The sequence below is a fragment of the Homalodisca vitripennis genome, unplaced genomic scaffold (genome assembly GCF_021130785.1).
Source record: "Homalodisca vitripennis isolate AUS2020 unplaced genomic scaffold, UT_GWSS_2.1 ScUCBcl_2819;HRSCAF=7927, whole genome shotgun sequence".
In the NCBI taxonomy this organism is placed as follows: domain Eukaryota; kingdom Metazoa; phylum Arthropoda; class Insecta; order Hemiptera; family Cicadellidae; genus Homalodisca; species Homalodisca vitripennis.
Window position 1 is genome coordinate 1 of NW_025778943.1, and position 65,533 is coordinate 65,533.

Below are 65,533 nucleotides of genomic sequence, written 5' to 3' on the forward strand. Positions count from 1 at the left end.
TTCCTCATGGATCTCGACAGGTGGGTCGGCCTCTCATTCAACAACCTTATCCATCCAGAATACTAGCTAATAACTATAAAAGCCATAACTTTTAAAAATTATTTTTGTAACACAGGTCTATTCAGTAATAGCGATTATTTTCATCTACAAAATAATCTAGTCGCAGTTTCTTTAAATATTTTATTTTATACACTGTTTGATTCAGGTGGTGAACTTATAAAAAAAGAGATTGAAGGATTGCTCAACCCACTTCCACCCTACCTCACAAGGCCTGATGGCCAAGAAGTTTCGAGCCAAGAATCTATGACCTCACTCAGAACATAAGCTTCCACAACGATTCATTGCTGGTATAGGTCCTGAATAAACAGCAGTCTCCTCTGTGTTTCGGTTAGTAACTAGTGATAAGTCTTGTTATAGAGTCATTCAGAAAATTTAGTTTTTGGATTTTAAATCTACACTACAGGTTTTTGTGCATGTTAATGTACACCTATGCAGTTGGCAGAGTGGCGGGGAGAGGAGGAGAAATCACACAGGACCTCGTATGCCATGATCAGGGCCACTGTCCTCACTCTGGTGTTTGTCGTGGAATGGTAGTCATGAATGAACATAGCTTTTCACTTCCCCGTGGTTACTGGGCCAGGTCAAGGCGCAAACAAGATATGACCTTCTAGTCACTGTCTTGGGGGTCATTTGGATATTCATTCAATTCAACTCTTTCATTGTAAGAACTTATATTTTGTTTTATGTACTAACCAGTCTTATCCAGTGAATTGCTTTTTATAGTGAATCGTTCGATAAATAATAATTTAATCATTAGCATTATTATAATGACAAATAAAGTTACTTTTGTAAAAAAAAGCATGTTAAACTGCACTGTAACAATTGGAAAAAAACAAGTATATATCCTTTATTGATATTATTTGGGTTTCTCTAATTATTTAATTTTCAGTGACTTCAATAAATATTTAGTTAATTAAAAGGCTTACTTTATTTGAGTCCCAACTAGCTCTGATACATCAGCTGCTGCAGCAGTTCTTTGACAAGCCTTCGGCAACGTAATATTAACAGTTTGACGGTCTGCCTCTTCCTTCTTAAATTATTAGACATTACTCACGATTTCACGGCCCTGGTTATGAATTAATCTACCTTTGACTTTCGACTTTAACTCATCCAACATTATCATTTAAAAACAAAGCACAAGCAACCACTACCACTCAGCACCGTCACAAAACAGATTGATATTTAGCAATCTTTTTACGCAGCCGCATAACGCTACCCCGCCACCCCTCCCGCCTATCACCACACACTCATGGTCACGTGTGCCAGTAAAGCCCTCAATCTGTAATGTGTAACCATACATAATCTAGGGTTAATAAATTGATAAAAGCAAGAATTATAATTTTATTTCCTTTTTACAACAAAAACATGTTTGTTCACATCTATATTTTTTTCTATTACTACATTATACTAATTACATTTTTTCTTTTGTATTAAGATACATTTATTTTTTCAGTACCTGGGTACACATTATGCTATGGGCTGTATAGAAAATCATACTATTAAAACATATTTGTAGCCCAACCATAGTCATAAACAAAATCCATGGCCAGGTGTATGACGGCGCTAGTAATATGAGCGGAAAATTTAAAGGTGTAGCTTCTAGGTTCCAAGAAGAAAAGCCTAAAGCTTTGTATACTCGTTGCCATGCCCATTTGCTTGATCTGGTTTTTATGAGATTTTGGTGAAGAAATAAAGACAGCTTCAGAATTGCTTATTCCAATGTAAATCATTTCTGTAATATAATTAATGCATCAGCCAGAATATTTTCTATTTTTTGAATCAATATGTAAGTAAAGTGGGATGAACAAAACTGAAAAGACTGGTGAGCTTGTCTTGAACTAGATGGACTGTTTGGCCACAAGGCCATTAATGCTATTTTGGATCAACTTCCAGTAGTGTACGAAACTTGGAAGTTATTGCAAATGACACAACAAATAGTAAAATTTCAGCAGAAGGGAGATGTCTAGCCAAACAAATCAGCACCTCTGAATTTGTTTTCAGTCTGAAACTATTGCACAATGTTTTGAGCCAGACCGATGTCCTCTCAAAAGAGCTGCAGAGTGAATATCTGGATATTTTCTAAGGTTTTTGCAAAAGTTGAATCAGTTATTGACTGTTTAAAACTGGATGGAAATGACATTGGATTTAGTGGGGCGTGGAATGAAGTAGAAGAGCGAGCAAAAATATGGCAATGAAAAGTTTGTCTTTTAAAAGACTGTCTCTCCCACTCTTCGGAAATGAAAGATTCTGAAAAAACCTGATGATGATGGTGACTACTCAGAATCATCATTGTATCAATCACCTGAACAAAATGTTCAACATCAACATTTATTTTGTCTCGACACAGTAATCGCAAAACCTGCAATTTCATTTTTCTCAGAACGACTATGGCAAAATCAATGATTGTGCCCAACTGCTATTAGATTAGAGTTACTCTGAACAATCCAGCAATTCTATTAACTTGTCTGCAGGCTACAATACTCAGCTCAAGTCTTTTACTGTTATGCAAAGTATTAATTTTGTGAAAAAACTGACAAGAAAAATTTCTGAATAAACTTTTCAAGAGTCAGCTGTCAACTGATTTTTTTAATCCAGATAAGATGCACCGGATGTCTGGAAACTTGTAGAAATATCACATTCTTGGCCTACCACAACAAAGCGTCTAAAGAACATTCTTTACGTTATGAAGATTGTAAACGTATCTGCGAAGCACCATGATGGAAGATCACTTAAGTGGACTCGCCCTAATGGCTGTTGACCAAGAAATGATAGCAAAGTATATGCAAGAAGACAAGCTAAATGTATTAGTTGACAGAGTTCAAATCTAACTGAAAGGAGGCTTATGCTCAATTAAATAAATTTAAAGATCAGCTTAATAATTATTTATAACTTTATCCTTGTAACTTGTTGTAACCAATCATGGTACGAAATATGCTTTAGACTTTTTTTGTGTAATTGATTTAGAACTAATTGGTAGATAATTGTTTTGATTTCCGTGAATATCTTAAGAGTCTAAACTTGCAGAGAATGCAATGCTCTAACTTGAACTGAAAAGAAAAGAGAATGATTTTTTCAGAATAATTATTGTTTTTTAGATACTAAATAATACACTCTTTATTACATCAATTTATTTACTGCTTTTTCCATACTATAATAAGAATAACTTTCTTTTAACCAATCAATAATCATAAAAGTAAAAATAACAAAGTAATATATATTTATCATCCAACTGCAATAGGAAAAATCCTAAACACCAGGTTAATGCATACAAAATATTGAGGAGGGAAATAATAATAGTTTTCCCTTCGACTCAGTTGATGAAATTTTCAAAATAAAAACTCAATCATATGGTTGTGTGCATCTTTAAGGGCATTAAGTAAAAGTAGTTAATAGACTTTTGTATCTGTCCTCCCCCTCCCCAAATTATGCCTACTTTTTTTTTTTTTTTTTCTTTACAGAGGGCCAGGTTTTCCTAGACCTGGTAGTTGCCTCTCAGCACATCCGGCTTATTGTGCACCCTCTCCCAGGTTTAAGCTGTATCAAATCCCAGGCCTTTACAAAACCATGAGATCTTCTGAACAATGCTTTCCTGTTCCAAACCCCTCTTCCGTATGCACAAGAACACCTAGGGATCTTGAGCGTTTGCTCTGTAATGCCGGACATTCAAATATGACGTGCTTGGCTGTTTCGTCAGCCTCACCACATTTCCTGCACAGTGTTTCCTGAACTGGAATACCTATTCTGTTTCAGGTGACTTCGGAATATCCAATGACCTGTAATAAAACCAGTCACCTTTCTGATCTCCGTTCTACTCATTCTAAGGGCATCTGCTGCAATGTTCCTTGATGGTCCCTTGAGCATCCGCTTTTGCTTGTACATTCCCCTCAGTGTTTCTCCAATGTTTGTAGGTGTTTGTTAACCATCCACTTGGTAACTGATCTACGTGCTAAGTTATATGAGACCCCACACGTTGGTTCAGGACCGGTAAGAAGACGGTTGGCTCCCAAGTTTAGCGCAACCGTCTGCCCCTTCATTTCCTGTGATTCCTCTATATCCAGGCACCCAAGTTAGAATAACTTTATTGGTTTTCGCCAGCAATTTCAAGACCTTATGGCATTCCCAGACTGCCTTCGAAATTATGCCTATGCTCATGACATGTAATTCCCAAAAATATTACTTGTAAATTTCATCTGTTAAACTTACAACTTATTTATTCATTAGTTAAAAGCTCTAAAAATTTTGTACATAAGGTTTCATTTGTTCCTGCCTTCTTTGTTTGAAAAGAGATAAAATGTGATGTGACCTCAATGTGTAACAGATTTTTTGTTTAACACATTGACTGCGGTGGACGCACATTACTACTATTTTGCGGGTCCTAAAGTTGCTACATGGCTCATGTCGTAGTGGAGGTGTTAATAACATATTATATAACTATAGAGTTATCATAGTTTAACTAATTGACTGTGGTGGACGCACAATTTTACGGGTCCTAAATTCGGTACATGGCTTATGAAGGAAACAGGATTTTTCTGGACGTTTGCCATCGTTTAGTGAAAACAAGAAATCAGTAACACTATGTTTCGAGATCTGCAATATGATCTCTTCTTCAGGCATCCTTTAAAATAAACGATTAACAAACAATAAGAAAAAATACCAATGGCAACACATATATATGTTTTTTAATTAGTGTTTATATAACAATTTGTATATAATTAATTTAAATAAAGGTTTCTTTTTTTTTTCAGAACAACTTGTCATACACGGTTGGATTTGTTTGTAGTTGTTCTACGATTTTTTCACAATCACAGGGAAACATGCCAACTTTGAAGATGTTGATGCTGACTGTGGGTGTCTCAGTGTGCAAAAGTTTCTTCATCATATTCGGCATGTTCCTTCTAGTATTTTTCTACGCCCTGGCAGGTTCTATCCTTTTTGGCACAGTCAAATATGGAGAAGGGATTGGAAGGTTAATCGAAAATAAACTTTTTACGTTTAATGTGTTTGAAATATATTTTGAATGATAGATAAACTTATGAAAAAATTATTTTAGTTTGAAGACAGTTGGTATACTATATTGTAATAACTGTGGTACTGTGTAGGAGGGCCAACTTTGGTTCACCGGTTACCGGTGTGGCCATGCTGTTTCCGTATAGTTACCGGGGAGGACTGGAACAAGATAATGCATGACTGTATGATACAACCCCCCAACTGCACCCCTGGCCAACAACTACTGGGAATCTGACTGCGGAAACTTCGTGGCCTCCCTCATCTACTTCTGCTCCTTTTATGTGATCATCACATACATTGTCCTCAATCTGCTTGTGGGTATGTGCACACTACCGAAGATTATGGATGTTAACAATCACCATTTGTTACAGCAACAGAAACATGACATTTTGAAAACTGGTATAAGGGCTCTTCTTTAAATTCAAATCTATAAGTTTAATCATGTGAGGAAGTAAAAACAATGCAAAAAGCATTTGTTGTAAAAATAAACAAAAGTTTCAGCAGTCGGAAAACAGTATAATCTTATTTTATTTGTCTATAAGGTATAAAACATTTTTTAATAACTTTATTTATACCAAACAAAAGTTTATGTATGATCTGTAATGTCATTTGATTACCTTTATGGTCATTATTGGTCAGCATTCATCATGACAGCTGTTTCAAAAGCAATCATTTTGTAAGTTTTTGCATCACCTGATGAAAAATCTCCGTCACTTAGGGTTGGTGCTAATTGTTTGGTGTGCATGGTGAAGTAATAAAAAAGTAGTATACTACTTTCTTTTGCTATAAAGCATAATTTGAAGTGTGATATCATATTGTTTAATATATATGTACATTTTTACTTCATTTAATGTAAACTATAGTTTGCTTTTTTAGTTGTGATACATACGCAGACAATATACAATGTACATAAACTATAATGTTTTTAATAATTAATAAAATATTTTAGTCCTAAAATTACCTGTAAAGTACTAATTTACTATTTCCTTGAGATTCCAGTAGATTTTAGAATAAGTAAATCAATTATAACTTTCTTGATACTAGTTGAAACGTTGATCAAAATAGGTACTTTTCGGATTTTATATTCTGAGTACTTTTTGTGGTTGAAAAATTACAAAAATTACAAAAAATATATATATATATATATATATATATATTTGTTTTTAGCAGAAGATTACTACAAAATGCATGTTATAATATGGTTATTTTGAAAATTTGAATCATCTGCTCAAGGACTACTTTTTTAGCACTTTTTTGAGCTAAACACAACTAATGTTTAGTCACAGCTTTTTAGGTTTTACAACTAGTAAAAATTCAGACAGTCATATTAACTTGTCCTCTTTGATTTCTATATAAAAAATAAGTTATATAAGCAATATACATGATTTTTTTTATTCTTACAGATGCTTTAAATAAATCCAAAAGTGTTGGTCATTTTCAAGTTTTTCAATTACAATGAACATGGTAAAAACTATTATGTTCATTTACAAAAACAAAATGCTACTATAAAAACAAATCAATTTCAAAACTGATGTAATATTTTGAAATCAATTAGAATACTTTTAAATTATTTCTTACATATGATTTTGGCATTTGAAAATGGGTATATTTTCCTCAATTTAAACTGGAACTAATAAATATTTAGAAGTTCAGTATTTTTTTTTTTTTTTTACCAGATTCATAATCAGTGAATGAAGAAACACTTTATGGTTTCAGTATAGTATGAGCAGTTTATAAACAATTTAGTAAACCTCTACACAAAGGCAAAAATCAGGCTGCCTTTCAGGAAATCCTGACTGCCACTTCTAGGATTAAGACCCAAATAAGTTGAGACTTACCTTCTGTATTGCTTGCATCATGTGTTGCAATGGTATGTCTGTACAGTGTTTTGGTTTGGTTATTGCTTCTTGTAACTTTGGTATTCAGTTTAATATTAATAATTTATACATGGATTATTAATTATTTCTTTGCAAATCCCAAAAGTATCTACCATTGGTACTGTAATTATCTTCACTTCATTGTTGTTACAGCTATCATTATGGAGAATTTTTCTCTTTTCTACTCAAATGAAGAAGATGCTTTGCTCTCTTACGCAGATATTCGAAATTTCCAAAATACTTGGAATGTAGTCGACATTCACCAGAGAGGTGTGATTCCAGTTAGAAGGGTGAGTTTGATGGTGTTTCTATCTTAATAATTATTGGATGTTACTAATAAATTAATACACCTTATGCATCAGAGAAATCCTTTAGAAACAGCATACTAAACATTACAAAGATAAGTTATTGTAGTTGGAAGATATTTCCGTTGTTATAAATTATTATAAATTTGAATGACTAAATAAAAAGTCCAATGTGTTGGAACTCTGAATACTTACTTAGTTCCTAATAAACCATTTTATTTATTAGACCTGGGGTTAGAAATCATGAATATCCTTGTAACATTTCATGGCATATATTGTTCCTGCATTTTCTGAAATTTTCATTAGATTCAATGGCTGTTGAGTGGAAGCCTCGAATTGATGTATACATCCATTTGTAATTGAGATCTATCAAATCACAAAAATTATTGTAAACTTTAGTACTTTTTTGAACATTTAAAAGGCGGAACCATGCACTGAAGAAAGAAGTATCTTCGTGGTGAGCAACTATAAGATAACATGCATGTCTATGCAAAATGTTGAGTTATTTGGTTCATAAATTTCTGATATTTACTAGTTTCTGGGGGACATCTTCTAAGCCACTGGGATGGTGTCCTGATGACAATCACATTTCATGATATTAGATTCAGAAAATAATAGATCATGTATTATAGTTAGTATGTACGTATAAGTTAATAGATCTAAAGATAATAATATAATGCTTTGGTACAAAATATTCCTCTAAATAACCATATTTGGTTTTAAAAGCAGAAAATGGCATTATCCATATTTTGACGGTTAAGCTGCAAGATATAAAAATTTGGTTTATTCTGCCAAATTAACATACAATATTGCATTAGCTATATATATATATATATATATATATATATATATATATATATATATATATATCGTATGGGGGACAAAGGCAGCTATCCATAAATAAATAAATTAAAAATTACAATTATTAAAAAGTACGTAAGAACAAAGTTCTTGAGTCATAAATTAAAAAATAATATTAAAATCTCCCGTCACAAAGCTAAATCCAAATTACTGAGCCAGTTTAGAGACCCATCCTCTAAACCAACTCAGACCAGCCAGACCACCCAGAAAACAATCGCAAAGGCAGTCGTTTACAATGTGCTCAATTGTCTGAGAGTTTGCGCCACAATCACACGTCTGGTCGTCAGTAATACCCCACTTGAATTTTCCAGTGATTGCTTCTCCCAACCCCAGTTCGAAAACGATTCAATAAAACCCATTCCTTTCGAGGAATTTCCAAGCCCACCCGCTGCTTTCGTAGGATCGGATATCAAGAACTTGTTCCGTCCATCGAATGATTCCCAGGATGACGCCCAGTTAGCATTAGGCGTAAAGTTCTCCCTCTATCAAACTGGGATGCTGTTCGTAGTGATGGCTTGCGTGATTTGAGCCGGCTATCTTGCTGAGGAAGGTCGCGCGTAACGGGCAATTCGGGATTGGACACGATCTTATTGAACTCTCTCAGAAGAGCCCTCTTTGCGTCTAATCTCAGGTGGTGCTATATTGCTCAGCACTGGGAGCCAAGGTGTTGGTGTTGCCATGAGAGTTCCAGTAATTGTCCTCATGGCCCTATTAAGAACGACATCGACCTCTCGCACATGTGCACTATTAAGCCACACACAGGAGCACAATATTCAGCAGCGGAGTACACAAGGGACAAAGAAGTGGTACGCAGAGTACTTTAGCGTTTGGCTCCCCAAGTTGATCCAGCAAGATGCTGTTACTATATTAGCCCTTGTTTTCAGCTTTGCTGCTGTCTTTTGAAGGTGACTTTTAAAAGTGAGAGATCGGTCTAAGGTAACTCCCAGATACTGCGGATGTTCATTATGTTTCAATTTGACACCATCAAGAGTTATATTTAACTTGTAGTTCGCCTGTCTGTTATTTAGGTTGGAAACATGATACTTCAGTTTTATTAGGATTTGGATTTAGCTTCCAGGCTCTAAAATAATCTGCGAGGACTGAAAGATCATCAGTGAGTGCCTGTTCTGTTTTCTTTATGTCATTATGTTGGTATGCTAAGGCAATATCATCCGCATAAATAAACTTTCTGGATAACGTTGTTGGGATGTCGGCAGAGTACACGTTGAACAACAAAGGAGCAAGTAACTGAGCCCTGTGGAAGGCCGTTTTTAAGTTGCCTGAAAGAACTTTCCTCACGGCCAAGGCATACTTTTATAAAGCCTGTCGCTGCTAATCATTGAATTAAGAAGCCGCAGAAGGAAAGGGCAAGGAATTAGATTATAGAGCTTTACTAAAAGGCCTTTTCTCCAGACAGTGTCGTAAGCTGCAGTAAGGTCTATAAAGGCTGGTAGAGGTTTTTGCTCTCCTTTCAAAACCATTCTCAATAAAAGTTGTTAGCGCAAGCACCTGGTCACAGCAGTTACGACCAGGTCTAAAGCCAGCTTGATCTATAGGAATGCTGGCATTGAGAATGGGAAATATTCTATTATAGATCAACCTCTCCAGCAGCTTATAACACACACTCAACAGGGCTATGGGCCTATAGCTCTCAATACGCTCTGGGTCTTTGTTGGGCTTCAAAACTGCGATTATTTTAGATCTTTTAAATGCTGCAGGCAGGTTACCTGTAGCCAGTTATTTCGTTGAACACTGTAAGAAGCCAGTATTTAACTTTGATTCCTGAGTACTTTTTAGGAATTCTGGGAAGACATTATCGATACCGGCTGCCTTCCCAAACTGACAGAGCGGAGATGGCCACTTCAATTTCATCAAGTTCAAATGCTCTCGATATTTCCAACGGAGCTTGCCGACTGCTTTTAAATTCGTTTAACTTGTAGTTAACCAGCTTGTCAGATGGGTGGCGAACTGACTTGGACAAAGCAACAATACGCTTTGCTATTGCACAGGGTTTCGGATGTGACAAAGAAACTGTTCGTCGAAGGCTTGCCGGTGGAGAGCTTTCTCAAGAGGGACCAAGCTTTACGGCTACTATGGGTGAAGTTAAGGTTTTCCATTGTGTGTGTACCACTTTTCTCTTCTTGCTTTGTCAAGAGATTGTAGCAGCCGATCAGCTGTTTCTGTGTTCCCGGTGTCATTGAACTCACTGTAAAGGTCCTCACACTCTTGACTCCAACCTGGCACATAGCTCTTTCGAAATCCTCGTGGAATGCACAGTTTAGCAGTAGCCAGGACTAGCTTTGTGAACCGGTCATAGTTTTCTTATCGTGGGAGGGATGAACCTGATGCCATCATCAAGTCTAGATGTAAAGGCTTTCCAATCAGCTTTGTTAAAATTCCAGCGACAGGCCCGAGGGAAGGATCTTACAAGAGGAATCTTGATTCCGACTGAAATAAGCACAGGCCTATGCTGAGAATGAGGAAAGGCACCAAGAACTTTCCTCCCAACTGCTAAAGGCTTAAGAGAGCGGGCACAAGAGCAAAAACATAGGTCTGGAGTATAACCACGACGCCAGCGGGCTGAATAAAAAGTGTGGGCGTCTTTGGCATCATGTATTAATATTAAGTTGTTATTTTCAGCCCAACTAGTTAAACTCGTACCATTGTCGTCATCCGATGAGTATCCCCACGAGCTGTGATGACTGTTAAAGTCCCCAATGTAAAGGACGGGGTGTCCAAATATGGGAAGTACTGTGTCAGACCATTGTCTATTAGGTGGTTTGTAGACATTTACTATAGTTGTTTCTGACACTTTCACCACCAGTACAAAAATATCGTCATCACAGCTCTTGTAAATCGGGGACACATCATCGATGCCCTGCCTAACATAAGTTGCCACTCCGTATTTTCTGTGGCCAATGGCTTCTACAAGTGTATATCCAGGGATATTGCCTCTTGCACAGGTGTTAGAATTCTCAATGTGAGTCTCCTGGAGTGCTAGGACATCGACTTGTTCTTTATCATAATTTTGCTTAGGCACTCACATTTAGATCTGCTCAGACCCTCGGCGTTAAAATAACATATATTTAAAAGAGAGCCAATATTTAAAAAATCAGTATTTGTTTGGCCCTGAGAAGGACCGTTTGTTTGGTCTTCGATAGCTGCCATAACTGGGAGATCACAAGAGTGACGGTCCAGCTACCAAAAATTGCTGTTCGTTTAGCGTTACCCAGGAGCACGTGTAGCAAGCTACGGACGCGAACAACTTCACCCCCCTCACTGGTATTGCATTAGCTAATTCAATACCAATGATTAACACAGTGACTGTGGTAAATGCACCTCACAAACTACTACGATTGTCCTGAAATTGGTACTTGATTCATATCACAGTGAAGGTTTTAAAATAGTATAAAAAACAAAGTTCTTTTGAATATAAATAATTTATATTATTGTACATATCCTACAATGATAGTCCTGACTATGCCAGTTACCTTTTTGATTTTATTCTTTCATACAATATTTAAAATGTCATAGTATTCCGGAGTAAATACCATTAAGTATGAAGAATATCATTATAATGGAGAGAGTTTAAAAATTACTCAAAAGTATGTTTTTAAAATATACACTTTTGCAGTTAGACACTAAGAAAAAGAACAGGAAAGAAGAAAATTTACTATAATTAACCAATACCAATAATATTTTTAATTTTGTTAATTATTATTGTAACTATATCACTTAAAAATGAATTTTAAAACTTATGTCCAAACAAATATGCATTAAAGGTAAGATTTATCTTGAGACTGCTACAAGGGAGACTTGAAGTGGACCCACAGAAGGACAGGCTGCTCTTCAAACACATGTGCTACGAGCTGGAGCGGTTACACAATGGAGAAGATGTCACTTTTCATGATGTCCTCAAGTAAGTGGTTACTACCATCAATTCTAACATATAAAGTCATAAACTCTTCTTTTAAAATGTGTATGGTCGTGAGTCATGAATTGACTTTACAGAAGTAAAAATAAATCACGAAATCCTGCTTTAAAATTTTAAACTAAACTCAAGAGTTCCTTTAATTTAACAAAGTTATTTGTAAATTAAACATAATGCATTGGTTCAGCTGTTAATAAATAAATGAACCACACAGTACTTTTAAATGTAATCATAATCAATGCCATGGTATTAAATATAATGCTTACAAGGATGTTGCAATTATGTAAAGTGTTTGTAAAGTAAATCCAGCACTACTCGGAAGATGGGTTTGGAGATTAGTGTTTGGGATTATTGGCTGCAATGGTCCAATGTCAGCTGATATTTAAACTGATTCTTTATTGATATGTTGGCAAATGACTTTGAAAAGGTCCAGTCCACACCTAATTGAGAAAAAAATGAAATTTTCCATATAATGTCTATGGCCCTTAGCTATTATCTCTTATATATGTAATATTGTAGGATTCTTTAAATGTATATTAGTCTAATTATTTACCATAACTAGCAGTTACCTGCAGCTTTGCATGCAATTTTTGTAGGTTTGGAATTATATTTCCAACACCAAAGTCAAGGAATATTGGAGTTGTTCTAATGCAAATTAGTAAATCCGTATCATCAACTAACTCTTTCTACATATCCCATCTTCTATTTAGAAATCTTTGTCGATATTGTCCTGATCACCACATTTTCAATTCACCATCGGTATTTACTTGTAAAAAACGTTCAAATGAATAGTTGTCTCTTATCAGTATTGACGAAACTGAATCAATTATTACGGCTGAATACAGACGGGACTACTTCTAACATTGGCCCTCCCCTCCTTATCTAACCTGTTATTCCACTACTGACAATAATTATGAATGGTTTTATGGTAGCTCAGTATAATTTATCTCTAAAGAGATACTTTACTGCTTCACTTTAATCCTCTCAACCAACCACTGTGTATAAGTTAATACTTTGTGTTTCTTCTTGATTCTGGAAAATACACCATTCTAGATATTAATACTTTCAATTATTTGCTTAGATTGACATTATTACAATATATCATGAAGTGTGTGTGTGTTTGTGTGGGCGCGCACGTGACGAGCGCACCACGTAGTTCGCATGATTTATATTTAATAAAGACAACAAATTACAATCCGTCCACGATTTCATGGCAGCAACTCGAGCCTACGCACAGGCTTTCTACAGGCATGTACAGCCATGTAGGCTTATTTCCTAGGTCACTAATATTTTTTATTATTACCTAATGAGTTCAACTTCTTAAAATAAATTAACTGCTACTACTAACGAATGTACAACTAGTTATATGAATAGATTCCTTAATCGTATGTTAATGTTTGTGTACTTATAATTACTGCTTAATTTTTACATTGTTACACTTTGTTTATGTTTTAAGGAGTTTTAATTTTAGTTTTTACACTATTTCATGTACCAAAATTGGAAATAAATTATGATTCAATTCAATTTTTAAGTTTGCTTTCTTACAATAACAAAGAAAATATGTTTAAAAGGGTATATTTATGGCCATTGTAATTTACTCGTCTTAGTATTTTTTCTTCCATAGATGATTTTACCTTGTTTCCTGCCGACTGCTTCAAAAGGCAGTCTTCAGAGCCAAATTCTGACAATCTTATGTTTTAGTACATTTTATAAGGTAGAGTAGCTGAGTATTTACCTAATCGCTGAAATCTAAAAACACAAAGAAAAGTAATGATTTTACACCATAGAGAATGTAAACAAATTGAAAATAATAAACAATGTTTACACAGAACAGTTGATAACATTTGACATATTTCATAACTGTAGAGACCAAGATGGGTTATTTGCTAATTTAAACCAGTTGGGCATAGCCCGAAGGGATTTTCGAAATAAAAATAGGCCTTTATTCATTCAAGGAACCGTAAAAATGTCGATGTAAAGTTTCAGAACGATCAGTTGGATAACTTACATGTGAATACAAAATAAAACAAACAAACAAAGGTACTTTCACATTTATAATATTATTAGAATGGATTCAGCAGTGGATCTTTGCATATAATCTTATTCATTTTATTGCACACAAGCATTTATTCTATCAAGAAATGTTCATTTCTGATTGATGATTACCTGTCCAGTATGATCTACTTTGTGTGCAGCCAAAACTGATGTCACTGGGCAATCTAGTGAATATCTAGGGGAAATTCAAATGTTAAGATACTGTGAGTGAAGATGGCTTGATTGCCAAGGCTAGTTCACTATGGAAGATGATGGTAGGAATGGGTGAGCTTCCACCCACAGCTCTGAAGCCTAAACGTGGGCTTAGTCAGCCTTCCAAGGTAGAAATGACTGATGCCAATATTAACCCCATGATGCCCTTCATGGATTCTGTTCCATGGAAAATTAGCAGGAAGCAGGCCTAATCCTGCCCCTTAACTAACCTAAATATTTTTTACTGTAGAAGAGACCCTTTTAGGTTTAACTGCTTGAAGGTTTTCATCGTCTTGCCAGCAAAACATGAACATTCTTCATTCATATTCACCTTAAAATATGTGCATGTTTTATTCTGGTAATATGTATATTCTTGAGTCTTTTATTAATACTGGGTAGTATATTGGGTGATGCTGAATAATATTTTAAAACTGCATTAGTTATTGATCTGAGCAAGTTATTTTAAAAATATTTGTTCATACTAATTTAAAAATAAAAATAAAAATGTTTTTGAAGAAGTCATTTTTGAAAGTTTCGTCACAGTTTGATTTTGAATTTGTAAATTTAAGTAGTCAAGTTAGTTGTTTTAGTTTGTTGTTGGTTAGTTGACCAATACATTTAATAAAAATTATAAAATGGTAACTTTTATTTATTTTTTGAACTGTTTTACTATGTGTTGAAAAACTGTTTGAATTACTACTATTCAAATTACAGTATGCTGTCATATCGTTCTGTGGATATTCGGAAAGCTTTACAACTAGAAGAACTGCTTGCCAGAGAGGAGTTTGAGTACATAATTGAAGAAGAAGTGGCCAAACAAACCATAAGAACCTGGCTTGAAGGTTGCTTGAAAAAAATAAGAGCTGTCAGTGTAAGTTATTTGGAAATGTCTTAAAGTAGATCTGATAAATGCAAGTAATATTGATTTTGGTTGTTAAAATTCACCAGAGATTTCAAAAATTGTGTAATGAAATAGTAGAATATATATATATTGATTTATTAAAAAGTGGTCAGAATACTTTGGAAATAGTAAAATTAAGGTTCTTGGTTAATATAATAATTATACGACTCAGAGTGATTATTTTTTAACATCTACTTATAACATACTTAATACAGTTATAGTATTAACATTACCAACCAGCACCCAATACTATTTATACACAACCACATTCCAGCAACTCCAGTTTTTGTTTGTGTTGACAAACAAAGTACAACGAAGACTTGTACTTGTCAGTGTATTGACTAGTAAAATAAGTAAATTTTGTTCATCATATACGAAGGGGTACCCAAAAGTAACCGGAATTGTATTGCTGGCAGCCGGCAGCGTGTAGTACACATTCCTGCCGCTAGGCATGTGTCGCGCAACCCATTACGAGCTCAGTGACCCCAGTTCCGTTGTCCTAGTGCATTCTGTTCGTTCGTAGTGACTGTTTTCACTAACCCTGTTTTGTTCTTGTTTCGTTTTTTGTCATGGCAAGTTTAAGTGAACAACGTGCAGCTGTGAAATTTTGTTTTTTACTTGGTAAAAATGCTGCAGAAACTATTTTAATGTTGAATACAGCTTACAAAGATGATGCTATGGGGAAAACTCAGGTCTACGAGTGGTTCGCTCGATTTAAAAATGGCGACATGTCGATTGAAGACAAACCTCGTTCTGGATGTCCATCAACCTCTCGAACGGACGAAAATGTTGAGAAAATTCGTGAACTTGTGCTCACCGACCGTCGACAGACAATTAAGGAACTATCAGAGAGTAGTGGGTTAACTTTTAGCTCGGTTCAGCGAATTTTAACAGGAGATTTAGGACTGAAAAGGGTTGCTGCCAAATTTGTTCCTCGACTTCTGACTGACCATCAAAAGGCACATCGAGTTGAAACTTGCCACCTTCTGAAAGAACATCTCGAAAATGATCCCGATTTTCTGGAAAAGGTAATTACTGGTGATGAGTCATGGTGCTATGGTTATGACCAAGAAACGAAGCAACAGTCAAGCCAATGGAAGTCGCCATCTTCACCTCGTCCAAAAAAATGTCGGCAAGTCAAATCAAACATCAAAACCATGTTGATTTGCTTTTTTGATGCTAAAGGCATTGTTCATTCTGAGTTTGTTCCTCCAGGTCAGACTGTCAACAAAACATTTTATTTGGAGATTTTAAGAAGATTGCGCAACAGTGTTCGCCAGAAAAGACCCGATTTGTGGCAGACTGGAGACTGGTTCTTCCACCACGACAACGCACCGGCACACACAGCCATCTCAGTTAGGCAGTTTTTAGCCAAAAACGGCATGGTTCCGCTGCCCAACGCACCTTACTTGCCTGACCTCGCTCCATGCGACTTTTTTTTATTTCCACACATGAAAAAGAGGCTTGAAAGGTCAATGATTTGACAGCGTTGAAGAGGTTAAGAAAAAAACGAAGCTCGAGCTTGCAGCCATTTCTAAAGATGACTACAAAAAATGTTTTGATCAATGGAAATACCGTTGGGACAAGTGTATTAGTTGTAATGGAGATTATTTTGAAGGAGATAAGGTCGTATTGTAAACAATTTGATAATATATATTTTTTATAAAATAATTCCGGTTTTTTTTGGGTACCCCCTCGTAATAAGTTTTATGAATTTTTCATTATAATATTTGTTTTAGATTCTCTATTTCTAATTTTTTCTTTAGGAAGTCTGATTTTTTTTAATGCAGGCCACCAAAAGCTTAAGCATATATATATATCTGGTGTGTATCATGATAACGATATCTCTTTTATTTGACTATGTATTTGTGTTTTCTTTTTTTTAATCTTATTTAAACCTCAGCGTCAGCTATGCCAGCTTCAAAGTGCACTGGTTTTTATTTTCAAAGTACAAAGTACATGATTGGACCTCTTCAGGATTTGAACTTGTGATCTCTCGGTTAGAGAGCCGAGACTATAACTATTAGTCTACGGAGTAGGACTAATGTATTTGTAAATCAAGTATATTTGTTTAGAATGTGTTATTTTACTAAATAGAGAATTGCAAATTTAATCCACAACAACTTGAAACAAAGAATATTTCTAAATAATTTTATAACAAAATTTCAGAAGCAGCAAAATAGTTTAATCGCTGGACTGAGAGCCACCAATGAGCTGATCGCTGGGCCCATGCAGGACCATCCTGAGGAGAAGACTAAGGATACCAGCATAGACCGGGAAAGCGAGGGAGACGCCAAGGTGAGCCATCATTCACCTGCTTCTGCATTCATGCACAAGTACAGAAATTATTCATTCATTCATTCTTCACAACTACTGGTCTTGTATATTGTTTTGTACACTTAAATCTGTTCCTTTTACTGATATATTTTGAAACAGAAGTGATTACTGTCATTAACAGTCTGAAGCAGTGAAAGAGTAAATTTCATAGTGAATCAAATATATGAGTCGACCAATTCCAAAACTCACTAACCTCCACTTTCCTAAATTTTACAGGATGAGCAAAAAACTATAGTGGTTAAAGTATAACACTCAAAGTAATTATTTTATTGTTATGAATAATAAATCCTACTACTAATTGGTTTAAACAGTAAGAAATTAAATGTATTTCTTTTGTTGAACTAGAAAAACAACAGTTAAATATTGGAGTTAGGAGAGTTTTGGAAATGGAGATTGGTATTAGACAGTTTTGTTGCAGTACGGTTTTGATTTAGGTAGTTTTGTTGCAACATTGTGTTTTTAGGGCAACAAGGTTGGGTTAAAAAATATTATATAAAACTTGTAATAATGAAAAAATATGTATTTAAATTAAACAATTTTGTATGCAATTAAACTTAAATACATTTTGTTGTTTTAAATTCATTTTTTTACAATGCAAAGTTGCCCTCTAAGATTAAAACTTCATCCTCCATTGGATCTTCATGTTCATTAGGATCATCTTGATTAAGTTCCTGGTTTTCCCCATCATTGGTAGTAAATAGATCAGCGTAGTACCTAAGAAACTCCAGTTGATCCCATTGTTCCCCATAATGTTTTCGTAGTAGTGTTTTTACATCCTTAACTTTTGCAGGATTAACCTGAACAGAATTTGGTTTCATCTGGGGGTTTATGTTTCTCAGACTACAGCCTTTCTTGGCTATTCCTCTGGACGCTCCTATATCGTTTTTATAGGCTACCTCACCCCTTACTAATCCATTTCCTTTTTTTGCCTCTTGTTAATATGAATCGTTTACAAGTGGAAAACTTAAAGTGCCATTGACACTGGCTTCTTTACTGTTGATCTGCATACTTCCATCCAGTTTTCAACATCAAAGTCCAAACCTAATCTATTTGACCGTTCCACTTTCTCTAAAAAATGTCAAAGTATGTGTTTGGATGGGTGATGCTTTCAACCTTTTCTGACTTTTCTCTCTATTACCCCAAAAACTCTATCGGGTGGGATGTAAGAATGTCCTGGGAACCGGATAGTGAATTACAAATTGTCTTAATGTGCTGAGGTGCTTTAGTCAATAACCAGTTTAGTAAAGCTGTAATAAGAATGGTATTTTTATTTTGTCCTCCAGCACCATCTGCAAACAATCTAATTGTATGTACATTTTTCTGGATAGAGACTGTTTCTGATAATCGATGGCGAACACAAGAAGCTATTTCGCTTGAACCTTTCGCACCTTCCATTTCAGTCCAAGCATAAATGAAAGTGTTTTTCAACTGTCTGCTTTGACATAGAAGAACCGAGACACATTGTAAAAAATTATATACATAAAACTGTCGTAAAAGAAATAAGCAGCTTGATCAGTCAACTTAGGAAAAATTAGATTTTTTTGGCAGTCGAATGAAAACGTGATTGTCCCAGCCTCTTCAGATTGCAATAGCTCAAAAAACATCTTACCTCTTTTTTTGTGAACTTGTAATTCTATTTTCAGTTTCCCCACTTTTCTTCAAAATCTACCACAGATAGAATCTTCTCTTTCAGCTTAAGACATTGAGAACACTGGTCTGTTGCTGGTGACCCAAACCCTACATTATAATTCTCTACAAATATTTTCCTAAAGTACTCATACTTGACTTTAAAACTCATTTTCAGTAGTGTTGTTGTACGATTTCCACAGACTAGAGATACTTAAATGACTTGCTAGGTACTGCCGTTCTGGATTTCCCTCGGCAATAATGTGACTCCTACAGGTTGTAGAGCCTCAATAAAGGTTTTTACTTTGGATAGTTTTTCCTCAGACTTTTTAGAACGATGGTCTCCACCTCGAAGTTCTTTTGGCGATTCGCCAGTTTGAAACACAAAGACGGCAACAATCTTTGTACTCTAAATTTTGAAATATTTAAAATATCTAAAAAAGCCTTTTGGCCAAACTTTTACCAATTCACTTCCTCCTTCATTGCGGTATGATGGTATGAAATATTCATAGCCATACCTCTTTCAGAAGAATGAGGACCTTGAAGACCCGATGTCTTTTTGGAACTTTTCCTTTGGCGTACCTCAGTATAAATGATCTTGGTCAATTTTAATTGCAAGATTTGTTAGTAGAACCCCCTGATGAAAACGTCTTATGTCCTGCATATTAAGACGGGAATAACAGTCATAACACAGTGCTTGGATCCGTTAGCTCTTTCACGATGTCCACCAAGTTGGAATATTTGGGAATCTTTGAGCGGAGTGTCTGAAACAAATCATATTCCGTAAGCTAATTAAATAACCAGTATTTAAAACAGAAATAAAATACAAGCCGATATCATAAAAAACAATCAATGCTGTGAAAATGTTAGTGTACAGTTAAAGGGTTTTAGGTTATGTCATCATTGGATAAACATACAAATTTAATTATGTTGTCCTGTAATAAATATAGTTTAGCTTACCTCTTCTTTTTGTCCTTGGTTTTCTTCCAGTTATCACTCCTCTTCTTTTTCTCTTTCTCGTGGAATTGTCAGGCATTGGTTCAACATTACCGCTTTGTAAATAAGGTTACCTCTGGATCAGCATATTGTACAAAACAGAAATAACTAATGAAGTAAACAAAACAATTTCCCAAGATGCCACTGCTGTACAGTGTAGCCAATATATAAACACAAAAATAATAACTATTTTGAAGGAACTGCCCACTTTCTGTTTGAAGAATATGTTGTTGCCAATGACTATCATATGATTTAGGAATTAGTCAGTTTTGGTTGCAGTACATGCCTTGAAGTGTGCTAGTTGAAGCCTGGAGTTAGAGAGGTTTTGAAACAGTAATGGAGGAGAGGAAGATGACAATTAGCGAGTTTTATTTCAGTAAAGGGATTGGATATTTAGAGAGTTTTGTGGGTTGCAGTTGCAGTTTTTTACATTGATATTTCCATAAGAATTAGAGTTTTTTAAGTTTTGGAACAAGATCTTTTGCTACCTTATAAAAACTCCCCAAATACTGCCAAATACTATAAAAACCTCAATTTCAAAAATTTTGGAGTTAGTGAGTTTTGGAATTGGTCGACTCATATGTATTATAAAATTCAAATAGAAATAGTAATTTTTATACTTAAAAAGTATATCTGTAATATCTTGTGAATCTTCATCATAAAAATAGTAGAGCTGACAGGATTATGACTACGAACTGAAGGAGGGGGATAATATCTTGCTTACTATTACCAAATATCTATATTCTTTTCCAAAAGGGTTAACAGTGTCTTTAGACTATTGTTTGGAAAGGGGAAATGAAAGAAACCATGGTCAACAGGTTTTGGTGTGTATACAGTATCAATTCATATGATCAAAGGATTGAGTCTGTTTAATTTCAGAATTATTATTACGCACCTTATAATAAAATCAGTATGTTTTTCCACTTTTCCAGAATCCTGGAAGTTTATTGTTGTAATTCCTCTCTTCAAAATTAGTAATGCAATGTTAGGTTAACATTATCGCCCGATTTCTCTATTTCCAGCCCTTTCATAAGCTCTTGAGCAGATTCTTCCAAGTAAAATAATGCATCAACTTTATTGGTTAAGAAAACATTTTACCGGATTTACGTCCAGTTTTAGAAAGGGTATTAGCACTTACTTGGCTTTGCTTAATTTCATTGGTAGGTTAAATGTTATAGTGTGGCTTCCACTTGCCCTGCACCTCATAGATCATTCAGTTGATTCAGACATAAAATCTCTCCAAAAACTAAATCCAAAAAGCCTTTGAGGCTCAAGCATAAAACATTGGAGGAAAATGAGGACTTACTAAAACCAAGCGAAGTGTGAGAGTAGTCACAGCTCACATTTCGTATTCACGTTAAATGAAAGCTTGCCAATTTTTTAACACATCTAAATTGTTATAAGTCTTTTTAATCCCAGTGCATCTAAATCTGATCATAACATATACTGCAAAATAGAGACTGACATGTGCTGCTTTTGTTGTATAATACCTATTTTGTTGTCATGCTTTTAAAAGTTTTATTCGTTTTTCTTCATAGAAATTGTAACCATTAAATTGGACTTTTTCATCACTGGTTTTGTATTGAGTTCACTAAGACGCAGAGTTAACATCTGAAAGTCACCTTTCCTTATTCTTAAGTTGAAAGAATGTGTGGCTCAGGCAGTATGATTGTTTCTGTCGTCTGCTACAGGAAGTGGAAGGTCCGAGACACAGAGCTAAGAGTAAACAGATCCCCAGATCTGACAGTGTGGGTAGTGGGACAGGCAGAAAACTTCTGGTGCCAACACTGTCAGATCCAGCCACAAGACCAGACAAAGAACGGACAGCGAACAAGAAGAGAAACAATAGACCTCAAGGTAAGCTACATTTCTTATACAATATTGCTACTTACACATTCATTTGGTAGTATAATTTTGTATTGTTGTTAATAGTATAAATTCTTTTAATGTTTTAAGAGAAATGTTGCAGAGAACAAAGAAATGATCCAAGAGTTTCTGGATAGCATGTTGTCAGCCTATTGCATATTAAAACACGTCACAAGGTACTTCTGAGAAATATTTAGCATTTCTTGTACGTATATAATATATTAATGAATGATTCATGAAAACCTTAAAACATCTTGCAAGTTGATGAAGACAAAAGGATACAAGTTAAAAGTTTACAATAATTCAACTTAGTGTTTCCACAAAGTTGGAATGTACGAAAAGTCTTTAATAGTAACAATCCTACTAGTGGAAACTGCCTGATAATGAGTTGATTTTACTGTTTCTTTTGTGGCATCTGCTGAATTTTTTTTATGTGGGACTTGCCTGGTTTAACATTCATGCATGTATAGCATGCATTTCAACACATGTCATATACTACTGGATTCACAAAGAGTTGCTAATTTCAGTGACACCTTTGTTTTTCTTTATACAGCTGAATATTATAATTGTAAATGATTGAAGTCATTTATATTTCATCCTTTGCACAATTTTTGCTTTTTTAACTGTACAAATTATGTTGTGTACAAATCGCATAAAAATCTATTATATATTCTTAAAATATGTATTTAGAAACTTGGCCATCCTGGACATTTTTTGTTACTACAAAATCATTCTTTGTCAAAGCTTCATTGTATTTAAGTAAACAAAATTATTAAATGATACTTTATTTTATTTCTAGCATGTTTGCCAACATTAACATGTTAATAGTCCAGAACTTATTTTTACTTGGTTTATTTAATGTGTGTAGCTAAATCAAGCCAAAATAATTCAGGTACTAATAACCAAACATAAGTTGTGATCGGTTTGTAATCTTAGCAAGACATAAGTAATATGAAGAAAACTTAAACTGTTTAGTAACACCTTTAATTTTATTATTTTATTTTATACATTATCTTAACCCATTGGCCTACACATATTTTTACTATCAGCTCAACTGGAGTTATCCTATTATAAATGCTAAAAACGTAAGAGTTTTGTTATATGTTTATAAAAAATTTATTTTTCAAGTTATTTGGTTATATTTTATATCTTTTTGGATTAACATGACATGGGATTTAATAATAAATAGATAGTGATATATTTGGTCATAATTTAAAAATAATAATGCTGTACAAACTAAAAAAGTTTTGGAATTTTTTAAATTAAAATTTTTTTTGTTTACTCAAATAATATAAAATAAAATACCCCATTGTTGCTTTTATTTTATTTGAAATGTATTTCTCTACCTAGCAATACTAGAATATGTGTGTATATATATATATGCATAGTATATAGAATAAATGTTTTTTCTAAATACTGAAAATTCCAAGAATATTAATTTTTCACTTGTAGTACACTAATATTCTTATAGTAACTTATTATTCATTAAAATTTCAATTAATTGTAGTGTTGCAGTTTTCTTATGTGTTACAACAATATGAGTCTAATTTATACTAACATTTGGTTGAAAAAGGAGTTTAAAAAAAATTATTTAGATGGCGCTGTACTTGTCACGGAACGGTTCCGTGATATAAATTTTGAGCCCAGACTAGCTGTCACAGAACCGTTCTGTGATACAAGGCCAATGGGTTAATTCTAAATAAAAAATTTGTTATATAATTGTTTTTTTATTTGAAAGTAATAGTATATAGATAAAAACATTTATGTATGTGTATATGCACTTTGTGAAATTGTAATACATTAGATGTTTCTTTCAACAAACTAATTTAACCCATTTTCATACCGAGAGTTGGTAAGGGTTGGTTTGAAGAAAGTTGGTTTGTTGTCTTTATGTCTACAATGTAATAACCCGTCCTACAGGACCCCAACAAATATGGTCTCTATGTTCTCCCAATGAACTGAACTATCCCAAATTGATATTGATATTCCCAATAAACCTTATTGTTTGACATTAGTGACATAGTAAGTAGGTGCACAGTTAGTGCTAATAAATTGTGCAACTTTTCCAAAGTTAGAAAAAATAGTTAGATAGCAAAGTTGAAAAAATCAGGAAATTCAACATTTATACTTGCATACAAAAGTTATTTAGTTAATAACCAATTTGTGGCTAAGGAACTAATTTTTAGTTTTGTTTGATGTTTATATTTTGTTTAATAACTACTAATTTTACATCTCTTTGGATGATAGTATTTTTTCGGAAATGTCTCGATAAAAGATCTTGCACATTACACTCACTTAAGTAGCATCACCTTTAGCAACCAATCATAGAACCTAGCTCCTAATTAACAGAGGGGCTCCATTATCCCAAGATACTCAATATAGCATTCTATGAAGCTTTCCTTAATTTTCCAAAATAGTATAAATATAGTTACAATACTCATACAGTGGTGTGTTTGAAGAGGGCTGGAGATACCAGCCGCCCACAAGTAGAACACAAATCATTGTATAAATCTGTCACAACATGTTTTAGGTTCCAACAAGAACCTGCCTCACGTGACAGAAGGATCTGAAGCTAACCGTCTGTTGCTGCGAGATATATCACTGAACAAGACAAGTGCTCCAAAAGTGCCTAATGTAATGTTGGAGGTGTGTGACTGGTGGCATGAACAGATCGGCTACAACACTGATTCTAGTGATGAAGACACTCTGTGATTTTAGTACAATCACCGCAGCTGTCAATTTTACCTTTTCCTTAGACACTGAAAAATAGTAAAGCCTGAGTGAGTAATTTAGTATATGCTGACGGTTATGACCGCAAAGTGAAGTGATAGCAGAGTGAATTACAAAACTTACAGTTACATCAAATTTTAAATGCTTGTGTGAAAAATTTGTTATAAATGGGAATTCAAAAAGAACTTTTCATTCCAAAATTTAACTCTAAAATTCTAATCTTCATTTTTAGTTCTAATTAAGTTTGGATTGTTTGACAAGTATTGATGACGTATTTTATTTACAATGAGGCTAAATAATTTCTATTAGATTAAATCCTTTACTCTTTTAAAACATTGTTTTTAATATATGAATGTAAATTCATGAATAATAATTTTTGTAATTTATTTGCTTGTTCTACCACTTTACAAAAACTATATTCACCATTAAACTATGTAAAGAATGAAGACATTTTGAATTTAATTGAATCTTTGTGTAGTAATGTCAAAGCAATCCGCACAGTAAAATCCTACTGTTTACTGAAATGGTAAAATTTGTAAAAGAGAATTGATTAATGGACAGCTTTTAACTGACACTTTAAATCCAAACAGTTACATCAAATTCCAATTTATGAGTTCCAATACCTGTGTACTAGTTTATATGAAGAGTAGAGTGTTAAAATCAGTATCAGAATGCAGAACAAAATGTCAAACAATGGTAGTGGTGGCGTTCACAAATTGAGTCTGGAATGGAGAGGGTTTGATCCATGTGAAAATATATAGGTGACGTTTGGTTATTAAAATGATTGCAAAGCTAATCTTCATAATAGGCTTTTACTACATGAATTTTTTATGGCTCTTTTTCAAACCAATCCAAACCTTGGGGGAGGAACTGGCACCTGGCAGAGAACTACCTTATATAGTGTGGAAGACACTAAATAGAATGAGGGTAGAAATACCAAATTGCAAGACAAACTTGTGGAGATGAGATCTCCTGCCTAAGGATGAGAGCACTCTGTGCAGTGTGGTGCTGTCTAAGATGCTGGCCACCTGTTGGTTTGACCATGGCTGGGCCAGCTTTGCAACGTGAAAGAAGACCTTTTAGAGGCAAATGATAAAGCTGTCTTAGTGGCTAATTTTTGAAGACAGAAGATTAGATTCGGAAACGTAAAGCAAGTATGGCTGCATTTTCCATGAGGTAAATTTAAGAGATTGTAGTAAATATTCCTATGAGTGTGAGTTATATAAGTATACATTTAAGCTGCAATGTGTGAAATCCAAGCATTATATAGAATACCTAGGTATTCTATTAACTGGTAATTTTGAGCAAAGTATGAAATCAAGTAATTTTCGTACAGTTCTACATGCTTTGAATTGGTATTTTATAAAACGTCAAATGTTTTTCGGGTAAAATGTATTATTGTTAAACTGAAAATTAATGATTTATAATATAAGAGATTGTATAATAAACATGCTCTAATCTGCTAGAACTTAAACTAACCTAACTTAGTTTCACATATTACCAGTATCATTTAAATAGTATTTATCATAAACATTTCATAAAATTACAAGATTGCCTTAGATTAATACTATTGAAGCATTCTAATTGTCTGTCTGAAACTCGAAAATTGTGAGTTTTAAAATAGTTTTATGAATTAACTATTAAGTTTATGGACCTTGTTGACTTTAAAAAGATGTTTTATTTAGTTGTTATAGTAAGCAGCTTCAGTATTAATTCAGCTTGTAGAGTTGGCCTCAATAATTGTAATTTAATACACTTTTAGTTTACAAAATCATAGTTTTCCACTGATTTTTTAATTGATAGTTTGGTTTTAAAATTCTGTTACATAGTTAAACTGAAAAATATATGAACAATCTAAAAATACAAAATGTTATATGCATATGCGTGGTGTGTAGGTCAAAGACTTACACTAGCAATAGACAAGTTCAAAAGTTTGCCTGTAAACAAGACTCTTCAACTTGTAATACAAGTTATACTCAACCTTTACTCTGCTTATAAACTTCTAGCACAGGAGTGTCTAAGATAGTATTGGATTGAAAAAGGCCAAGAAAAGAGATAACTCTTTTTTAATTAAAGTATTAAATACAATAATTGAAATCTGTGAAATTGTTGTATAAAAATTATTTATTTTAGAACAGTTTAATTGCAAAATCCATTATCATAACTAACTCATCAGTGTGCATTGTAAATGTTTCACTACCAAATACCAATCTGCGTTCATTTTTTCCCAAGAGTATATTTTTATGTTGTGATTGATGTGTAAGCCATCTAGAAATACAAATTTAAGATCATTAAGTTTTTAATTAAGTAACCACTGCTTAGCTGTACCTTACATAGATTAGGGAAACAAATGTGATTAAATCAGTATTAAATTAATTGTTTGTACCTGCACAAATTGTTTACACAAGTTGATTTTGAAAGAGATATTTTTTGTAATAATGAGTCCACATGTATTCTAATGTTGTTGTTACTGTTAATGTTGTCCACACTGGAATAATTAAATAGTGTAAACAAGAATGAATCTGTGTCATTTATTTAAAAAGAAAACCCCTTAATAACATTCATGAAAACAAAATAAGTATCAAAATAAAAATAGAAGTAATGTTATAGTATATTTCTTATTGTATTCCACCTTTTTCTGCATTGTATATACTTTTCATAATGAGATGAAAAGAATACAGTACCTTATAAGATACAGGGTGTTTATAAATGAATATATCGGGGTTTTACCACCATAGTGTTTTTTTTTTTTCATTTAATTTGAAACTAGAATTCATTCATCAAATCAAAGATCAACCCAAACAGTTTTGTTTTTTTTTTTTTAATCTCATTTAAGCGTCAGCTATGCCGGCTTCGAAGTGCACTGGTTTTTTATTAAAGTACAAAGTACATGATTGGACCTCCCCGGGATTTGAACCCGTGATCTCTCGGTGAGAGAGCTGAGACTATAACCATTAGTCTACGGAGGAGGACAATAGGACAATTTTGTTTGTTGTCACCTGTGCACATGCTTAACACAGTTTTTCCTTCACTATCCGTTAAAAAACGTTAGTAGCAAAATTGGTGACTCATGAACAGATGGCATTTTGTGATCTGCAGTTTGCAAAGATCGAATCTGTAGTAACTGTGCAACATGCACTCCTTATAAAGTTCGGTTGTGATCCTCCAAGTAATAAACATCTTTAGATGGTATCAGTTTGAAGATACTGGCTGCCTTTGCAAACGGAAGAGTACGGGAAGAGAATGTTGAGCGAGTGAGATAGACTTTCACATGTAGTTTACAGAAATCAGTTTAGAAGGCTAGTTGTAAATTAGCAATTCCAGTGACGACTGTTTGGAAAGTTATACGGAAACACTTGCAACAGTCCTTATCGTTTGCTGTTGTTGCAGGCTCTAAAGCTTGCAGACTATGGTTTACATGCCAATTTTGCAAACGGAATGTTGTTGTGTGACATTGATACAGATTGACGTCTGGAGTCAAAGTAAAGTAAAGTAAAGAATGTCTTATTTTACTTTACTTTACTGGACGTATGGAGTCCACGTCTGTCTGAAGAGATCTATAAAAAGCTGGCAACGAAGACATTTGTCTGATGTCGAAACAATGCAAGGCGACGAAGAAGTTTAAACAAATCCCTTGCATTATTTTGATATCAATTAAATATCGTTGCTGGCTCTGTATAGATCTTTTCAGACAGTCATAAACTCAAGAGTCAATCTGTACCAGTATCAGATTTCAGTTGCTTTACTAAATGGATCATGTAATCAAGCTATACTCAATATTCTCATTGAATCAAGCTACGTTATATGTACATGGACTACATCTTTCTTGCACTGTACCAGAAGGAATACTTTAAAATATTAAAAATAATGTATTCTTTAGCTTCGAATTGTATTTCAGAGTAATACGTGTTTCCAAACTGACCATTTATATGCTTATAACTAAAAAATATTTTGACTACTACGAGTGTGAGCATCTTTTCTCACCAGAAAGCACACATGAGCAGTGTTTTAGTGACAACAGATTTTAATATTTCATGAAATGTCTTCCTAATGCCAATATTAATGCTACAATTAATTAGCTAGTATTTAATTATAAATACACTAATTCATACATAAGTATAAAGGACCGGAGACATATTAATAATTAACTGTCCAAGTTATGTGTGATTATTCCTGTAGTATTCCCCTCCACGTAAACATGGCTGATAGACTACAATCTTGGATTATAAAGGTTCTTGGATTATAAATTTTTCAGCACTATTTGAAATCCTTTGTTATGTGTGCTACCCAGTTTTTAACAAGAAAAACACTTGCAATGACCACTGGCGGGCATCACTTAGCGGAATGTCATGGAACTAGTGCAGCACTCAGTTTAGAACTAACAATAATACAGTTAAGGCTTTTAGCTATATTTGTCTCAGCAAATATATAAAGGTATAGCTGGTATTTGAATTTAGAAGGCGGTATCCTAAAAATATTGAAAATGAAGGTTAAACTGACTAACCAAATATGTTAAGTTCCGGAAAGATCTTCCCTCAGTTTCAGCTATCCAATATCCATGACGGTTGTAACTGATGGGACTGTGCAGTGTTTAAAATCTGGAGAATACTCGTTTTAAAATTAAATTATAAGCAGTATGATAGAGAGGAAGAACACCGTGCAGGATATTGTACTCCAAGATTTGAAGCTGCTCTCCAAATATTTAGAAATAATTTTTCAAAAGCTGGGAGGAATTTCGGTTTTGTTATAAGGATTGCCAAATTGTTTTACAGCAAAGCATTCAAAGAGTTTTGCTTGATGATTTATAGCTGCTTGGTTCGAAGCCATACCACTGTTTTCCGAATTAGGGATAAAGGTTACACACAATTTGCCATTTAGGCTATGAGTAAGAGAAATGTTTTTTCTTGGCAGGTCTGGGAGTTTCCTGAACTAGTTTAACTTGATGTACAAAAATGTAATAAAACTTATTAGTTCTAACTCTTTTGACAAACAATTAGCAATTTAGACTTTTTGAAAATAAATTTGGCAGATCCATATTCATGGTGTCTGAAAATTATAAACCATCAATCGGTGCATCAGCATTGACCAAAATAATAGAAATTGAGCATGCTGTAATAGCTTGGTGAGGCAGTCAGTACATAACAGTATGCCAAGATTTAGCAAATTTATAGGCAAAAATATTTTTTACCCCTCATTAAAATTGCATTTCTAAATGCCCATGTATTGTAACGACCCTTATTCGTCCCCGTCCTTAATTCTCGCCCTTTCTTTTAAAAACCCTGTTTGCCAGGGTTCGGATTCCCTTATTGCCCTTAACCTTTTTATTTTCCGCCTTCCGCTATTACCGACGTCCTGTTGTTCCTAACTTATCTTATCTTAGCGTCTCCTCCCACGGCCCTACGTCTAGCTCTACACCCTTCGTTTTCTTTCCGCCAATAAATCCTTATTTCCGCTGCACCTAAAACATCTCCTCAACTTCCCTCCTATCCGTAAACAACCAGCGTCGTCCTAATTTTAATTTCCCCTGCGTCGTGTCCTAGTTCCACGTACCTCATTTACCCTGACCTTTGCCCGCACCCTAGCGATTGTCCATGTTTCCGCTTACCATTATACATTTCCTGTCCTCGTGTCCTACTAATCCGCTTTGGGCGTCGCCTTTAGGTAGTCGGCGTCGTCCTATACACACGTCCTCTTACAATTCATATGGCCTTCGCTTTCCGACGTTACAATAAGCCCTGTCCTATTTTCTCAGTCCGGCTCCTCCGTCACTTGACTCTATCCGGCGCCGCCGATGAAACTTCCCGTTACCTTATTGCCTTTCGCGTCTTTCCCCATAAAGCTTACCCTCTCCTAAACACTCCTACCTAATTCCTACCTCCCATACGTCCTGCAGCGCCGCTTTACAAAAGTCAGCACATTTTTCCCTATGCCGACGGACCCCTAACGACCCCATCCCTGCAAGACGGTCGAGTCTTCAGAAACAGCAGCGTCGCCATTTCAAACAGGTTTGAACAAGCAGACCGTATAACCCTACGGAGAGATGATGCCGGCACCGCAGCTAGGAGCAGACTGACAATATTGGGGGTTCTGCGCCAACCTGGCTGCTATATAAGGAAGCCGATCACCAGCACAGCTCTGATTCGTTCCTGGGAGACCACCCCATGTAGAGCAGCTCATTCGTTCCTGGGAGTTCACCAGGATACAGCGCTCAGTCGATCCTGGAAAAACCACCACAGGAAGCTCTTCGTTCCTCAGAGACCGTCCACGCTTCGCAACTCTAAGGTAAGAAAATCGCCCTGCGCTAGAGCAATCCATGCGGAACCTTTCGCCCTGCGCTAGAGCAATCTAAGCGCTTCTACGTCTTTTCCCGCTAGAGCGATCCAAGCTGAACCCTTCGTCCTGCGCTAGAGAAATCCGAGCGCCTCTTTCCCCTTGCCCGCTAGAGCAATCCAAGCGGAATCTTTCGCCCTTCGCTAGAGAAATCCAAGCGCCTATTTCTCTGTCCCCGCTAGAGAAATCCGAGCGGAACCTCGATCTTTTGCTGGACTCTTTCCCAACGCTTTTGTTTCCAAATTACTATTGTCCATACTCCTCCTCATACCCTACTTGGAGCCTGGGCTGTGATGATACCGAGCGTTCGTATTGAGTCCACTTACGTTGACTCTGCTCTCAATCTGAGCCTTTGGTTTCTTCATTCTAACCATCTTCTCCCGACCCCTGGAATTCTTTACCCCATTTCACGACTGAGACTTTCTGGGTCGGTTACGTTACGATACGAAAAGTCGTTACAGTATAACGGTGCTAGTACTAGTATTTGAATATGTTTTGTGTAACTTAGTTTATACATTAGTACTTTTTTTAAACAACAATCGATAGATAACCGACAAAATTATAAAAGTTGAGAAAAAACGCTCTTTTTAGATGTGAAGAGTTCCAGAGCAAACAAACTAAGCTAGTATAACTAGCAAAAACATTTAGTTTTACATGCTAAAATTACTGCCAGGCAGCTAATTTTTTTCTGTGTAGTTCACATTCATTAATAATATATTATTCTTTCTCGCCAGTACTTCCAATGTTGCCGCTATATACTACTCATGTTAGTAACTAAAAGGGGCAAAATCAGAAATGCATTATGCAATGTACGGTGGCTGTGCGATCCCACATAATGGGTTAATGTTTCCATCCTATCATAGTATGTGAATTATAAAATTGATAATGGGTATTTTTTACGTTTGATTTGTAAAGTATACTTTTATATAAATGATACAAACTAGTTTTAAATTTCATATATTATATATTACAAACAGGTACAGTCCAAAGTTAATCTAATTTCATACAATTTTACTCATAACAGACTTTAAACATGAAAACTGTAATTCTCAAATCAAACCTAGAAAATCATTATATAATTAATTAATGTTGATATCTTTTACAATCACATTGGAAAATATATAAAGCAACTAAATACGTTCGTACCGAGCATTGTACGGAGCTTCAAAAACAGCCATTTAGCCCCACTTTATTACTTTTTTCTCATTTAAGCCTCAGCGTCAGCTATGTGCACTGGTTTTTATTATTATTACATTTTTGGACTTCCTCGGGATTTTAACCCTTTTATGCATGACTTTTTCTTTTAGGCCAGAAAAATTTTAAATGTTGTAAAACATTAGTACAAGACATGGAAAAAATAATTAAAAAAATTCATAATTCACTTTAATCCCCTAAATAGTTAATTTTTGTTAAATGTCCCTTTTTGAGTGTGACATCATGCGTTATAGGCTAAATATACAAAATATTGTATGTTCCAGTTGGGTGACATTATGAAATAAAGTAACACATTCTGTACTTAATTTCAAGTTGTATTTAAAAAGCACACTGAATACATTTAAAAACAATTCTCTAAGGATATATTTTTTTAAAACTAACAAAATAAGTGAATGGTAAATTTAAAAAACACACTTTTCACATGTGAAATAGTCTGAAACAATTTTTTGTTGCATGGAAGGCATAAGTTCAGTTTACATTTGCTGCAAACAACGTTAGTTTTCCCCTTGCAGTTTTCCACTTTGCACCGATTCCTCTTCTCCTCCCACACTGGCCAATGATCAGTTTTGTCTTTTGTAACTATGTGAGGTGGTCTTACCGCAGCTGATTTCTTCGGTCTTTTTTCCTCTGGTTGTGGAGTGTTGAATGGTCTTCCACGTTTTGGAGTATCGTTCTTTCCCAGTTGCATTAGAGCCAATGCTACCTGAGTTCTGAACTCTTTTTGGCTAAGAGAATTATTTGATACAGTTTTATGTAGTAATCCACGAGTTCACAAACGGCCATATCAATCATATGGTAAAAGAGGCGAAAGTACCCACTTTTTACTCTTAATTTTTATGTGGTGCCTCCCTAATATGCGAGTCCATCAGGTCCACACCTCCCATGTGCTTGTTGTAGATTTTGACAATTTTGGGGCATTGTATCACAATATATTGCTTTTCTTTTCTGTCATACCTTTGAATGGTTTCCATCGGCAAGGCACCCAAAACGTTTGATCCAATTGTCACAAGTCATTGTCATGCCATGTTACAATGGAAATGCAAGAGTCGTTTTCTGTGGTAGTGTATTCCTCAGTAGAACCTCTCTTTTTTAGGGCGGTAAGGGAAAATCAGGTTAATCTGTCTTGACGAAAGGTTCCGAGCATTAAAAATACCTTCTTTATTTAAATACCCAAACAATGGGATACTTGAGTAATAATTGTCACAATATATGGTGTAGTTTAGATTTTCTAGGCACTTCTCTTGCCAATCTGACTACTATATTTCCCGTAGTACCAAGTTGAGGTTCGTTCTGAAGTTTAGGAGGCTCTTGGCCACAATAAATTTCAAATTTATAGGCATACCCGTTATCGTCGCAAATAACGAACAACTTATAACCCCATTTATGTGGTTTCCTGGGATTGTACTGCCGCATGTGATGCCTGGTTTTAGTGGCGCATATTTGTTCATCCACAGATATAAAGTTGGGCGCATTGGGACTGACAGAAATCTTTGATTTAGATATTCAATCAACGGCCTTATTTTGAACAGGCGATCCCTATCTGGTCAGTTGGCTCTTTGGCCGTAGAATTATCATTGAAATGAATTTACTGAGCGCAACGCCTCAAAATTTATTGACGCCCATGCAGTCTTTGACAACTTCATATCCTAGTACAGGATGCCACATATCTCTTAAACTACTGCAGCTAGTTATAGATGAAAATATCAAAACTCCTAAAAATCTTTCAACATCTCTTGCGGTCACTACTTTTGGTTTATCTGGATTTTGTTGTGTCGAGTACAATGCACTTTCCATAGCAATTTTTTCAATTATTTCATTTCCAAAGAAATATTTAAAAAACTCATATGGGCTATCGAGGCTCATTATCTCTGATGAAAGAAGAAAAACTCCCCTTGAATCGTATTTTCTCTTCGGTCAAATAACAATTGATTGTGCTCCCATTTTCGTGGGGCCTTTTTAGGCTTTCCCACTTTTTTGGCATTTTTTTATTTAGGCCTTCTTTTACAATTTTCCCTCTTTTTATTTTAGTTTCAGAAAGAGAAGAAAAATAGGCTTATTCTTGCTAGTTGAAGGTTCATTAGTTAGTAGGTATGGGTGGTCACCATCATTACTATCTCCAGACAATGTTTCATTTCCTTCATTGCTTTCTGGTAAATAATTTATTAGAACTTCATCTAGTTGTGTTGAAAAGTTGCTCGTCACTAATATCTACGTCGAATTCATTCTCGTCAATTACTTGACCAACTTCATCTTCACTTTCATATGGCATGTCAATGAGATGCAAAATCTGTTTCAGCCTTTCCTGCATAATTATCTTCCTTTTCAATCGGATCCATTTTTCTGGAAAAAAAAAACTCAATGTAGGATACTGGATTAGTAACCTAATGTTTTTTGTGCTTTTATGTAGATAATAGTATCTGCACAGTAAACAATGATAACAAATTTGGAAAATTAAATGTAAGGATAAAATGGCACTAAAACTGTAATATTTGATTATTTAGGTTAGTTCATTAGGTTATCTTAAAATTGGTTAATTTGGCTTTATTAGTTTCATTTGTAACTTTGAATGTTGTAAAACCACAGTCATAATGGTTATTAAAGGACATTTAAATACAATATTTAATTTTTAAATGTCTACCCTAAAAGGTTATATTTACTTTCCTTTCCTCATGATGTCACTCCTGAGGGTCACAGCTAAAATTACGAATAACTCACAAACGAAATATAAATAATAGTTACCTGTAGGTTATTTTTGAAGATAAACAACTAATAGTCACTGCTGTATTTATTCAATTAGATAACTCATCTCTAAAACACACAAACAAAGACACTAAATCTATGGTAACAGCACAAACTTCACAAACATTGTACTCCAACCACATGTTTCAATCCAACTGTCGAAATAAATGTAATATAGGTTAGGAACCACATCTAAGCCACTACTGCATTATGTCCCAGCTGAGATACACGAATTAGTTCCATGAACAACCAACAGAATGCGTCTCAGAATGCTAAAAAAACAATTATGTTCCTCCTGAGTGACACTATGCATTAAAGGGTTAACCCGTGATCTCTCGGTTAGAGAGCCGAGACTATAATAACCATTAGTCTACGAAGGAGGACTTCCCTATATTACTGAAAATAAAATCAAAATGTTTTGTGAATGTTCATTGCACTATTTAAAATTAGCGTGGATACAATTTTAGTAATAATTATTTCCTGAAAATGGGGCTCTGGGTATTAGAATATTCGAAATCATCAAGTAATAATGATTCACTTTGTAAACAAATCAAAATGCAAGACCATAAGTGATACAAAATAAAACAAATTATCTTTTTTATTGTGATTGTTTACTTTCGTACCTAAGTTCCATATATATTTTATAAATACCATATTTTAATCTATAACACATGACATTTGAATGAAATGTTTTTATCGGTGGTGGCTCATAGTGCCCAAGCTCACAGCGCCACAACGTGAATTTGCTCACAGCGCCACAACGTGAATGTGCTCACAGCGCCACAGATTTGGCCGGAGTGCTCACAGCGCCAACACAACCGAATAAATAATCGGGTCCATGCTCACAGCTCATAGCGCCACAGATCTGGTCGAGTGCTCACAGCGCCAACACAACCGAATAAATAATCGGATCCATGCTCACAGCTCATAGCGCCACAGGTCATAGCGCCAAAGATTTGGCCGGAGTGCTCACAGCGCCACAGCTCATAGCGCCACAGATTTGAGAGTGGGGGAAACACCCGCTGGAGGGGTAACCCGCCTTCCCTGTACCAACCTCCAAAGTTATAATTCCCGTGATAACCAAGAAACATTGTTTCTATTGTTTGAACCGGTATTTTAAAACCTATTATGTGCTAATCACGTTTGTATTAATTCATTAACCTTTGTGTGTATATCTGTATTTATAATGTTTAAAATTAGATTGTTATTGTTAATGAAATAATAGTAGAACAGGTATTAATTATCACGAATTGATTGTAGTTTTTTATTTTCTGTACACATCAGCTTTATGTCATTGTGAATTTGCATGTTGTATATTGAATTGAAATCGCTTTAAAATTAGTCCTCACACTCGTACATGCATAATTGTTGTTAACATGCTATTTTGAACTATGTGTGGACTATGTGAATACTTTTTGGTTTTAGTTAAAACAAGTTTTATCATGTACCTATACATTTTTTAAATGGTCAGATTGTTTTAAATTCTTCATGAATGACATGCGTATTTGAAAAAGAATACAGTTATTGTTTAATGGACGTTCAGATACCTATTTAGTGTACTAGACCTGAACTTGTATTATTACATACTAACATTAACTATTGTATGTATTTAGTAATAACAAGTTCTTGCATAATTTGAATTTGCAAAGATAAAAATGAATGTCGTGGTGAAAAATCCTTAGCGGGGATCTGTTTTTGAAAACCCTAGCCAAAGCTTGCAATCAGGCCGCCTGCTTTGGCCTGCGACTAACGGCAACTCTCACTCTTTCCACATTGTTCGGTGTTTGAACAGTTTGTAGACTTCCCTCAGTTTTATTTTGGGTAGAGGCCGTATTTGTAAATGAACTTACCCAGATTTTAATTGTTTTTAGATCTTGAACAGCGCCGTACCAACCAATGTTAAAGTGAGTTGTAAAAAATCTGTGAGTTTTTACATAAGAATCACTGTTCTTAAAACGTTTCTACAGCAAAAGCAATGTTGGTCAGTACTTATTTTCTTGGTTACATGATGGTTATTGTGTGCAGTGTAATCGCTCACCTTTAAATTTGAAAATAGGCCTACATTTTTACAATAAACTGCTGGAATAGTTTTATTGACGGGTGAATATATGAGAAACAGTCATTAGCCGCTAAATAATATAAATCACACAAATTATAACACTTTCAGCCATCCTCATGTGCTTCCTCTTTTAGATCTCAATAATAGTTTTTCTTTAACTGTAACCAAAAGAAATGTATAATATGATAATAATGATTTATTTTCGTTCTAAAGTAAAGGTTACAACATAATACTTGTCGGAAAAATTACTGTCCAATTATACAGTATACGGACAGCAAGAAGTGAAAAAAATATTTACAAGTATTAACGTTTAAATATACTTAAGTGAAATATATATACAAAAGCAAAGATACCAGACGTAAATAACGTCGGCATTCCGTGGCGTTAAAATTAATTTACAAGTAAACAGAGATCAAATGATTTTTCACACACAAAATTAATAAACCACAAGTACCTTTTAGTTTGCAATATTATAATAAGTAAGTTACAACAGAAAAGAATATTTAATTTTTAATATAAACCATAAGTTTAGGTTGATACTGAGTTCAAAAATTCAATAATATTATTTTGAAATAGACGTAGTCTATTTCATTTAATCTTATAACTAATGTAGTACTAAAGTATTTCGGTCCGGTGTATTCAAAAAATACTGTAATCTGAACTGAATAAGTGCATTTATTACGAAGCATGTGTGATCACATCGATCTCATATGTAATAAAATATTTTGTTGTGCATTGTTGAAATTAGTTAATCCAAGAAAGATTTTTATCCAAAAATTAATCCTACATATTTAAAATTAGAACAAGTCCTATTATTTGACAGTTTCAATTTGCAAAAATTAACACAATTACAATTTGAGTTGTGATTTTTTAGAGTATGTTGAAAAGTGTAGCCTCTGAGATCAAAATTAACAAACAAGGTTTTACTTAGGCCTACGACTTGCATTTAATTTATATTACACCAATTTAAAATGGAAAGAAGATTTAATTTAATTTCTTTTAAAAATCTCTGAATGGTTTTGTCAGAATAAAAATTGCAACATCATAGGCAAAATGTTTTATTTGTACATGTATATTCTGCTTTATAGATGTTTTAATGGACATTAATAAAAGGCCTCCTGTGGTACTCCTAGCGCGACAAGCATGAGCTGACTCAGACGGTAAACGGACTGTAGGTCCACGTCGTAAAACTGCCGGAAGCATTTCTTACCTACTTCTTAAGGGATGGACAGTGGGTCCCAGGCCGGGACCGTGGACCTACTGTCCGACTCACGGGTTTCTTTTGACGAGGGTTTGACAGGGGATCGCCGTACTCACTCTACTGTCCTTGAACGGATGTTTCGAGATCTATACTCTGTATATTTTAACTATTATTCATTAGGCTACTGTGTTTTTACTAGTTCTTTCTAACTAGCTGCAGTATACAGCTACAGAAAGAATGAAACAAAAAGCTAAATGCATAAATGAAAGTCGGGTTTATTTTCTTAAGTATATTGTTAAGTAATACACCATTTATAACTTAAGAATTGCTGTAACGATTATAATGGTCTTTTAAAACAACTATTAAACTATCGTAAAATGCACGGAAAAATTAGGTAATTAGAACAAGAATTTTATATAATACGAGTCTGTTAAACTGTTCTGTTTAAATGTATGATAGCACAATCATATGTGTAATAATTTTACCATTATTTTCAATTTATTTATATTTGGTGTTGAAAGCATAGAATTAGCTTGATAGTAACCACTACTTATTTAACCTTTTATGCAACCATTGTTGAACACATAGTAGTAACAAAAATATTCAGATAAGAAAATTAAAAGTTTTGGTAATAAAGATCTACTTTTAATTGTACACTTTAGCAAATATTGAGTATGCAGAGTTTGGTGAGTACTGTAAAGCTGATATCAAAGAAGCATTTACTATATAACTTTTACTATAAATTTAAAGACTGTTCTAAAACGCAAACTTGATCGAGCAAACAAAGTAACAAAGCGAACTAAGGCACAAAATATATTAAGCCAGGAATAAATACAATCACTATAAGTATACACTTTTAGACATATTTCCTGGATCGTAGGAACAAAGAAATCTCAACGTTGGTGTCGGAAATATGAATTATGCGAACCAGAAGTGGTCATACGACAGCTGTCTAAAATTGTGTAAGAAACCGCAGGGAACTACTAGTTTTAACATATTGTAATCGTGGCTTTTCAACACTTTTACATCATTTGTATTTTTTATTAACTAAGATGTTCCACATTTTTAACGGTTTGATTTATTTTAAAGAGGAATAAAACTAATAGGGTTTAAGAAGCTATTAAATAGTTTATTGTGGCCGAAGTCGCTGGTAACTTGCTAGTAACTAAAAATATTATATACTGTGTTTCCGGGATTTGAACGAACTTAAAATTATGTCGTAACGGCATATAGCCATGAATAGCAACTGCAAGTTTGAATGGAACTTAAAAATCTCTTGTGTCCGGTGCAAATACGTTTATTTTATGCGTCAATGCTTAAAGGACTTCCTTCTTTAGAAATTAATTTACTTTAAGTGGATCTAATGTCCACATAAACATTTCCCATGTAATATGAAAGGGGCATGTCATCTCACCTATGTATCATCAACTAAAATATAATAGGTCAAATGCCTTTAACCCTTTCCGGGCCAGGCGGCAATATATTGCCGCCATAGATCGTGTCTGAAAAGTGCCAGGCGGCAATATATTGCCGTCGGTGACATACGCGAAAAGCGCCAGGCGGCAATATATTGCCGCCTTGATATTCGTAATTTTCTTTAAAAAATACGACATCAAATGATTTAAGTTTTATGTTTTTTTATTCCCTGGTATATTTGTAGATATTTAATATGAATATAATTTTTATTTTGGAGGTCTATGCATTTTTATTTCGTAATTGTCACGTGACATTATCAGGTGACTCGATCTATTGTTGTTAATTCTTTATGCTTTAGTGCAATCGTACCATTGTATGCTGGATTCTTCTTCATTATTTTATTTTGTGGTTGTAAATATTAGTAGTGTTACCTGCTTAGCTATTGTGTGTAGTAGTTACAATGACTGACAATTTGCGATCTCACGGGAGTGAAATTGTAAGTAGCATATTTGTAAATAGAAAAAGTGTAAATAAATTTCAAATAAAATTGTGTAAATATTTCTTGGTAAATAGTGTTTTTAACTGTATTGAAACTGCTTATGGATCCTACAATCATCTGTTTACCGGTACATCCGTAATGTGAATATTTATTTTAAGTTTCTTGCAGTTAAGAGTCAGTTGCTTTATCACTTGTTGCGAAGTACAATTATGCGTATTTATACAAAATGTGTCATAAAAAATTTATTTATGAGAGAAATAACACAAAATTTTGTATGGTTGTTCCTTTATAAATGTACAATATAATAACATAGCTTTCTACGGTAAAATTATTTTTCCTTTTTTAGTTATTTACGAAAAAAATTAAAAAATTAAATTTTTTTTTATGTAATCCATTAAAACATTATTTTTTTTTAAATTTTAAATTACTTAAAACTACATCTTTATATTTTTTTGTTGATAGTATATATCTATACGAGTAATTTGGTGCAACTTTTAGGTCATTCTCTAATGTTTATGAAAAGTTATAAATTTTAATCTAAGAGACTGCAAAATCGCCAATTTTAGCCTGGCACTTTTGACTAGTCACAAGGGGATAGATATGTGAAAAAATTTTGCAACATCTCATATTTGGTCCTGGCCCTGAAAGGGTTAAATACTGTCCTCGCTGTAAATGTAATGATACGATTGTTTAAATCCAAATTTGCTAAAATATGATGTCAGTTTTTTAAGATAATACTTGGATTGTCATAAATGTTTGTGGTTTAGCACTTATATTATGACAGGATTAAACTTGTCCCACCAAAACCGTGAATACCAAATAACATAGCAATTCACTGAGCAGAACATGTTACATAAAATAGGTATACAGGTGTTTTCTTTATCAGCTACATTTCTAACTTTGTAAATGTACAGTTTAACTTAAAATAGAGGTATAATATTTATTTTAAGACTAACATATAAATCTCTAGCGCTAAACAATAATAAAACACACAAAGATGCAATAAATTTCATGTTCATAACATTTCTGTTGAAAATATTATTCTATTGTTAATCGTCCTCCTTCTAAAATTGTACTATGGATATAAATACATATATGAGTAATATACGTTGTTTTAATTTATCACCTATCTGGACTTTGGGCAATAGTCCCACTTATTAAATTTGTATAAGTTATTGTTTTCTTCAATAAGAAGTATCCGTCGGTAAAGTAATTTTCTTCTAAAATTACTATACTCAATTTGTAAGTCGAAAGTTAACTTACATTTTAGGTTAATCTAGCGGTACTATCCAATTCAGCATTTATTTGTAAATTGTAATTAATCATGTATTGGTAATTCAAAAATAAGAATTTTTAATATGAGACCATAATTAGTTTTCATAACACTTTGTAAAATTGTCTATACTGCAAGTTGTTTTTTTAATAAACATAAAGTTCGTTGTTAGTACAAATAATCAACAAATTTCCCTAATTGAGTTATACCTATTTTAAAAGATTAATTTTTAATAACGTCTTACCTCCTGGAGACATGTTAGTACTCGTATATACTCGCACTCTTTTGTGTAAGCTAATATGTCTCTGAAGACAAGAGAGAAATTTTGGTTTATAGGCCAAGAGCCACTATTTAAGGTAATACAATATTTTGCCTATCTATAGTTATATATTTAAAGTAATTTGATACAATTATAAATAATGTGATATATTAAATATGATCTAAAGTGTAGTTTTAATTAATAACAGTAATAATAAAACAATCAACTATCCATTTCAATTAACGTGTTGCCTACTATGAGTGACGTGTCTACTCGCATATACCGTATTACGCTAACGATGGACCAAGATAAGGTATAATAAAATTATAACAAACTGACTGTAGATGTTTATCATTCATTAGGATATTGTCGAATTACTCAGATAGTAATGTAGTGATGTATGGAATTTGTTCAAATTTAATCCCAATTAGCAACCCACTTCATATGTGATACCTTGAGTTTTGGTTTGAGTAAGCTGTTATATTTACTGCCTAAGCAGTACGCTGTGCGTGTGTAGTGGAAGTATCACTCACATTCTTCCACAGATTGAAGATTGAGCGCAGGTAGAAAAGTTATTTCACGGCCAGGTCAGTTTTGAAAAGTAGGACAGTTAGTCCACGCCGACACCCGTGGACTAACTGTCCTACCCTGCAGAAAAGTGACGTCAGCCACCCTCGTCAAAACTAGGCGTGGACCTACAGTCCTACAATCATTTTTAGCCACCATAAAGTTTTGACCAAGACTTGGTAGGATTAAATTTATTAGGTTTTCCTTTTAGATTTTTCAAGATATTCCATTTTTAACAACAACAAAAAAACGCACACTAACCGACAGAGGGGAAATTAAGCAATGTAGATCGATAATACTCAGTAGGTATATAAATGTATGTTTTGACCTAAGCAATAACGCTTTTGAAAATACAGTAGTATATTTATTGCTACGTGTTTAAACATTGTTTTCAACTTTTTTTTTTAATTATAGTTGAACTAACTGATATGGATATAACTGAATGATATTGATTCTTGTAGATATAAAATAATATTTAAATTGTTTGTCAAGTGTGTTTGAATTATACTATTCAGTTTAAATAGTATAATTCAGTTGAGATGCGTCATTAAAAATAATTGGCTCTTAGCCGTCACAAAATTACAATTTCACGCTTCTAAATTTTCCCGCTTTTGGTTGGTATTCGAAAAATTAAAATAAATAAATAATTGTTTTTAAATTGGTTAATAGGTTGATGTAATCTCTGAACATGTATATTTATTACACATGCCGGATTTACGCAATATCAGTTCCTCTGCGTTGTTCGTACCATGATTCCAAATTAATTTTATTCTAAAATAAACCTGTATTTGAATGCCTAGAACCTAGTTGTTTACTTAAGTATATTTCATGCATAGTATTTTTACAATTGGTAATGAACTGTTTCTTTTTGAAAATATTAAGTAAACGACAGCAATGCAGTAAATGTACTCATTGCATTATATTTAAATTATTATATATATATATAATATTATATATATATATAATATTATATATATATAATATTATATATATATATATATATATATAATATTATATATATAATTTTATTTTATTTAAAAATAAATCGCAATATGGTTAAACGATTATATATTCTATTCCGTTGGGGTAATTATTCATCTCATCAATACGGCCCAGATTCAAGGGGGTGCTAAATCAGCACATGAGCACGGTCAAGGCGCTGAATTAGGACCCCCCTATTCGAAGGGGGTGCTTATTCAGGGCCTGGACACGGCATCTATGCTGATTTAGCACCCCCTTTGGTGACGTCAAAATGACGTCAGTAGCGAGGGGGTGCTAATTCAGGCGCACCATGCCAATCGCCTCCAATTTAAATAAGAAAAATAAATATACTTTCGTAAGGCTTAAAAAGTGGTATAATACTTATTTAAACTATTATTATTTATATAATAATAATTTACTATTTTATCAAAGAACTTTTTAGTAAAGGAATCACTTGTTATTCTAATTGTTCTATTATAAATTTTATGCCACGTGGAAACATTGCAGTTTCAAATCTTATCCTCTTGTATATGAACCCTTTGAACACGAAGAATAATCTCTGAAGAACTCATGACTGCAACTGCTCCTGAAGTCTCACATCTATCAAAATAACCCACATAGCACCCAATAGTATCAAAAATATTTCATTTAAATATTGGTAATGTTTCAGATACATTTCAAAATGTATCTGCTTAGTTTCAGACACGTATCTAACTGACAAGAATGTCCTCTCATGTTTCGTCACAAATATATGTATATGTTTCAATGTAACATATCAGATACGTTGCAAAGTAACATATCTGATACATTTCAAAGTAACTTATACAATATGTTTCAAAGTAACATCTGATATGTTTCAAAGTAATATATTGGTTACAATATATGAACAAACACGTAACTAGCATGTTTCAGGTGCATTTATTTACTATTAGTCTTTGAAATGTACATGGTATTAGAAGTTTATGTGAATAGCAAGAATGAACAAGAAAAATTCAAATGCATTATTTTAAGTTTAGTTACTTGTATAATACAGTTTTTGGAAATTCTAAATCTGGTCTTAACTGTGTTTATTACAAAATATCCATTATTTCATAGCTACGAATATGATTACACAATATTTTTATTATAGGAAAAGTTTTAAATAATTGAATCAATTGAAAAACTGTTGAATATAAATAATACAGTTGACACACACACATATAACGAGACATAACATTGGTATTAAAAAACAACAAACACATGTTATTAAAGTTTATTTCGGACAAAAATCACAGTTGAACATAAACATATTTGAACTAAAGAAAACTGAATTAAACTAAGACTGTAGAACATTTCTCTACAAGTGTGGAAACACCGGAAAGTTGGTCTTATGTCAAACTAATAATTTTTTTTAATAATACAAATTTAAACTAACAATTTAAAAACAAACACAACTGAAATTAACTTTTAAAAATACAACAAATACAAAATATTTTATATAGTCATGAAAAAATAACATTTAAACAACAAACAAGACATTTCAAAATTTACTATGAAACATTTTAATTTTATATATTAAAATATGTATGATTAACAAGAAAAAATTAAATGCATTCAAAAAAATAAACTATGAATATAATAAAACAATTTTTAAATTAATTTAACTTTTAGTTATACAATAAATAACTAGATTAATGCATGTACTCCAATTTCCCAACATTTGAATTACTGCTTTCTTTGGAGATGCTGCTACTGGTCCTCTCCTTTCTGTAATCAAACGTTCAAGTATATTAAGAGGCCATCATGTAAGTTCATTCAATAAGTAGTTGTTCTTACTATCTCAGACACATATAGTTTAATAAAATAAAATTAGTTTAGTTCATTAAATTAGCATCTGCCTACTTTTATTCTTATAAGCTAATCGAGAGTATTTGGTCAAGATAACATCAAATGTAATCGATATTGTCAAGTCCTCTGGAGAATCACAGAAGAACAACAGCCAGAGAAATCTATAGCTCATTTCATTCTCGAGATGTTCTGCGGACACCTAAACTGAAATTCAATCATACAAAATATACAAGGTACATTACGTATTGTAACAAACTGGGGTTGCATGTAGTTTCAAATCTATAGTTCATTTCATTCTCGAGATGTTCTGTGGACACCTAAACTGAAATTCAATCATACAAAATATACAAGGTACATTACGTATTGTAACAAACTGGGGGTGTATGTAGTTTCAAATCTATAGCTCATTTCATTCTCGAGATGTTCTGCGGACAGCTAAACTGAAATTCAATCATACAAAATATACAAGGTACAATACGTATTGTAACAAACTGGGGTTGCATGTAGTTTCAAATCTATAGTTCATTTCACTCTCGAGATGTTCTGCGGACACCTAAACTGAAATTCAATCATACAAAATATACAAGGTACACTACGTATTGTAACAAACCGGGGTTGCATGTAGTTTCAAATCTATAGCTCATTTCATTCTCGAGATGCTCTGCGGAAAGCTAAACTGAAATTCAATCATACATAATATACAAGGTACACTACGTATTGTAACAAACCGGGGTTGCATGCACAGTTTCAAATCTATAGCTCATTTCATTCTCGAGATGCTCTGCGGAAAGCTAAACTGAAATTCAATCATACATAATATACAAGGTACACTACGTATTGTAACAATCTGGGGTTGTATGTAGTTTCAAATCTATAGCTCATTTCATTCTCGAGATGCTCTGCGGAAAGCTAAACTGAAATTCAATCATACAAAATATATAAGGTACATTACGTATTGTAACAATCTGGGGTTGTATGTAGTTTCAAATCTATAGCTCATTTCATTCTCGAGATGTTCTGCGGAAAGCTAAACTGAAATTCAATCATACATAATATACAAGGTACACTACGTATTGTAACAAACCGGGGTTGCATGCACAGTTTCAAATCTATAGCTCATTTCATTCTCGAGATGTTCTGCGGAAAGCTAAACTGAAATTCAATCATACAAAATATACAAGGTACATTACGTATTGTAACAAACTGGGGTTGTATGTAGTTTCAAATCTATAGCTCATTTCATTCTCGAGATGCTCTGCGGAAAGCTAAACTGAAATTCAATCATACATAATATACAAGGTACATTACGTATTGTAACAATCTGGGGTTGTATGTAGTTTCAAATCTATAGCTCATTTCATTCTCGAGATGCTCTGCGGAAAGCTAAACTGAAATTCAATCATACATAATATACAAGGTACACTACGTATTGTAACAAACCGGGGTTGCATGCACAGTTTCAAATCTATAGCTCATTTCATTCTCGAGATGCTCTGCGGAAAGCTAAACTGAAATTCAATCATACATAATATACAAGGTACACTACGTATTGTAACAATCTGGGGTTGTATGTAGTTTCAAATCTATAGCTCATTTCATTCTCGAGATGCTCTGCGGAAAGCTAAACTGAAATTCAATCATACAAAATATATAAGGTACATTACGTATTGTAACAATCTGGGGTTGTATGTAGTTTCAAATCTATAGCTCATTTCATTCTCGAGATGCTCTGCGGAAAGCCAAACTGAAATTCAATCATACAAAATATATAAGGTACATTACGTATTGTAACAATCTGGGGTTGTATGTAGTTTCAAATCTATAGCTCATTTCATTCTCGAGATGTTCTGTGCACCTAAACTGGACACCTAGGTGTCTGGCAAAAAAAGGACACCTAAACTGAAATTCAATCATACAAAATATACAAGGTACACTACGTATTGTAACAAACTGGGGTTGCATGTAGTTTCAAATCTATAGCTCATTTCATTCTCGAGATGTTCTGCGGAAAGCTAAACTGAAATTCAATCATACAAAATATACAAGGTACATTACGTATTGTAACAAACTGGGGTTGTATGTAGTTTCAAATCTATAGCTCATTTCATTCTCGAGATGTTCTGCGGAAAGCTAAACTGAAATTCAATCATACATAATATACAAGGTACATTACGTATTGTAACAAACTGGGGTTGCATGTAGTTTCAAATCTATAGCTCATTTCATTCTCGAGATGTTCTGCGGAAAGCTAAACTGAAATTCAATCATACATAATATACAAGGTACACTACGTATTATAACAATCTGGGGTTGTATGTAGTTTCAAATCTATAGCTCATTTCATTCTCGAGATGCTCTGCGGAAAGCCAAACTGAAATTCAATCATACAAAATATATAAGGTACATTACGTATTGTAACAATCTGGGGTTGTATGTAGTTTCAAATCTATAGCTCATTTCATTCTCGAGATGTTCTGTGCACCTAAACTGGACACCTAGGTGTCTGGCAAAAAAAGGACACATAAACTGAAATTCAATCATACAAAATATACAAGGTACACTACGTATTGTAACAAACTGGGGTTGCATGTAGTTTCAAATCTATAGCTCATTTCATTCTCGAGATGTTCTGTGGACACCTAAACTGAAATTCAATCATACAAAATATACAAGGTACATTACGTATTGTAACAAACTGGGGTTGTATGTACAGTTTCAAATCTATAGCTCATTACATTCTCGAGATGTTCTGCGGAAAGCTAAACTGAAATTCAATCATACAAAATAAAGTTGACTCGAAATTGACCCACCAAGTTACTACATAATTATGTTTTATTTGTTGAAATAGTTCTACATGTGTGCAGACAGACATACAAAAATGAAATTTTCCAGTCTCTTCGCTAACGCTCCGCCAATAATACGTTATACATTTGCACGTACTTAGAAAAGACCACGAAAAGAAAAAAATGACATTTCTATTTTCAAAACACATTAAGGCATGTTTTCAAATGGCATGTTCTGGTGTGTACATTTTAAAAGTTAATTTTTAAACACTAATAGTCAAGTCAAGTTTCACTAACTAAATCGAATGTGAGTAGATATGTTTTAAATTGGTTATATTAAAAGTAAACGTGTCATGTAAGCTAGATTCCTAATCAGTTCCTTAATTTTAAAGCATTTACGTAAGAATTTAATGACTATGATCATGAGAATGTTCATGATATTTGGGAAGCTGTGCTTCCAGTCACTAAAATGTGTAAAGTTTTTGCATCACCTGTTTGAAATAAATAACATTCAATACAACATAAATTATCACCTGACTGTGAGTAATAACCAATCCTATAAACAACATCCATATTAGGAAAGGTGCGCTTAAATATATTTCCATACAATGCTTTTTCCATCATAGTAAGTTCGCAGGAATTATATCTCCACTATTATTTTTTGTTTTCATCATTGTCATTTGTCTTAGCATTCCAAGTAGAAGGATCATCTATGGAAAATGAATTAGGTAAGGTTACCTCAACCTGTGATTGTACACTAATTTCAATTGGCTGCTGGAAAACTTCAGGCTCATCATTTAGGTTAACGTTGTTGCAGGGCTGATCAATGTGTGTATCTAGGCCTAGTAATTCTTCTTCTGTAAAGTTAAACGAGGTCGATGAAGAAGGTTAATGATAAGTCATCTCAGCATTCACAGGTAGGCGTTAAATTATTAATGTATGTCCTATTTTAGGTACTTTCTTAAATAGTTTGTTGCGACCCAGCCTTTCAGCAGTGCGTTTTTTGTATTCAAACAATAATTACATGAGCTAATAAGATGTGCAGGTGACGTTATTTGGTTGATGAGAGGATGGAAATAACACATACGCTCACGACCCAACTACAGACAGCAGTGACGATAAAATAGACTGGAAGTGTGGCCAAAGCCACCAACTGCAATTTATTGGACATTTTTAAGCAGAGGGAACCTTCAAAAGATACCAACGTCCCGGTTATAATGGACTTTTACCCCACTAAACCACTCTGCTGCCACGTCCTTTCGTGGCCGTACAACATCTGGATCCTATGTCCACTGGCTGTAGAGTGTACGCTTAGACAAAATAAAATTGCATATATAATTTAAGCGTATTGGCTGGGAATGCAAACTGAAACAAAGTCCTGACTTGCTAAATGGTTGTGGTCCCTGACAAGGAACGCCGTAGGTCCTTTCGTGGACCCGTACCTAATAGTGGTCCACACTAAAAGTTCATACTTAATAAATAAATTAAACCTAATTAATACTTAACGAATAAGTAATAATATTCATATAATAAACTACACTGTGATTTGATAATAAAGAGAGAGGATTATAGTTATACTTAATCAATTTTAAGATATTTTTTATAATCTAGACAAGTAAATAGTGGGATTTAGAAGAACAGTTTTTATTTTTACATTATAAATTATATGACAATAGTAAACATTACAATTATGAAGAGCTGGAGACGGAATACAGTCAACTTGAAACCATTAATCAGCAACCCCAGTGAATTGTGTTCAACTGTAAAGTGTTCGATATAAAATTGTTGAGCGGACGGCCAAGAGTGCTGTAGCTTACAATGAGAATTTTGGCAACTGGTGAGCATCCACAATGTAACTTAGAACTGGACTTTGCGGATTTTCATATTAGATGGTATTTATTATCAGATTTGAAATTGACAGCCAATGGCACTTCAGACTGGAGAGTAATAGTGCAGCGGCTGCAAACTAGAATTTTGGTATCTGGTAAGTATCCACATCGGACCTTCACACTGGATGAGCAATGGTGCAGCGGCTGCAAACCGGAATTTAGGTTCCTGGTAAGTATCCACATCGGACCTTCACACTGGATGAGCACTGGTGCAGAGGGTGCAAACTGGAATTTAGGTTCCTGGTAAGTATCCACATCGGACCTTCACACTGGATATGAACAATGGTGCAGCGGCTGCAAATTGGAATTTAGGTTCCTGGTAAATATCCACATCGGACCTTCACACTGGATGAGCAATGGTGCAGCAGCTGCAAACTGGAATTTAGGTTCCTGGTAAGTATCCACATCGGACCTTCACACTGGATGAACAATGGTGCAGCGGCTGCAAATCTGGAATTTAGGTTCCTGGTAAGTATCCACATCGGACCTTCACACTGGATGAGCAATGGTGCAGCGGCTGCAAACCGGAATTTATGTATCTGGTAAGTATCCACATCGGACCTTCACACTGGATGAGCACTGGTGCAGCGGCTGCAAACTGGAATTTAGGTTCCTGGTAAGTATCCACATCGGACCTTCACACTGGATGAACATGGTGCAGCGGCTGAAACTGGAATTTAGGTTCCTGGTAAGTATCCACATCGGACCTTTACACTGAAAGAGCAATGGTGCAGCGGCTGAAAACTGGAATTTAGGTATCTGGTAAGTTTCCACATCGGACCTTCACACTGAATGAGCAATGGTGCAGCGGCTGCAAACCGGAATTTAGGTATCTGGTAAGTTTCCACATCAGACCTTCACACTGGATGAACAATGGTGCAGCGGCTGCAAAGTGGAATTTAGGTTCCTGGTAAGTATCCACATCGGACCTTCACACTGGATGAACAATGGTGAAGCGGCTGCAAACTTGAATTTAGGTTCCTGGTAAGTATCCACATCGGACCTTCACACTGGATGAACAATGGTGCAGCGGCTGCAAATTGGAATTTAGGTTCCTGGTAAGTATCCACATCAGACCTTCACACTGGATGAGCAATGGTGCAGCGGCTGCAAACTGGAATTTAGGTTCCTGGTAAGTATCCACATCGGACCTTCACACTGGATGAACAATGGTGCAGCGGCTGCAAACTGGAATTTAGGTTCCTGGTAAGTATCCACATCGGACCTTCACACTGGATGAGCAATGGTGCAGCGGCTGCAAACCGGAATTTAGGTATCTGGTAAGTATCCACATCGGACCTTCACACTGGATGAGCAATGGTGCAGCGGCTGCAAACCGGAATTTAGGTATCTGGTAAGTATCCACATCGGACCTTCACACTGGATGAACAATGTTGCAGCGGCTGCAAACTGGAATTTAGGTATCTGCTAAGTGTTCACAATGAAATTCCAGACTAAATGATCAATTGTAATTTTGGCACGTGCTGGTGAGTATCCTTGGTTTAACTTCTAAACTGATGAGTAGTTCAGATTGTGAAGCAGGAATGTAGCATTAAGTTTGGTCTTGTGTTGAATTGTGGTAAGTGCAGAGATTTGTTGTTGGCTGTTTTAGTACATTCCCTGGGGTTTTTGATTCTATTTTGCATTTCCGTTTTTTTCTCTTTATATTAATTTTCAGTTTGCAGAAGTAGCAAATTTAAGAAACTGCCGGTACTACGGCTTTTGGAATTTATATTTCTTCTCATTCTCTGTTATTCACATCAGAACATGGGGCACATCAGGAATTTTATAAGATTGTAACATAAATTTATCCAGACATGTTTCTTATACAACTTTTTAAATTTTAATGATTTTTTACTAAGCTATTTCTATGGTTACAAAATTGCCCAATTGTTGATTTTGAAATGACATATCAGAATGAATACCGTTTATTTTTTTTTCAAATTCTACCTTTAGTATGGCCCGTAGTATAAGGGAAACAACTCCAGTTATACTAAGTATGGAGTAGTAAAAATAATACGAGATTTAGTTACTTTAATTAAATTGTTATAGTTACTCTTAGTGTCAGCGTTACTTTAGAGCAAAATTTCCACGTGAGTGTAAAATGCACTTTTTAAAATTATAGGCCTACTTATACTACGCACATTAGTATAATGTGAACTGAAATTCGTGTAATTGCCAAATTATTAAAGAATATGAAAATAGGTTATTAATTAAACAGCATTAGATAAATATTACATTAAATAATTATTTACCCAATGAAATAAAATATTATTTTGCAGAGGGCATTCGATATTAAAATACAGCTACTTGTTATACAAAGAATATTAGTTTACTTTTTCAATATTATCATAATTAATGCGACTCAATAATATGTTTTATAAATACAGAAGGCTAAGTTAAATCATATACTAAATTTGTATGTACACCTTTACGTAAGAGTTTTTAACAGTTTGACCGCAAGGAGGAGGTGAGTGTGCGGCAGACGCCGTAAGTAGAGTCATTAAGATTACTCAAGGTTACTCAGTATTGAGCCGCAGTGAAGATGTTAAACATTAAAGGTTCTACAAGATCCTCTTCATCGCTTATCGGCTGCATTGAGCGAGTGAATAGATTCTTAATTGAGGCACTACACTAAACTAACAAAGCGACAAAGATTACTTTCAGAGAGTCCAAGATAGTTCTTGAAATCGTTTGGGGTTTTCTTGTCTTAATGTTCCTAAAAAAAATGCAACGTCACTAAACTTATTCCTGTTCTCAAGCAATTCTCCAATTATAAACATGGATATCTTGGAAAAATGCAAATAAAAAGGTATAGGCCCTTTTATCGTGGTATAAAATATAATATACGAGTAAAATATATGTCACAATAGAACAACATTTAATAGAACTATATTATTTCTAAGTGGAAAACTTATCAAACTTATATATCAGGATGGTAAGGCACCTTCTGGGCCCTATCCGTCATTTCACATTCATGCCGTCACCTTCAATGAGGCTCTTCAGAAATCTTTACTAGATTGCTGATAGTAAAGCATTTTGTATCTTACCAAAACAAATCAACGTGAAGTTTTCTCGGAAAATGAAGTAACTATTCGAACAATCACATAATATAAGGGTAATTCAAATTATTGAGGAAAGCAGGAAAGTTTATTATTACTCCATTGTTAAATTTACTAACCTAAGGTAAAGATTTGATCTTTACCTAAGGTAAAAATGATCTTGAGCTTCGCTCTATAAGAACAACGTTAATCCTCAAACCCTTTTACGCACTAGTATTTCATTCTAGCGTTAGAAAATATGTCTAATTCTTTAAACCTTTTAAATTGTTCAATACCTTTTAATTTCTTGTAAAGTTTATACTTCATTAGCGCTGAACTGATGAAGTACCAACACGTTTGAATTTATATTTTCGAGCCCCAAGGTTCAAGATTGAGAACGTCACTGAGTCAAGGTCCAGTGGGTGTGTCTGTCTGGTGACTGTCCGGCGGGTGTGACTGTCCGGTGACTGTCTGGCGGGTGTGACTGTCCGGCGGGTGTGTCTGTCCGGTGATTGTCTGGCGGGTGTGACTATCCGGCGGTTGTGACTGTCCGGTGGGTGTGTCTGTTCGGGAGGTGTGACTGTCCGGCAGGTAGACAGTTTGGCAACGCAGCATATCTCTGGTTGGCTGAGGCTATTTGGTGGGTCGTAGGACCCACGCCTTCAACTGTCTTCTCTACTGCACTCTAGTATATCCATCGTTTGTCAAACAGGAGAATGATTTTAAAACAAAATGTAACAGCCGCTTTTTATTTTGTTGAAAGTTTCCAAAAAAGAATAAGATAGGTATTAAGTATTTTGAAAGAGTTCGGACACACCAGACGTTCCCTTTTATTACATACATCACTACAATCGACGAGTTCTATGGAATACAAAAAGTAAAAGATTTCAGGAGTAAACGGTTTTATAACATGAAACTGTATTATAATTGTATGCATTTGGTGCTTCTTGCTTGTTTCATTTTATGCAGATCTGTATAAATTTTGATTAAATTTGTGAGTGCACTCAATAGAAAAATTTGATACTATAAAACAGTCAAAACCACAAAAACGACGAATCACAGCAAATAGAATATAAAAATAACAAACATGTAGTAGCAAAATAAATAACTAATTGATAGGAGTAAATTTCAACAGAATTACTGTGAGTGTTTAAACATTTTATGGACATAGTTGTTTTTAACTAATCTATGGTTTCTGAACATCAGGGATTTTTAGATTTTTCCATTCGAAATATCATGACTTAAGTTTTTTTTTAACAACTTCACATTTGTATCCAAGGAATTTTAAACTCTTCCTATTTCTGTTTATAAATACATTCACTTAAAATCATATTTATAAAATATTGTGACTCTTTACAGAGTCACAGTCACGTTTGAAGAGGTATACAGGATATACAGTATGTGAACGTTTACTTTATTGATCCTGGAAATTGTTCAGGAATTTGATAAAAAAGTAAACCCATGGCAAGTAAAGCTGCAATATTGCCATTCTCAATGTATATTTTTAATGCATATTTTAACTGCATGGAAGAAAATTCACAAGGACATACAAACACTTTATACATACAATCATTTTAGTTTCACAAAAATATCATTTAATTGGATTGGTATTCAAAACTATCTGTACTGGCGTTCACTGCTTGTATTCGTTTGACGTTCCTGCCTATGTGAATCTAACCTACAGTTCCTTCATCTGTCAATTTCTGCCTAATCGAAAATATCTTCTATTGATTAAAAACTGGCAATTAAAACGTAAAAATTACACATCTTGCAGAAATTTTTATGAAATATGATCAATAAATTAATACTTAACACTCAAACCTTAAAATAAACATTTCTCGCAGGAGGGACAATAGAATAAGCTTGAATCTGACTAGCTACCGGGCTTGAATTTGAGACTCCGCTTTTGACATGGAGGTAAGGTTTAAGTGCAGTTATAAATACGGTCACTGCTCATATTTAAAATAATGTTATACCCAAATTCACACATATTCCCATATAAACTTTGTACTAAATGATAAACCATTAGTTAGAGATGCAGCCTCGAAAAGTGTTTTATAATAAATAACATAATATGAATAAACTTTTAACACTTTTAAACTTTTATTTTTCGTACGATGTACATTTCGGAATCATTTATTCCATCTTCAGGTACAAAATAAGGTTAAGTTAATTATAAAAATAAATAATTAAAATCAATTTGTCATGTGTTTTTTACTACCTTGGTGGCTAAATTTGTTGTATTTAATTTTATGTGAGATCATTGTATATTGTTTAAAAGTCTATCGAATAATAAATTTTTTGTTAGAAAATCTTTGTCATTTAATAATATATTATGATTAATTTTGGCACTTTTGTAAAAAATTAAAAGTCCAAGGTTGTTCGATGTTTTAATCAAAATCAAAAGCAATTCAACAAACCAAAATCAAAATTCAAAATTCAACAATAGTGGAGTATACAAATTAAATTGCAACGATTTTCAACCCCACTATATTGGACAAACCGGCCGATCATTCAAAATTAGATTTAATGAACACATAAAAGCATCAAAAACATCATCAAATTCAAAATATGCAGACCATTTAAATAACACCGGCCATACATACACTAACATCGAAAACAATCTTGAAATTTTACACACAAGCAAAAAAAGTCGCTTATTATCTACTTTAGAACATTTTGAAATTTACAAAAGTGACAAAATTAATCATAATAATATATTATTAAATGACAAAGATTTTCTAACAAAATATTTATTATTCGATAGAATTTTAAACAATATACAATGATCTCACATCAAATTAAATACAACAAATTTAGCCATAAAAAGTGCCAAAATTAATCATAATATATTATTAAATGACAAAGATTTTCTAACAAAAAATTTATTATTCGATATACTTTTAAACAATATACAATGATCTCACATAAAATTAAATACAACAAATTTAGCCACCAAGGTAGTAAAAAACACATGACAAATTGATTTTAATTATTTATTTTTATAATTAACTTAACCTTATTTTGTACCTGAAGATGGAATAAATGATTCCGAAATGTACATCGTACGAAAAAAAAAAGTTTAAAAGTGTTAAAAGTTTATTTAAACCATTAGTGTTTAAAAACAATTGTTTTTTTAGCATTGAGGAACAAAAATCAGTGTATGAAGAAAATATTTAAGGATTTAACACAATTCTCAATCAGTTCTATCAGAAAGATGAGGAAAACACAACTCCTTTCAACCATAATTCGAATAAATTTAATAAAAAAAAACAAACGATTTTCTGGTAATATCAGTATGGTTTGGCATTAGTATTAACTTTATTTTCAATAACGTTTCCTTCGATATTAGGATGTAACAATCGCAATTAAGAGATAATGTTTGAGATTAATTTGATCACCACAATGGTTTGAAAAAGGTTATATGTTCAAGAGCTTAGTTACAATTCATCTATCTCTGGAATCTGACGCTGTCATAGATGTGACTCCTGGAACCTGGAGGCATGTTTCGCTGAAGAGATACAAAATGTCGACTACGAAGGAGCTCAAAATAAACTCTTTGCGTCATAAGAGACACCTTACAATGGACACTCAGAACTGGAGCTAAACTCAACATTCACATTAAAACCACCCTTCCTACCTGTATTACTACACGGTTAGTTTGTATAAGGTGTTTCGAATCCTGTTGAGGGCTTCTTGCCTGGTCTGGCGTACAACTACCTTGTTCATATATAAATAGGACAAATTCATACAGTTACCTTCAGCCGTTATCCATGGACACGGTATGATAAGTTACATGATCTAAGTACAGACTGGTGACAATGTATCCTTACAATGTCCCTGCATGAAACTACTTGCACCATACATACGATGATCTAAATTTCCTGTAAGTTACTTTTCAATAACCAAATTATGTGTTTCTGTTGTATAAGGAACAGTTTTTTGCTTCCTTACTTAATACTTTATAATTTTTTATTTTATATTATTATATTACAAAACGCAGTAAGTGTCAAATGAAATTCAAGAACTGCACTAAGATTTAAACCAAGAATTTAAATATGATATAACCTCAGTCTGACATTCCCACAATTCATATAATTTTAAATTATCAACAAACCATAGGCTAGACATCTCCCATGGTTTCTTCACAAGTTACTGCTTGACCTCGTTGTAAATAGCAAACTTTTCCAGCACCATTGCAGTAATCCAAACTTTTACAACTTGTATATTATACATTGGTTATCGTCAATATGACATCCTGCAGAACATCTTTTACTGGTAATCTAAAGTTTTCTCATATTTCTAAGAGTGAGAAGCTACGTCTTTTCGCCATTTAAGTGTTTCTCCAGTTCTGGATTTTATCATGACTGGAGTCGCCATAGAGATATCTAGACTTTAAATTTGTATTTAATTATATACATGCAATTTAAGCTTATAATTAGTCCCATTGCAAGTAATAAAATAATTTGATAAAAGGATCCCCCCCCAGCAATACTAGATGCCATAAGTAGTAATTAAACAAAATAGTAGGACTTGTATGTAACTTACAGTTAATGATTCGTATCTCTGAGGCTTAAGCCACAAAATGGGTTTAAAGTAAAAAGCTTTAGTTAGATATAGGTCATTTTTTCGTGGTTATTTGTATTCAAATGCTAAATTCCATCAATATAGAGGACGAAACGGTAATCTAACAAAGTATTTTATTAGAAATTAAGTGATCTTTAAAAAGAGTCATTTAGTATTTCCTCGTATCTTTATTTGTTTTCCCGAAAATACCCCTGAAATTCAAAACTTTAGTAAATTCTTATCAATTTTATAGCTTAAATTATTCTTTTGCTTTGTCATACTGGTACTTTTCGTCCGATTAGAAGAACAAGTTCTTTTTACTAAGAAATCCATTGATTATTTTTATATATCACACATCATTTGGCTGAGCGTTAGCGAAGCTTTACTACCCGCACGATTCTCGAGAACGGATATAGCTGTAACATGAAATTTGGATACCTCATCTCCGAATTCAACTATTACCTAATACTTCTTATCCACAAATTTGCCCACACCCCACATAGGGCCCCAAAGGCGAGTTTATATATCCCGCAGGATTGGTTTCCGCTATGCTTGCTTTATCAGCTTTAACATTTCTATTATTTTTCTCCTTTAAATCGTGACTGTACTTATTTTCTTTTTGTGATGGATTCTAGCAATTGTACTGCAGGCCATGATTGGATGTCAAAAGAGAAATATAAAAATGGGATAGTTTATATTACTCTGCTTTGAGCGGTGGATTTTCTCTCCGAGAGTATTCTGTTAAGCAAGACTAAAATATATGTTAAAATTAATAAATAATAGTCTAAGACTTTTGGTGCATGTGTAAGGAAGCAACTACTACTACTTTACTTTGTAATATTATCCAGTATATAACGTCTGATAGTTGCATTTCACCAGTTATACAGTCTTCCCAATCAAAGGTATAATAAAATAAGGCGGGTAGAATATAAAAGTTTTCAGATTGAATTGCGTTACATTTCTGTGGTGAAATTCAATCCGTTACGTTATTAGGTATTTTACGGTATTTTATCTCAATTTAGAAGACCATGTGAGACTGAGCCTAGATCTTTATTTCACTGATCATCCGATCTCAATATGATTTATTTATATAATATATTTATTGTAAAACAGTTACATATAAATAATATTGAAAGGAGCTAAACCTTTAAAAGTATTTAAATAAACTTAAACTTTGATATGAAATTCATATTAACTATAACAAGGAAAATATAATAAACGTTAAAGATTTATACGGTATCAGTCTGTAATCCCAGTAGGTGGTAACCCAAATGGTTGGTTTTGTGAAAAGCTATTTGTGGAAGTAATCCACATTGATCTCAATACCCATGACCTACTTCCTGCAACACAGAAAACCACTATGCTCCTGCTTCACCACCTGTACATCACAAGCTAAGCCACGTTTCACCTCTTCACACTAAGATTTCTAAATAACCTGGATCATGTTCTCATAGTCTTCACCCAATTTTACACCGATCACAATCCCAGTCATCTCAGTCACTATTTCTTTGGGATCTCCACAGAAATCATCTTGCTTAAATCATGCAAACCTGAAGAGTGGATCACTCGCCTGACCTATCACATGCCACCACTAATAAAGAAATATACAGGGTGTCCAAAAAGTCCCGGGTCGGTTAAATATTTTTCAAAATATTTAAAATAGAGCTAAAAAACCTTACACAAACTTACTGGACATAAAAATCTATTTTATCACATATTCAGTGATCCGCTACTTCCTCAGGGGGGCGGCCCGCTAGGAGTCAGAAGAAAATCTTAAATGTAAGCATAGGTTGATATGCATATCAAATTAAAGGTAATTTATTAGTAGACTACAGAGCCGTAAACCCGACCTCAAACGGATAACCGAATCAAAAATGACAGCCGTTCAAAGATGGCTTGAGTTTGCAACTTAAGTTAATGTAAAAAAATAAACTGATGAACTTTATGATTTTAACTTAACTAACCCAAAACTGTTTACAATTAATAGAATAATAAGTTTAGTTATTTCTGAGAGGAATCGGAGTTTTGGGTTAGTTAAATGTTTCAAATAAATTTGTATTGATAAAATATGTTTGTCCTGAGCCTAAAACATTAACACATTTTGGAGTTTACTGTTCACAAAGAGTTAAGAAAAAATACCTAATTTGTAACACCATATATAAAGAAATTTGATACGTTTATAACTGAAAAATAGTATACAGAAAATTATAACTTGGATACTGTACTGTAATTTTCAAACTTCATAAAAACTATTAAACAAACATTCAAAATTACTTTAGGAAACTAGGAAGCATTGAAAACTAAATACATTTATCTTATATACATTCACAAAGGTAAAGAAAAAAAAAATACTTTAAACAATAGGCTGTAACAATAATTCTATCTAAGTTTAAAGTTTATTATTAGTTTGTTATTTTATATTTTAAGTTCATTTTAAAATAAAATAAAATTTGATTTTGTTCTCAAATTTTGGTACTTTTAGGAGCTTAGAAGTGCAAATAATGTGTTTAAACGAAAAGCTTAATCTTGGTTGGAGCTGTTATATGCTGTAGGCATATTTAGCTCTGATGACATAATATTATGGGTGTATACCAATAAGTAATACAATTATTTACATACATACCATAACAATATATATGATATAAACTAAAGCTAGGGAAAATAAATTTAAACGGCACATATACATGTATCAAACAAGTATATAATTAATTTACTCCACATAATTTAACAAAATTAATATTTCATCATAACAAGATAATTTGATTCATACTAATCAAACAGATTCTATTACAAATTATTATTTTATACATTATAAAGGAAATTAATTACACTTATTTAGACATAAGTTATACATTAACAGTTTAGGTACTTACTTAAGTACATTTACATGTACTTAGTTCTAATTTTTATTCTTGTTTTCCTGAAAGCTTTACAAAATCACGAGTGACTTTTTATTCTTTCCGTGAACCAATCTTCAAAATCTGAAATCATACACAAATAATCAGTTCTACATCATCTGTTAACTGTTTATATTATAGTAAAAGGGCATAACTAACATATAAGTTTTTCAGTTCACACTAACGTTAAAACATTGTGTATACTATTAAATTTTTGAAATGTTTTAGACTCGTGGCTAGATATCGTCAACCAATAGGTCAAACAAAAGGAGCACATTAAACTCTAATTGCAGTTTATAATTTTAAACTGAAACCTTTTGAATTTGAACATTTTTACTACCAAGGATAAGAAGTATGGAAAAATTTGAAATTTGGGGGTTTCTTTTTAAAATAAGAGTACAAAATTATTTGCATACAATGGAACACTCATTGCATTATTATTATTTTATAACTGTTTACATTATTAAAAACATTTTCATAATTACGATTGGCGTATACAACCCAACCATCGACTAGAATATATGTGACATGTTAATTTGTATATGTATATTAATCTCGTACTTATGCTTGTACTATAATCTGTATTGACGAAAAAATAGGCATTTGAAACACTATGCAATGATAAACAACGTAAACCAATACCAATCTAAACGCCCATGAACATCGCGTTCTATAATGTTGAAACAATCACACGTGAATATAAAGTACTTGTTTGGGTAAAAATATCAGCAGAATGAAACTATCCAAATATTGTAGTAATGATAAAAAGAAAAATTTTTATTCTGAACAACATGCTCTTTAAGAATATTATAGACATGTTATGTTTATACAACAATTTACTGTATAGTCACAATATTTAGAGGCAGTGAAATACTCTAAGTCCTTCTCGCAGATGTACATAAAACCATGTGTGGTTTAGTTTATGCACACAATTGTTAATCTAATGCAGTACATATATTTAATGTTTATTCTTAGGAAATTATCGTAGTATATAACTAAAAAACCTGATTACTTATGTGTAAAATTTAGATTTGGCAGTGTTTATATAAATTTATATAAGCAATTTTTAATATTATATATAATTTGCTCAATTAAGTTTATGACACAGCAATACATACATTATTGCTAAAATGATGAAAACTCTCAGCTATTTTTAATATATAATTTCAATAGGGTATATCATATCATACTGAGGGTAGTGATTCTTTGAAAAGTACATTTTGAAGTTGTCAAATAAATAAATTAGTAGATTTGTTTAAATCATTATATTAGTTTTTTAACTTGCTAAAATAAATTCTTAATTAGATGCAAAATAGAAAAAATATACACATTTTTTGTCAAGAAACATTTTAGGTTTACTTCAATATCCTAAGATAATTTAAAAAGATTTGATACCAAGAAAAAACTTGGTTTATTCTTATTTTGAAGCAAACGTTCAAAAGCCCAATGCCCAGACTCAAGATAACTTTATAAACAACTAAACTTGTACAGTAATGTTCCGAGGCTTAATACACAGCTATTGACACATAACATATTTACAGTTTCATAATTTATTTTTTCAACCCACATGTAATTGAATTTTAACAATTTGGCGCCTTAATCTAACCAAGCTTCCACCCATGTCGGTATCTTTGGCTGTCACTTACAAATATGTGCCTTATGGCCTGGCGGTAAAAAAGTTAATAATTTCGAGAACAAGACTGTTTTGATCAAACCAAGCTTAAAAAAGAATATTTGCAGTTTAAAATTGTTAAAGTTGAAAATCACTGTGAAGTTATGAAAATCAATAGTAGTAGTGCATCCGTGGAGTTTTTATTAACAGTGTGATAGATTTTGAGCAGCAGTGCAAACAAATTTGCTATTGGTCAGCTTTTAAACCTTATTGTTTATTTAAATGTGTGATCCAAAAATAAAAAAAATAATTTAAGAATAAAGTAATTATTTAAAAGATTCAGCTCTTATTAACTTGAATATAACATAAATCACCCACAGCATTAAACTAGGCCATAAATGGAAAATCTAGCAATCTAAAACTATATTTTGATATAAGAGGATTCCACATACAGATAAGTCATTACCTTTGTGCTTTGGCATTTACTTCTAAACTTGCTCTCCATCAATTATAGTAAAGTATTTAAGGCATATATGGTCCTGAGATTCTCTCCTTCACATGTTTTCCAACCTATTTTAATAAAAAAGTTATTAGTATACAATACAGTTTTAACTTATTAACACAACTGCCATAGTACCTGTGATAGGTATTGAATGCATGGGTTTTCCATGTCGAAGTAAAAGCCAAAAGAGGATATTTGTTAAACTTGGAAGTGGTTAACTGATATACAAGGATAATCAGTATCAGTAATGAATGTTAATGGTTAACACAGGTTGAAAGGTTTAAATACAACCATACTTTTGAGTTTTAGAACATTGTTTTGATGAACCATACAACGAAAACTGAACATTTTTATTAGAAAATTTGATTTCAGTATTTGATTTTGGAATCATATTTGAACTATAACCTGTACTTCGGGCACTATTGGTCTTTTACGAAAGTTCTGTATAGAAAAATTTGTAAAATATGTACAAAATCTAACTATGTGAGCGTTTTTTAGGTCAACTGGTGGAGTTACGGCTATAGAGGAGTTGAGTCTCACTGTCTGAAAACATTTAGACAGGTAGGTAGGTTTCTGATGATGTGGCCCTTAAAATTTGCTGTTAGAATACACAGCTACAGTTCGATATCAGGCCCTCAAAACAATCAAGTGGAACATCCAAGGGGTAGGGTCCAATAAGCGGACCCGGTTTTTTATATCGAAATTGGCAAAACGATATTACTTAATCATAACCATTGATATAATCAATCGATACTGATTAATTATTTTTAACAATTAACTTAAATAATCTATATGAACAGCTGTAAACACTTTCAAATAATACAATTAAGGTAATATTTTAAATTTCACATAAGTAACATTGTGTATTAAAAATGGCTGTCACTCTTAGGAAGCTTCACGAAATTGCTTTAAAAGACGATAAAAACATGTTTTTTATGGCTTCAGAATGTTGGGTTAGTACCTAAGAATCCATTATGTGATATTTGTGGAAAGGTAACAAATGTAACTGTCAGAGGAGCTAACATGGTCGTCTTCAGATGAAAAAAAGAAGGTAATGGTGGACACAACTTTAGTAAAAACGCACTGAAGAATACTTTTTTTGAAGGGTCAAAGTTCGGACTGCGCAATATTGTGACTTTAATGTACTTATTTTCCAGAAATCAGACAAATTACGATTTTTTTAATTCTTGAGTGTAGTTCTGATTTTACACACTCCATCTAGAAGTACGATATCTGACTGGCTGTCGTTTTTGCAGGGAAGTGTGTTTTGTTTGGATAGATAAGTTTAATAGGGAAGAAAAGCTTGGAGGTCCTGGAGTGGTGGTGGAAATTGACGATTGTAAAATTGGTAAACGGAAAAATAACAAAGGGAGGTTGGTAGAAGGAACCTGGATTCTAGGTTTAATAGAAACTATACCGGAAGGACAAAAAACGTGGGGGTAGATATAGGATAGAGATTTGTCCTGAAAACAAACGAGATGCAAAAACTCTCATTCCTCTCGTACTAAAACACGTGCAGCCTGGAACAACCATAGTTACAGATATGTGGAAAGCATATTTTGGATTAAGTGATTGTGGTTTTTGTCCATTTTACTGTGAACCATAGTGAAAACTTTTTAAACCCAGCAACTGGTGCCAACACTCAGACAATTGAAAGTTCGTGGAGAGCCGTAAAACGTAGTCTAAGAAGTGGTATCCCAGCCAACCTTCTTGCAGATCACCTCTGTGAATATTTATATAGAAGGGAGGTACGGTTTTCTGAAGAGGACGCATTCAACCATTTCTTAAAAGCTGTACAAAATTGCTACCCAGGAGAAGACATGTAGATAGTTCGACAAATTTCAGTTTCCTATTCTAATTATTTTTTTGTTCTAAATTTATTTTCTATTCCCAATGTTTGTTGTCATTTCTTAATTATTTATGGTTTTGCTGTTTGATTGTTCTCGTTCTGTTTCATTTAGTTAAAGTTATGAGTTTCCCTGATTTTGGTTATGTTCATTTATTATTTGTTACATAATTAAATTCACATTTTAATTTAAAACATATGATTGTTACTACTTTTATATCGATTGATAGTCTATGATTCGATATGCGAATTTTAGGTATCGATGATTATATTCTTCGATATAAAAAAACCGGGTCCGCTTATTGGACCCTACCCCATCCAAGTAAATTATCAATGCCTACAGTGAATACAGAACACAATATAGATTTTATTTTACTATACCTGTAAAAACAGATCATTTTAATTTAGTATCTTTTTTACATTCTGCTTATTTGTCTGATAGAAGTAATAAAAATGGCTATTGAATCAACAACTTATTTAGCCTGCATTTTAGTATATTTTTGAATATTATTAATTAATAATTTGAAGGAAAAAACATCAAACACACTCAAAACAGTGATAAGATTTAATTTAGTAGACTAACTAGCAAAATAACTTACAGAGGATGCAAATAATTTATCTGACAAGGATTCCAGTTTCCCTCCAACAAAAAAACATAAAGAATATCTAATCCATAAACAACAAGAATTTTAAATCTTTTTAATTCGTGTGGATGTTTAGTTTAAGTGACCTAATTTTTTTCGCTATTGTCATGTAATAATTGTTGGATTCAGTTTAATATAAGCGGCCACCACCACAATCTAATCATCCATATTCTTCATGATTATCTAAACTACCAAAACCAAATTATTGAATCATATTACGTAAAGAATATTTCAAATCACTGTTTAGTTCAGCGGTTTTTTATATCTAAAAATTTAATTATGAACAAAAACTTATAGGCTGTGTAATGGCTACAGTAGCCTATAATTTAAGTGGCCACTACAAACGATTTTCATGATTATCAAATCATTGATATTCATGAGTAGGCCTAACGAATCTTTGATATAACAACTGAAATCAAATTACTTTATTGGTATTTCATATTACAGTATAGTTCGACTGTTTTTTAATATCTTATAAAATAATACTTTATTGATGAATAAAACTCAATGCTATTTATGTTTATATAATGTAACAAACAATAGTGTTACATAAAGTTTTTACTATCTTGAAGGGTAAATGTGTCTGACAACTTTGTGAAACAAACAATACATGTACAATCGCCATATGTTGTATTTGCTATCA

At 33.4% G+C, this 65,533-nt stretch overlaps 1 pseudogene; it reads left to right on the forward strand.

Annotated features, from left to right (window-relative positions):
* Window positions 1-4,874: 4,874 nt before the first annotated feature.
* On the forward strand, window positions 4,875-26,931 carry LOC124372277 (annotated as a pseudogene).
* Window positions 26,932-65,533: the final 38,602 nt, after the last annotated feature.